Below are 71,843 nucleotides of genomic sequence, written 5' to 3' on the forward strand. Positions count from 1 at the left end.
GGATGGAGAAGCCATCCCGTCAGGCCAGGGGGGTGGGCGGGCATGGGCTGGATGCCCTCTCCACCCCCTGGACTTACCGGGCCAAAGGCAGAGGAGGAGCAAGAGCCGAAGCTGGTGGTCAGGGGCCATGGCGGGGGAGGGGGGCACGCAGGAGGCGGCGGGACCCCCCAAAACAGCCCCTCGCCGTCGTGCCCTCCTTGAGCCCCGGGTGACTCAGCTGGCTTCGGGGAGGGCGAAGGACGGGAAATTTGAAACAGAGCGGTTTCCGCCTGTGGTGTTGGGGGGCCCCTCCCCTCCCTCCCTTCTGAGCCCCCCGCCAACCCCGGCTCCCCCCTGCCCCAAACCCTCCATCCTAGGGGTGCAAGCGGAGGGTCTCTGAGGTCTCTGAGACTGGAAACTTCTTGCGGACGGAAAACGTGTCTATCAACTCGGTCGGATTGTCCTCTCCCAAGTGCTTAGTACAGCGCTCTGCACCCAGGAAGCGCTCAATAAATACCATTGATAGCGGATTGAGCAATTGGGGTTGTCTATTGCGTGTTGGAGACGGTGCCTCATGCGTGGGGAAACAGCATGGCCTAGTGGAAAGAGGACAGGCCTGTTTTCTTTTTCCATCAAGCTCCAGATGGAGTATAAGTATTACAGAAAGTGGGGATCATTTGTTTTCGCGGTACTAGTTATCTGCTGGGTTTTTCAAACAGTGGATTTTTAACTTGGCAGTTTTCCACTGTCCTCTCCCTGATTCTCCTATCACTGCCGACGGAACTACCATCCTTCTTGTCTCACAAGCCCGCAACCTTGGTGTCATCCTTGACTCCGCTCTCTCGTTCACCCCACACATCCAATCAGTCACCAAAACCCGCCAGTCTCACCTCCACAACATCTCCCCCTTTTAGACTGTGAGCCCACTGTTGGGTAGGGACTGTCTCTATATGTTGCCAACTTGTACTTCCCAAGCGCTTAGTACAGTGCTCTGCACACAGTAAGCGCTCAATAAATATGACTGATTGATTGATTGATTTTCTGATCCCAGCTCCGCCGCTTGTCTGCTGTGTGACCTTGGGCAAGTCTCTTCACTTCTGTGGGCCTCAGCTCTCCTGTTCTTCCTCCTACTTAGACTGAGAGCCTCAGGCGGGACAGGGATTGTGTCCAACTTGTACCTACTTCAGAACAGTGTTTAACACATAGGAAGTGCTTAACAAATAACAAAACAAATGTTTTTGTTTTGTGTCTGTCTCCCTCTTCTATACTGTCAGCCCGTTGTTGGGGAGGGACCGGCTCTATATGTTGCCGACTTGTACTTCCCAAGTGCTTAGTACGGTGCTCTGCACACAGTAAGCGCTCAATAAATACGATTGATGATGATGATGATGAGTGTTCTGCACACAGTAGGCACTCAATAAATTTGATTGAATGGATGAATGAATGAATGAAATACTCTAAAATAATCATTGAATGATTGACAGCTAGAAGGCAAATTATTTAATTAAACTGATTAATAAACACCCCTCATCGATGGGAACAGGGACCTGACAGTCCGGAAGTCTGAGACCAAGCTTTCAAGGGTCAGCGAGAGCCCTCCACATCTTCTTACTGATAATAATCAGCCAATCCATCAATCAGTGGTATTTATTGAGTGCCTACTACAATAATCGTGGACTTTGCTAGGCGCTTAATATGTGCCAGGCACTGTACTAAGCGGTGCGGTAGATCCAAGCTCATCAGGTTGGACACAGTCCCTGTCCCACATGGGGCTCACACTTTAAATCCCCATTTTACAGATGAGGGAACTGAGGCCCAGAGAAGTGAAGCGACTTGACCCAGGTCACAGAGCAGACATGTGGCAGAGGAGAATTAGAACCCAGGACCTTCCGACTCCCATGCTGCTTCTCTTCTGCTTTTAATAAAGGGAGGTCACGGGGTCCCCTGCGGGGGGGGAGAAACAGACAGGGACAAGAGGCGTCCACGGGCCCGCCTCCTCCGCTCCCATTGGCTGCTGAGGTGTCCGTCTGAAAATCCTTTGTTCCCATTGGTCGAAAAATAGGCAGGGCTCAGAGGCGCCCTAGGGCCCGCCTCCTCCATTTCTATTGGCTGCTGAGGTGTCAGTCGGGGAATCCTTTGTTTCCATTGGCTCATAAATGGGCAGACCTCAGAGAAGTCCTCGAGCCCGCCTCCTCCTCTACCATTGGCTGCTGAGGTGTCCGTCTGGAAGTCCTTTGTTCCCATTGGTCGAAAAATAGGCAGGGCTCAGAGGCGCCCTCGGGCCCGCCTCCTCCACTTCTATTGGCTGCTGAGGTGTCAGTCGGGGAATCCTTTGTTTCCATTGGCTAATAAATGGGCAGACCTGAGAGTCGTCCTCGAGCCCGCCCTCTCCGCTCCCATTGGCTATAGAGGTGTCCGTCTGGAAATCCTTGGTCCCCATTGGCCGAGAAATGGGCAGGGCTAAAAGGAGCCCTCGGGCTCTTACGCGCTGACGTCAGACGCCGCCGGACAGTCGTTACGTTCGGAATACTGAAGTCGGCCAGCAGGACATGGGGCCTTTTTTATTTTACTTTTTTAAAAAGTGTGTTTATTAAACGCTTACTATATGCCAGGCACTGTACTAAACACTGAGGTAGTTAGTACACGGGTCTGGGAGTGATAACCTTATGGGTTCTATGACCATCTCTGCTACATGTCTGCTGTGTGGCCTTAGGCAAGTCACTTCACTTCTCTGTGCCTCACTTCCCTCATCTGGAAAAAATGGGGATTAAGAGTCTGAACCCCATATGGGACAGGGCCTGTGTCCAACCTGATTAACCTGTCCCACCCTAGTGCTTAGAACAGTGCTTGGCACATAGTAAGTAATAATAATGTGGGCATTTGTTAAGCACTTACTATGTGCAAAGCACTGTTCTAAGCACTTGGGGGGATACAAAGTGATCAGGTTGTCCCACGTGGGGCTCACAGTCTTAATCCCCATTTTAGAGATGAGGTAACTGAGGCTCAGAGAGGTTAAGTGACTTGCCCAAGGTCACACAGCAGACATGTGGCGGAGCCAGGATTCGAACCCATGACCTCTGACTCCAAAGCCCGTGCTCTTTCCACTGAGCCACGCTGCTTCTCGAGCATTATGGTACTCGTTAAGTAAGTGCTTAGCAAGTACCATAATAATAATAATGTCTCGCATAGGACGTACAGTCTTAATTCCCATTTTACAGATTAGGGAACTGAGGCCCAGAGAAGTGAAGTGATTTGCCCAAGGTCACACAGCAGACAAGTGGCAGAGCCGGGATTAGAACCCATGTCCTCTGACTCCCAAGCTCGTGCGTTTTCCGCTAAACCACGTTGCTTCTCTGCTGTGTGACCCTGGGCAAGTCGCTTCACTTCTCTGTGCCTCAGTGACCTCATCTGAAAAATGGGGATGAAGACTGTGAGCCCCATGTGGGACAGGGATTATCTTGTATCTACCCCAGTGCTTAGTACAGTGCATGGCACATAGTAAGCGCTTGACAAATACCATGCAAACAAAAAAAAGCACTTAATACAGTGCTTTGCATACAGTAAGCGCTCAATAAATACCATTGATTGATTGACGGAGGGTAAAGGCACACGAGATAGACGTGCCCGCCGGAGATGCCGGTAAAGTGCAGTTATGCCCAGAGACGTCCCGAAGGTGCTGGATTCCAGGAGTTGAACCAAAGCTGGATCCCTATTATCCACAGCCAAGGAGGCGGTCCAAGGGAGAGCGCGGTTAACCGAAATCCACGGATAATGCAAAGCCGGCCTCCACCCACTTCATCTCTTTCACCTTCCCTGCGAGGGGGGAGCCAAGGGGTGGGCTCGCCTCCCTCCCACCCGCCCCGTCGGACGATGGATCAGTGGCTGGCTGCCCCGGCCCACCACCCTCCGTTTCGCAGGCCGGGATCTCCACACGTAGCCAGTAGTGTTGTCCAGGTGGAAGGCTGGGAGGACCCTTCCTTCTCTTTCTTGGGGTGGGCAATCCTCGGCTCAGGTGAGGTTGTTGGAGGGGTAAGGTCTGGCGGAGGCCGGTTTCGGGGGGACACTTGGTCGCTGACTCTTCTGGGAAAAAGAAGCAGGAGAAAAGAGAATTGTCGGCACTGCTCGGAAACGTCGCCCACCACTCCGGCGAAGAGCCTCCCACTCCCACACCTGTATATATGTATATATGGTTGTACATATTTATTACTCTATTTATTTATTTTACTTGTACATTTCTATCCTATTTATTTTATTTTGCTGGTATGTTTGGTTCTGTTCTCTGTCTCCCCCTCTTAGACTGTGAGCCCACTGTTGGGTAGGGACTGTCTCTATGTGTTGCCAATTTGTACTTCCCAAGCGCTTAGTACAGTGCTCTGCACATAGTAAGCACTCAATAAATACGATTGATTGATCCATTGGTCATATTTAGCGCTAACAGTGTGCCGGGCACTGTACTAAGCGCCTGGGAGAGGACACTATTACACTATAACAGACACAGTCCTTGCCCACAGTGAAGCAGCGTGGCTTAGTGGCAAGAGCCCGGGCTTGGGACTCAGAAGACGTGGGTTCTAACCCCGCTTGTCTGCTGCGGGACCTTGGGCAAGTCACTTCACTTTTCTAGGCCTCAGCTACCTCATCCAGAAAATGGGGATTGAGACGGCGAGCCCCACGTGGGACCGGGTCTGTGTCCAACCCCATCTGATTGTATCCACCCCAGCGCTTAGTACAGTGCCTGGCGCATAGCTAAGCGCTTAACAAATACCATCATTATGATTGTTATTCCAGAAGTTAAACCTCCCTGCTTCCCAGAGGATTTCGTTTTCCATCCTGTAATCCTCCACATTTCCATGCAACCCAGGCTCAAACCCGCTCCCCGCGCCCCTCCGGAGGCAGGGCAGTGAGGGGTGTCACAGAGCAGTCACTTAACTTCTCTGTGCCTCAGTTACCCCATCTGTAAAATGGAGATTAAGATTGTGAGCTCCCTGTGGGACAACCTGATCACCTTGTAACCTCCCCAGCTTCGAACAGTGCTTTGCACAGAGTAAGCAATTAATAAACACCATTATTATTATTATTATTTATTTATTTATTTTATCTTTATTTATTATTATTATCTATTTATTTATTTATTTATTTTACTTGTACATTTCTATCCTATTTATTTTATTTTGTTGGTATGTTTGGTTCTGTTCTCTGTCTCCCCCTTTTAGACTGTGAGCCCACTGTTGTGTAGGGACTGTCTCTATGTGTTGCCAGTTTGTACTTCCCAAGCGCTTAGTACAGTGCTCTGCACATAGTATGCGCTCAATAAATACGATTGATTGATTATTATTATTATCATCATCATCAGAGTCCGGGGGGCCTGGGGCGACGGGGGGGACTCACCACTCTCATGCTCTGCACGACAGCGTAGACGGAGTTCTCCACCTCCTCTGGATTCTTTTGGAAAGTAGGAGCGATAGTAAACAGTCAGTCAATCCTATATTAGGTGCTTACAGCGTGCAGAGCACTGTACTAAGCGCCCGGGAGGGTTTGCTAGTACAGTGCCTGGTACATAGTAAGCGCTTAACAAATACCTGAGCTGATAAGGGTGGGCAGTTGGCTGTGAGCTCATTGCCAGCAGGGATTGTCACTCTTTGTTGCTGTATTGTACCTTCCCAAGCGCTTAGTACAGTGCTCTGCACACAGAAAGTGCACAGTGAGTATGATGGACTGAGTGAATTATTATTGAGAAGCAGCATGGAGTCGTGGATTGAGGACGAGCTTGGGAGTCAGAAGGTCGTGGGTTCTATTCCCGGCTCTGCCACTTGTCTGCTGTGTGACCTTGGGCAAGTCACTTCACTTCCCTGGGCCTCAGTTACCCCATCTGTAAAATGGGGATTGAGACTGTGAGCCAGGAACTGTGTCTGCCCCGATTTGCATGTATCCACCTCAGCGCTTAGAACAGTGCCTGGCACATAGTAAGCACGGAACAAATACAAAGTCGCAGATTAAGACTGTGAGTCCCCTGTGGGACAACCTGATCACCTTGTAAACTCCCCAGCGCTTGGAATAGTGCTTTGCACATAGTAAGCACTTAATAAATGCCATCATTATTATTATTACTAAATACCACAATTATTATTATGAGAGAAGCAGCGTGGCTCAGTGGAAGGAGCACAGGCTTGGGAGTCAGAAGACATGGGTCCTAATCCCAGCTCCACCACTTGTCTGCTGTGTGAACTTGGACAAGTCACTTCACTTCTCTGTGCCTCAGTTCCCTCATCCGGAAAATGGGGATTAAGACTGTGAGCCCCACATGGGACAACCTGATCACCTTGTATCTACTCTGGTGCTTAGAAAGTGCTCTTTCCACTAAGCCATGCTGCTACTATACTAAGCGCTGGGGTGGATACAAGCAAATCGGGTTGGGCACAGTCCCTGTACCGCCTGGGGCTCACAGCCTTAATTCCCATTTTACAGATGAGGGAACTGAGGCCTGGAAAATGATAGTGATAATGATAATGATGGCATTTATTAATCAATCAATCAATCGTATTTATTGAGCGCTTACTGTGTGCAGAGCACTGTACTAAGCACTTGGGAAGTACAAGTTGGCAACATATGGAGACAGTCCCTACCCAACAGTGGGCTCACAGTCTAAAAGGGGGAGACAGAGAACAAAACAAAACATACTAACAAAATAAAATAAATAGAATAGATATGTACAGGTAAAATAAATAAATAAATAGAGTAATAAATATGTACAAACATATATATATATGCATATATGTATATATATATATATATTTATTAAGCACTTACTATGTGCTCACAGCACTTATGTGTACTGAGAGCTCACCTCCTCCAGGAGGCCTTCCTAGACTGAGTCCCCCCTTCCTCTCCCCCTCCTCCCCCTCTCTATCCCCCTGCCTTACCTCCTTCCCTTCCCCACAGCACCTGTATATATGTATATATGTATTTATTACTCTATTTATTTTACTTGTACATATCTATTCTATTTATTTTATTTGGTTAATGTGTTTTGTTTTCATTCATTCATTCAATCGTATTTATTGAGCGCTTACTGTGTGCAGAGCACTGTACTAAGCACCTGGGAAGTACAAGTTGGCACCATATAGAGACAGTCCCTACCCAACAGTGGGCTCACAGTCTAGAGGGGAGAGACAGACAAGAAGACAAAACATATTAACAAAGTAAAATAAATAGAATAAATATGTACAAATAAAAGCAATCAATAAATAGAGTAATAAATACGTACAAACAGATATACAGGTGGTGTGGGGAGGGGAGTTTTGTTCTCTGCCTCCCCCTTCTAGACTGTGAGCCCACTGTTGGATAGGGACTGTCTCTATTTGTTGCCAACTTGTACTTCCCAAGCGCTTAGTCCAGTGCTGTGCACACAGTAAGCGCTCAATAAATACGATTGATTGATGATTTAAGAGAAGTGAGGTGACTCGTCCAAGGTCACACAGCGGACTAGTGGTGGAGCTGGGATTATAACCCATGACCAGGCGCTTTCCAGTACGTCAAGCTGCTTCCCCAAGAAGTTGTCCCCCTCCAGGGTCACACAGCTCCTCCCCGCCTCTTTCCTGGGATGGATTCCAGGCTCTGTGTCTGCCCAAGGCCCACAGGTGGGGGACGGGGAGGGCGTGGAGTTACCTTGGTCGGTGGGTGGGTATCCGGGGTGCTTTTCCCAGCCTCGGGATCTCTCGTGGGGTCCCCCCGGGGGACCGACTCACACTGGACGGACACCGCCTCCGCCGTCTCCGCAACCATTCCGTCGATCGATCCTATTTTATCGGTGATGATGGTATTAGTTAAGCGCTTACTATGTGTCAAGCGCTGTTCTAAGCGCTGGGGTAGATCCAAGCTAATCCCTGTCCCACACCGGGCTCACACTCTTAATCCCCCTTTTCCCAGGAGGGAACTGAGGCCTGGAGAAGTCAAGTAACATGCCCAAGGTCACACAGGAGACACGTGGTGGGGCCGAGATGAGAACCCAGTTCTTCTGACTGTTTATATATATGTTTGTACATATTTATTACTCTATTTATTTTACTTGTACATAGCTATTCTATTTATTTTATTTTATTAGTATGTTTGGTTTTGTTCTCTGTCTCCCCGTTTTAGACTGTGAGCCCACTGTTGGGTAGGGACTGTCTCGATATGTTGCCAACTTGGACTTCCCAAGTGCTTAGTACAGTGCTCTGCACACAGTAAGCGCTCAATAAATACGATTGATTGATTGATTGATTGATTCTGTCCCCCAGGTTCATGCTCTATCCACTAAGCCAAGCTGCTTCTCAAGCACTTACTATGTGCAGGGCGCTGTGCTAAGTGCTTGGGAGAGGACAGTAGAAAAGAGTTGGTAGACATGGTCCCCGTCGACCAGCAGTCTAGAGGGGGTCATTAGAGAAGGAGTGCGACCTAATGGATAGAGCACCGGCCTGGGGGTCAGAAGAATCTGGATTCGCACCGTGGCTCTGCCGCTTGTCTGCTGTGTGACCTTGGGTAAGTCACTTCGCTTCTCTGGGCCTCAGTTCCCTCATCTGGAAAATGGGGATTGAGACTGTGAGCCCCGTGTGGGCCAGGGACCGTGTCCAACCTGATTAGCTTGAATCTACCCCAGCGCTTAGTAGAGTACCTGGCGCATAATAAGTGCCTTCAAATGCCACTATTAGTATATAAATGAGTAAATGACGGATATGTGCATAATAATAATAATAATGGCATTTATTAAGCGCTTACTATGTGCAAAGCACTGTTCTAAGCGCTGGGGAGTTTACAAGATAATCAGGTTGGCCCATGGGGGGCTCACAGTCTTAATCCCCATTTTCCAGATGAGGGAACTGAGACCCAGAGAAGTAAAGTGACTTGCCCAAAGTCACACAGCTGACAATTGGCAGAGCCGAGATTTGAACCCATGAACTCTGACTCCAAAGCCCGGGCTCTTTCCAGTGAGCCACGCTGCTTCTCCACTAAGTGCTGTGAGGCTGAGGGAGGGGTGAATAAAGGGGGCAAATCCAAGGACAAGGGTGGACGCAGAAGGGAGTGGGGGAAGAGGGCTCAATCAGGGAAGTCCTCTTGGAGGAGACGGGCCTTGGATAAGGCTTTGAAGGCGGGGAGAGTGACCGTCTGTGGGGTTTGAGGAGGGAGGGCGTCCCGGGCCAGAGGCGGGACGCGGGCTGGGGGAGAGATAGAGGAGATGGAGGTCCGGCCTGTAGGTTGGCGTTAGTGGAGCAGAGTGTGCGGGCTGGGTTGGCGTAGGAGAGCCGGGGGCGAGGCGATGGACATTCCCGGGTCTGGAATGCCCTCCCGGGCCTGGAATTCCCTCCCCCCTCTGCCCATCCGCCAAGCTCGCTCTCTTCCTCCCTTCAAGGCCCTGCTGAGAGCTCACCTCCTCCAGGAGGCCTTCCCACACTGAGCCCCTTCCTTCCTCTCCCCCCCCCCACCCCCCCATCTTACCTCCTTCCCTTCCCCACAGCACCTGTATATATGTATATATGTTTGTTCATATTTATTACTCTATTTATTTTACTTGTGCATATCTATTCTATTTATTTTATTTTGTTAGTATGTTTGGTTCTGTTCTCTGCCTCCCCCTTTTAGACTGTGAGCCCACCGTTGGGTAGGGACTGTCTCTATATGTTGCCAACTTGTACTTCCCAAGCGCTTAGTACAGTGCTCTGCACATAGTAGGCGCTCAATAAATACGATTGATGATGATGATGATGGACGACTTTAAGGCCGGTAGTGAGGAGTTTCTGTTTGATGCCAGGGAGATGCGGCCACCTCGCCTCAGTCTCCCCCCGGCCTGCCCTGCTTCCCACCGTCCCCCTACCTTTGGCCTTTCGTTTCCGGCGGATCCGGAGGAACAGCAGGCTCCCGCCGGGGACCAGCAGGAGCAGCAGGAATGCCAGGATCAGGAGGGCCAGGAGGTGCCCCGGAGCCTTCTGAATGATGGACGAAAACCCTGGAGACAGAAGTCCCAGGGAGAGGGGTTGGAGGGGGTGGGGCAGGACCCTGGGGACAGCGGGAGCACTCAGGCAGGGACTCTCTCAGCTAATAATAATAATAATAATAATAATAAGAGAAGCAGCATGGCTCAGTGGAAAAAACACGGGCTTGGGAGTCAAAGGTCATGGGTTCTAATCCCAGCTCCACCGCTTGCAGCTGTGTGACTTTTGGCAAGTCACTTAACTTCTCTGTGCTTCATTCATTCCTTCATTCAGTCGTATTTATCGAGCGCTTACTGTGTGCAGAGCACTGGACTAAGCGCTTGGGACGTACAAGTCAGCAACATGTAGAGAAAGCCCCTACCCAACAACGGGCTCACAGTCTAGCAGTTACCTCATCTGTAAAACGGGGAGCCTCAGTAAAATGGGGCATCTGTAACATGCATCTGTACTCTATTTATTTATTTATTTTATTTGTACATATCTATTCTATTTTATTTTGTTGGTATGTTTGGTTTTGTTCTCTGTCTCCCCCTTTTAGACTGTGAGCCCACTGTTGGGTAGGGACTGTCTCTATATGTTGCCAATTTGTACTTCCCAAGCGCTTAGCACAGTGCTCTGCACATAGTAAGTGCTCAATGAATACGATTGATGATGATGATGTACATGTACATTTACAGCATCTGTAAAATGGGGATTAAGACTGTGAGCCACACGTGGGGCAACCTGATCCACCCCAGCGCTTAGAACGGTGCTTTGCACATAGTAAGTGCTTAGCACGTAGTAAGCGCTTAACAAATACCATTATTATTATTATTAACAAGTGCTCGTCATTATTATTGTTATCGTTATTATTATTTTTACTATGTGCCAGGCACTGTACTAAGCACGGGTGTGGATACAAGCAAATCGGGTGGGACGCGGTTCCTGTCCCACGTGGGGCTCACGGTCTCAGTCCTCATTTCACAGGTGAGGTAACTGAGGCCCAGAGAGGCAAAGTGACTTGCCCAAGGTCACACCGCACATGAGAGGGGGAGCCGGGAGAGGGAGAGAATGGATTTTAGTTTGGGCTTCAATGATAAACTTGGCTTAAATCCCCGTGACCTCAGATGGCTTCTAATGGCTTCTAATGATCATAATAGTGATTATTAGTAATGATAATGTCAGCCTATAATAATGATCATTGTTGATATTAATATCAATAATAATAATAAGTCCTCTGACAATAATTACAGTCCTCTAGAGTGTAAGTCCTCTATTGGCAGAGAACATATCCACTGCACCTGTGGTAGAGCCCTATTGTATAGCTGTGCGACCTTGGCAAGCCACTTAACTTCTCTGTGCCTCAGTTACTCCATCCGGAAAGTGGGGATTAAGACTGTGAGCCCCACGCAGGACAGCCTGATCACCCTGTGTCTCTCCCGGGGCTTAGAACAGCGCTTGGCACACAGTAAGCGCTTACCAAATACCATCATTATTATTATCGTACTCTCCCAAGCACTTAGCACAGTGCTCTGTGCACAGTAAGCGCTTGATAAAGCAGCGTGGCTCAGTGGAAAGAGCCCGGGCTTGGGAGTCAAAAGGTCGTGGGTTCTAATCCCGGCTCCGCCACTTGTTGGCAGAAGCAGCGTGGCTCAGTGGAAAGAGCCCGGGCTTTGGAGTTAGAGGTCATGGGTTCAAATCCCGGTTCAGCCAATTGTCAGCTGTGTGACTTTGGGCAAGTCACTTCTCTGGGCCTCAGTTACCTCATCTGTAAAATGGGGATGAAGACCGTGAGCCCCACGTGGGTCAACCTGATCACCTTGTTACCTCCCCAGCGCTTAGAACAGTGCTTTGCACATAGTAAGCACTTAACAAATGCCATTATTATTATTGTTGGGTGTGACTTTGGACAAGTCAGTTAACTTCTCGGTGCCTCAGTGACCTCATCTGTACAATGGGGATGAAGACTGTGAGCCCCACGTGGGGCAACCTAATTTCCTTGTATCTCCCCCAGGGCTTAGAACAGTGCTTGGCACATAAGATGCGCTTAACGAGTACCATTATTATTATTATTATTATTATTATTATTAACTTCCTCTAGACTAAGCTCCTCGAGGGCAGGGAGTGTTTCTACCAACCCTGTCCTCTCCCAAGCTCTCAGTACAGTGCTCGGCACCTAGTAAGCGCTCAGTAAGTAGGACCGATAGACGGGGGTCCGGTACCTGGACAGAGGATCTGGTCGGCAGGGACGGTGAGGGACCTGCTGCTGACGGGGTTGGTGGCCGTGCAGGTGTAATCCAGGGGAGGGTCCCCGGGGCCCAGGGAGACGTTGAGGACGGGGCCGTCGGGGGACCCCCCAGTCCCCGAAGACAACCAGCTGAACGTCACGTTGTCCCCTCTCCCGGCCACGGAGCAGGTCAGGGTCACTTGCTCCTCCGCCGTCGAACAGTTCACGGACACTCGAGGCTCCTTCAGTTCCTCTGGGTTCCGGGGGAGATGCGAGACGGAATCATCATAACGATGACAATAATGATAACGATGATGGCATTTGATAAGCACTTACTATGTGCCAAGCGCTGCTGTAAGCGCTGGGGGAGATACAAGGCCATCAGGTTGTCCCACTTGGGGCTCACAGTCTTCAGCCCCATTTTCCAGATGAGGGAGCTGAGGCACAGAGAAGTGACTTGCACAAGGTCATACAGCAGGCAGGTGGTGGAGCCGGGATTAGAACCCAGGTCTCTTGACTCCTAGGCCGGTGCTCCTTCTACTAGGACCACGCTGCTGCTGCTTCATAATAGTAAAAATAATAATAATTGTAGTATTTGTTAAGCACTTACTGCGTGCCAGGCACTTTACTAAGTACTGGGGTGGATACAAGCAAATTCATTCATTCAATCGTATTTATTGAGTGCTTACTGTGTGCAGAGCACTGTACTAAGCGCTTGGGAAGTACAAGTTGGCAACATAGAGAGACGGTCCCTACCCAACAGTGGGCTCACAGTCTAGACGGGGGAGACAGAGAACAAAACCAAACATATTAACAAAATAAAATAAAGAGAATAGACATGTACAAGCGAGATAAATAAATAGAGTAATAAATATGTACAAACATATATACATATATACAGGTGAAGCAAGCACAGTACATTGTCAGTCAATTCTTTAAAACGTCCAGAGCTTTCATCAGGTTGGACATGGTCTCTGTCCTCCATGGGGCTCCCAGGCTTCACCCCCATTTTCCAGATGAGGGAATTGAGGCCTTACAATAATAATAATGACATTTACTAAGTACTTCCTACATGCAAAACACTGTTCTAAGCGCTGGGGAGGTTACCAGGTGATCAGGTTGTCCCACAGGGGGCTCACAGGCTTAATCCCCATTTTACAGATGAGGTAACCGAGGCACAGAGAAATGAAGTGACTGGCCCAAAGTCACACAGCTGACAGTTGGCGGAGCCAGATATTCGAACCCGTGACCTCTGACCCCAAAGCCGGTGCTCTTTCCCCTGAGCCACGCTGCTTCTCTGAGAAGTGCTGCTTCTGCCTTGAGAAGTGAAGTGACTGGCCCAAGCAGACAGTTGGGGGAGGCGGGATTAGAACCCAGGTCCTTCTGATTCCCAGGCCCGTCTGTCTCAATTAGGCCTCACTGCTTCTGCATCCTTTTCCTCTCCTAAGTGCTTAGCCCCCTGCCTCTCTCACCGCTCAGCTCCTGACACTAAGCGCCCCTTTCCTCATCTCCCACTCACTTTTGCGCTTTATTACTCCTTCATTCTCCCCTGGTCCATAACTGTCAACTATCCATTTGGATAGATTTGGATAGATATCTCCTTCCTCCCCTCTAGACTGTAAGCTCATTGTGGGCAGGGAACATGTCCATTTATATGTATATATGTTTGTACATATTTATTACTCTATTTTACTTGTACATATCTATTCTATTTATTTTATTTTGTTAGTATGTTTGGTTTTGTTCTCCGTCTCCCCCTTTTAGACTGTGAGCCCACTGTTGGGTAGGGACTGTCTCTATATGTTGCCAATTTGTACTTCCCAAGCGCTCAGTACGGTGCTCTGCACATAGTAAGCGCTCAATAAATACGATTGATGATGATGACGATGATTTATTGCTGAATTGGACTCTCCCAAGCGCTCAGTACAGCGCTCTGCACCCGGTGAGCACTCCAAAAATGCGATCGCGTGAATGAATGAACTGACCGAAGACGCTCAGGGTGTAGCGGAAGGTGTCGTAAGCGTCGGCCGTGTGGACCTCGGCCCGGTAGGCCCCGGTGTCCTTGGGGGTCAGGGCGCCAATCCGCAGGGACAGGTTCCCGTCCGGGAGGTCTGTCCGCCCGGAAAACTGGAAATTCACCACCTGAAGGGCATCTGGATGTCCCGGTGCTCCCCGATTCACCACTGCCAATGTCGTGTGAGACGCCCAGACGATGCTCTTCACCTTGAGTCCGGCCGGGATGGGCAGGGGGAAGATGACCGAACCTCCCACGGTCCTGATCAGATCCATGACCTCTCTGGAGGCATCTACGCAAATGACAATTGTAATGATTGCCGGATTTTTTTGTTCCAAAGTTACTTTTTAAGCATCTACTATATGCCGGGCTCTGTACTAAGCGCTGGGGTAATAATAATAATAATAATTGTGGCATTTGTTAAGTGTTTACTATGTGCCAGGCACTGTACTAAGCACTGGTGTAATAATAATAATAATAATAATGGCATTTGTTAAGCGCTTACTATGTGCGAAGCACTGTTCTAAGCACTGGAGGGATACAAGGTGATCAGGTTGTCCCACATGGGGCTCACAGTCTTAATCCCCATTTTACAGATGAGGGAACTGAGGCTCGGAGAAGTTAAGTGACTTGCCCAAGGTCACACAGCAGACATGTGGTGGAGCTGGGATTAGAACCCATGACCTCTGACTCCCAAGCCCAGGCTCTTTCCACTGAGCCACGCTGCTTCTCTACTGATCGCCAGACACTGTACTAAGCGCTGGGATAATATTAATAATAATTGTGGAATTTGTTAAGCATTTACTATGTGCCAGTCACTGTGCTCAGTGCTGGGGTAGTAATAATACTAGTAACTATGGCATTTGTTAGGCATTTACTATGTGCCAGGCACTCTACTAAGTGCTGGGGTAATAGTAATGATAGTAATTGTGGCATTTGTTAAGCATTTACTATGTGCCAGGCACTGTACTAAGCGCTAGGGTAGTAATAATAATAATAATTGTGGCATTTGTTAGGCATTTACTATGTGCCAGGCACTCTACTAAGTGCCGGGGTAATAATAATGATAGTAATTGTGGCATTTGCTAAGCATTTACTATGTGCCAGGCACCGTACTAAGCACTAGGGTAGTAATAATAATAATAATTGTGGCATTTGTTAGGCATTTACTATGTGCCAGGCACTCTACTAAGTGCCGGGGTAATAATAATGATAGTAATTGTGGCATTTGTTAAGCATTTACTATGTGCCAGGCACTGTACTAAGCGCTAGGGTAGTAATAATAATAAAAATTGTGGCATTTGTTAGGCATTTACTATGTGCCAGGCACTCTACTAAGTGCCGGGGTAATAATAATGATAGTAATTGTGGCATTTGTTAAGCATTTACTATGTGCCAGGCACTGTACTAAGCGCTAGGGTAGTAATAATAATAATAATTGTGGCATTTGTTAGGCATTTACTATGTGCCAGGCACTCTACTAAGTGCTGGGGTAATAATAATGATAGTAATTGTGGCATTTGTTAAGCATTTACCATGTGCCAGGCACTGTACTAAGCGCTAGGGTAGTAATAATAATAATAACTGTGGCATTTGTTAGGCATTTACTATGTGCCAGACACTCTACTAAGTGCTGGGGTAATAATAATGATAGTAATTGTGGCATTTGTTAAGCATTTACCATGTGCCAGGCACTGTACTAATATCTAGGGTAGTAATAATAATAATAACTGTGGCATTTGTTAGGCATTTACTATGTGCCAGACACTCTACTAAGTGCTGGGGTAATAATAATGATAGTAATTGTGGCATTTGTTAAGCATTTACTATGTGCCAGGCACTGTACTAAGCGCTAGGGTAGTAATAATAATAATAATTGTGGCATTTGTTAGGCATTTACTATGTGCCAGGCACTCTACTAAGTGCTGGGGTAATAATAATGATAGTAATTGTGGCATTTGTTAAGCATTTACCATGTGCCAGGCACTGTACTAAGCGCTAGGGTAGTAATAATAATAATAACTGTGGCATTTGTTAGGCATTTACTATGTGCCAGACACTCTACTAAGTGCTGGGGTAATAATAATGATAGTAATTGTGGCATTTGTTAAGCATTTACCATGTGCCAGGCACTGTACTAATATCTAGGGTAGTAATAATAATAATAACTGTGGCATTTGTTAGGCATTTACTATGTGCCAGACACTCTACTAAGTGCTGGGGTAATAATAATGATAGTAATTGTGGCATTTGTTAAGCATTTACTATGTGCCAGGCACTGTACTAAGCGCTAGGGTAGTAATAATAATAATAATTGTGGCATTTGTTAGGCATTTACTATGTGCCAGGCACTCTACTAAGTGCCGGGGTAATAATAATGATAGTAATTGTGGCATTTGTTAAGCATTTACTATGTGCCAGGCACTGTACTAAGCGCTAGGGTAGTAATAATAATAATAATTGTGGCATTTGTTAGGCATTTACTATGTGCCAGGCACTCTACTAAGTGCCGGGGTAATAATAATGATAGTAATTGTGGCATTTGTTAAGCATTTACTATGTGCCAGGCACTGTACTAAGCGCTAGGGTAGTAATAATAATAATAATTGTGGCATTTGTTAAGTGTTTACTATGTGCCAGGCACTGTACTAAGCACTGGGGTGGATAAAAGCAAATTGGGTAGGACTCAGTCCCTGTCCCATGTGGGGCTCACAGTCTCAATCCCCATTTTCCAGATGAGGGAACTGAGGTACGGAGAAGTAAAGTGACTTGCCCAAGGTCACCCAGCAGAAAAGTAGCCGAGGTGGGATTAGAACCCAGGACCTTCCGACGTCCAGGTCTGGGCTCTAATCAGGTTGGACACAGTCTATGTCCCACGTGGGGCTCACGGTCTTCGTCCCCATTTTACAGATGAGGGAACTGAGGCCCAGAGAAGGGAGTGACTAGCCCGAAGTCACGCAGCAGGTCAGCGGCGGAGGCAGGATGAGAACACAGGTCCTTCTGACGCTCAGGCCTGGGCTCTTTCCACTGGGCCGTACTGCTTCTCCTTCCCTCCTCCTTCCCCATCTCCTTCCCTCCTCCTTCCCTCTCTCCTTCCTTCCTCCTTTCCCATCTCCTTCCCCATCTCCTTCCCTCCTTCCCCTCCTCCAGGAGGCCTTCCCAGACTGAGCCCCTTCCTTCCTCTCCCCCTCGTCCGCCTCTCCATCCCCCCCGTCTTACCTCCTTCCCTTCCCCACAGCACCTGTATATATGTATATATGTTTGTACATATTTATTACCCTATTTATTTATTTTACTTGTACCTATCTATTCTATTGATTTTATTTTGTTAGTATGTTTGGTTTTGTTCCCTGTCTCCCCCTCTTAGACTGTGAGCCCACTGTTGGGTAGGGACTGTCTCTATATGTTGCCAATTTGTACTTCCCAAGCGCTTAGTACAGTGCTCTGCACATAGGAAGCGCTCAATAAATATGATTGATTGATTGATTCTCTAAACACCTATTATGTGGTGTTTGTTAAGCGCTTACTACATGCCAGAGTGTATGGAAGGTTCCTAAGCCTATGCTCTGTGATGAAGGGAAAACTAGCTCAACAGCCTGAGTCCTTCGTGGTAGCCATTATTCCGCACAATTCATAGTTCCGTGTATAAAGCCTCTTGCCCATAGTAAGCCTCAATAAATATGATTGATTGATTGATTGATTGATTCTCTAAACACCTATTATGTGGTGTTTGTTAAGCGCTTTCTACATGCCAGAGTGTATGGAAGGTTCCTAAGCCTATGCTCTGTGATGAAGAGAAAACTAGCTCAACAGTCTGAGTCCTTCGTGGTAGCCATTATTCCGCACAATTCATAGTTCCGTGTATAAAGCCTCTTGCCCTTCACTATCCAACAACCCCTTTCTTCCAGTTGAAAGAGCAGGAAAGATTTCTGTTGGGAATACCCATCCTCAGCACTCTACCCTTCCCTTTTGCCAAGATATCGCTTAAAGTTTTATGGGCTTGTAGAAATTTACAAGTGGTAATAGAGAAGTGGAATTTGGACATCTACAAACAGAAAACTGAGGGTGGTGTCAACTACAGAAAGAGATTGGGAAAAGTTTGGGGCAGGAGAAAAGCATAGCTTAAGTATCTGTCAGGTCAATAAATCAGTCAGGTCCCCCTAATATTTTCCCCTCCCCACAGCACCTGTATATATGTATATATGTTTGTACGTATTTATTACTCTATTTTATTTGTACATATTTATTCTATTTATTTTATTTTGTTAATATGTTTGGTTTTGTTGCCTGTGTCCCCCTTCTAGACTGTGAGCCCACTGTTGGGTAGGGACCGTCTCTATATGTTGCCAACGTGTACTTCCCAAGCGCTTAGTACAGTGCTCTGCACACAGTAAGCGCTCAATAAATACGATCAAATGAATGAATGAATGAATGCCAGGCACTGAACTAAGCGCTGGGGTAGATACAAGTTAAGTGGATTGGACACAGTCCCTGTCCGACGTGGGGCTCACTGTCTTAATCCCTATTTCACAGCTAAGGGAACTGAGGCACAGAGAAGTGAAGTGACTCGCGCAAGGTCACACAGCAGACCAGCGGCAGCGGTGGGATTAGAACCCAGATCCTTCTGACTCTCAGGCCCGGTTTCTTTCCACTAGGCCGTGCTGCTTCCCTGTGCTGAGCGTTGCACTGAGCGCTGGGGTAGATACCCGGATTGCCAGGTCAGATGCAGTCCCTATCCCACAGGGGGCTCACCGGCAAAGTCAGAGGGACCCCATTTTCCAGATGAGGAAACCGAGGCCCAGAGATTTTAAGGGACTCGCCGGAGGTCACACTGCAAGTAAGTGGCAGAGCTGGGATTAGAACCCTGCTCTGACTCCCAACCTGAGCCACGAGAAGCAGCGTGGCTCAGTGGAAAGAGCACGGGCTTTGGAGTCAGAAGTCAGGGGTTCAAATCCCAGCTATGCCAATTGTCAGCTGTGTGACGTTGGGCAAGTCACTGAACTTCTCTGTGCCTCAGTTACCTCGTCTGTAAAATGAGGATTAAGACTGTGAGCCCCCCGTGGGACAACCTGATCACCTTGTAACCTCCCCAGCGCTTAGAACAGTGCTTTGCACATAGTAAGTGCTTTATAAATGCCATCATTATTATTATTATTCTTTCCATTAGGCCATGCTGCTTCTAAAATGGGTGTCTGATCCCCTTTTGACAGATTTGAAACCAGGGCTCAGAGAGGGTAGGCCATTTGCCCAAGGACACAGAGCAGGTTAGGGGCAGAATCTGGGCTCTCTCCTGCCACCCTGCAATGGTCTATCTCCCGTACCACGATTATTAACTGTCACCCCGTCCCCTCTGGGCTCCCCAAGAAGTGAAGCCTAGTGGATAGAGCGCAGACCCGGGAGTCAGAAGGTCATGGGTTCTAATCCCGGCTCCGCCACTCGTCTGCCTTGGGACCCTGGACGAATCACTTTGCTTTTTTTTTTTTTGGTATTTGTTAAGCGCTTACTATGTGCAAAGCACTGTTCTAAGCGCTGGGGGGAACACAAGGAGATGAGGTTGTCCCATGTGGGGCTCACAGTTTTAATCCCCATTTTACAGATGAGGGAACTGAGGCACAGAGAAGTGAAGTGACTTGCCCAAGGTCACACAGCAGACATGTGGGGGAGGTGGGATTTGAACCCATGACCTCTGCCTCCCAAGCCCACGCTCTTTGCACTGAGCCACGCTGCTTCTCTATAATAATGACATTTATAAAGCGCTTACTATGTGCAAAGCACTGTTCTAAGCGCTGGGGAGGTTACAAGGTGATCAGGTTGTCCCACGGGGGGCTCACAGTCTTAATCCTCATTTTACAGACGAGGTAACTGAGGCACAGAGAAGTTCGGTGACTTGCCCAACGTCACACAGCTGACAATTGGCATAGCTGGGATTTGAACCCCTGACTTCTGACTCCAAAGCCTGTGCTCTTTCCACTGAGCCACGCTGCTGCTTCTCGTGCTTTTCTGTGCCTCGCTTACCTCATCTGTAAAATGGGGCCAGTGAGCCTATATGGGACAGGGACTGCATCCAGCATGGCTCAGTGGAAAGAGTGTGGGCTTGGGAGTCAGAGGTCATGGGTTCGAATCCCGGCTCAGTCACTTGTCAGTTGTGTGACCTTGGGCAAGTCACTTAACTTCTCTGGGCCTCAGTTACCTCGTCTGGAAAATGGGGATTAAGACTGTGAGCCCCCCCGTGGGACAACCTGATCACCTTGTATCCCCCCAGCGCTTAGAACAGTGCTAAGCACACAGTAAGCGCTTAACAAATACCGCCATTATTATTATTATTATTATTATTATTATCCAACCCAACTTGCCTGTATCCACCCCAGTGCTCAGTACGGCACCTGGCACATAGTAAGCGCTTAACAAATACCATCACTACCGTTATGCAGGTAGTGGGGCTCGCCGCATCCTGTCACCTGACCTGGCTAGGTGGGCTGTGAGGGGGAGAGCTCTTTCCATCATCGGCGTGTGGGTAGTGGCGGGGGGGTCTTACACTCAGCCCCTACTTGGGACCCCGGGTGTGGAAGGATGTGGCTTTCGTCACGTCTAATTCTTGCAGCGACACCTTGCTAGAACAGTTCGGAGCCTTCCAGAAGTCACCGAGAAAGCAGAGAGGCCTTTCCGAGAGGCCCCCTGCAAACTGTGAAACCCCCCCTTCCCACCCTGCCTCCACTTTTCCATCCCCACGCCTTTCCACCACCCCCTTCGTGGTCACCCCCTTTTTCCTGTTCCCTGCCCGGCATCTCCTTCCCTCCCTTCTCCCCCAAGAAGCCCCTCCAATGTCTTTCCCATCCCTCCCACACACGCCTCGTGGCCAGCCCCCCACGCTCACGCCTGATCTGGGGAGCCCACTCTGGAATAAGAGTGGAAATCTCGGGGTTCCCCCCAGGGCCCAGCAGAAAGAGCCGGGGCCCGCGAGTCAGAAGGCCCGGCTCAGTCACTGGCCTTCCGGGTGACCCTGGACCGGTCATTAGTACAGGTTGCTGTACAAAGTAAGCACTCACTAAATACGATTGAATGACTTTGTCCTCTCTGGGCCTCAGTTTCCTCATCTGAGGAATGGACGTTTGATCCCTGCTCTCCTTTATTCTTCATAATGGTGGTATCTTCTAGGCGCTCGCTATGTGCCAAGCGCTGTACTCAGCACTGGAGTAGATACCAGATCAGTTAGTTGGATACAGTCCCTGCTTACAAGGAGCTTGTGGTCTAAGTAGGAGAGAGAAGGTGTATGGGTTCAAATCCCGGCTCCACCAGTTGTCAGCTGTGTGACTTTGGGCAAGTCACTTAACTTCTCTGCGCCTCAGTGACCTCATCTGTAAAATGGGGATAAAAACTGTGAGCCCACTGTGGGACAACCTGATCACCTTGTAACCTCCCCAGCGCTTAGAACAGTGCTTTGCACATAATAAGCACTTAATAAATGCTATTATTATTATTATTATTGAATCCCCATTTTACAGGTGAAGGAACTGAGGCCCAAGAAGCTAATTAATATTAATAATAATAATAATAATATTTGTTAAGCACTTACTGTACTAAGTGCTGGGGTGGATACAAACAAATTGGGCTGGATACAGTCCCTGTCCCAGATGGAGCTCACAGTCTTAATCCCCATTTTGCCGATGAGGTAACTGAGGCCCAGAGAAGTGAAATAATAATGATGGTATTTGTTAAGCACTTACTATATGCCGAGCACTGTTCTAAGCACTGGGGTAGATACAGGGTAATCAGGTTGTCCCACATGGGGCTCACAGTCGTAATCCCCATTCTACAGATGAGGGAACTGAGGCACAGAGAAGCTAAGCGGCTTGCCCTAGGTCACAGGGCAGACAAGTGGCGGAGCCAGGATTAGAACCCACATCCTCTGACTTCCAAAACCGGGCTCTTGCCACTGAGCCATGCTGCCCAGACCCATCTGACTTGCCCAAGGCCACACAGCAGACAAGTTGAGCCAGACTGAACCCCCTCTTTCCTCTCCCCCTCCTCCCCCTCCCCATCAATCAATCAATCAATCGTATTCATTGAGTGCTTACTGTGTGCAGAGCACTGTACTAAGCGCTTGGGAAGTACAAATTGGCTACATATAGAGACAGTCCCTACCCAACAGTGGGCTCACAGTCTAGAAGGGGGAGACAGAGAACAGAACCAAACATACTAACAAAATAAAATCAATAGAATAGATATGTACAAGTAAAATAAATAAATAAATAGAGTAATAATTATGTACAAACATATATATACATTCATTCATTCAATCGTATATATTGAGCGCTTACTGTGTGCAGAGCACTGTACTAAGCACTTGGGAAGTACAAGTTGGCAACATATAGAGACAGTCCCTATCCAACAATGAGCTCACAGTCTAAAAGGGGGAGACAGAGAACGAAACCAAACATACTAACAAAATAAAATAAATAGAATAGATATGTACAGGTAAAGTAAATAAATAAATATGTACAAACATATATACATATATACAGATGCTGTGGGGAAGGGAAGGAGGTAAGATGGGGGGATGGAGAGGGGGACGAGGGGGAGAGGAAGGAAGGGGCTCAGTCTGGGAAGGCCTCCTGGAGGGCCATCCCCCCCGCCTTACCTCCTTCCCCTCCCCATAGCACCTGTATATATTTATATATGTTTGTACGTATTTATTACTCTATTTATTTTATTTGTACATATTTATTCTATTTATTTTATTTCGTTAATATGTTTTGTTTTGTTGTCTGTCTCCCCCTTCTAGACTGTTAGCCCGCTGTTGGGTAGGGACCGTCTCTAGATGTTGCCGACTTGTACTTCCCAAGCGCTCAGTACAGTGCTTGGCACACAGTAAGTGCTCAATACATACGATTGAATGAATGAATGAATGAGTCAGGATTAGAACCCATGACTTTGTGACTCCCAGGCCCGTGCTCTAGCCGCTATGCCATGCTGCTTTCCCGGGTGACTTGCCCACAATCACACACCAGGCAACTTGCAGAGGAGGGATTGTGAGCCAAAAGTGGGACTGGGATTGTACTTCCCAAGCGCTTAGTACAGTGCTCTGCACACAGTAAGCGCTCAATAAATACGATTGATTGATTGATTAAGCGCTTACTATGTTCCAGGCACTGTACTAAGCACTGGCAGCGTGGCTCAGTGGAACGAGCATGGGCTGGGGAGTCAGAGGTCATGAGTTCAAATCCCGGCTCCGTCAATTGTCAGCTGTGTGACTTTGGGCAAGCCACTTCCCTTCTCTGGGCCTCAGTGACCTCATCTGTAAAATGGGGATTAAGACTGTGGGCCCCCCGTGGGACAACCTGATTACTTTGTACTCCCCCAGCTCCTAGAGCACTGCTTGGCACATAGTAAGCGCTTAACAAAAATCCTCATTATTATTATCCAAGCTAATCAGGTTGGACACAGTCCCTGTCCCACATGGGGCCTACAGTCTTCACCTCCTTTTTACAGTTGAGGCAACTGAGGCACAGAGAAGTGGAGTGACTTGCTCAAGATCATTCAGCAGGCAGTTGGTGGAGGTGGGATTAGAACCCAGGTCCTCTGATTCCCAGGCCCGGGCTCTAGCCACTAGGCCTCACTGCTTGGAGACTTCACCTTTCCTTGCACTAGAGTCATGTCCCCCTCGGCTAAAACACCGCAAGTTCCAGCCCTTCCGAGCCCTCCACCGCCCCATTCCCCCCAACCCACCACCCCACGTCCCTCATGACCGACGCTAGCAATAATAAGTGTGCTATTTATGGGAAGCAGCGTGGTGTAATGGATACAGCCTGGTCCTGGGAGTCAGAAGGTCATGGGTTCTAATCCTGGCTCCTCCACTTGTCTGCTGTGTGACCCCGAGCAAGTCACATCAATTCTCTGGGCCTCAATTACCTCATCTGTAAAAAAAAATGGGGATTAAGAGCGTGAACCCCATGAGAGAAAGGGACCGTGTCCAACCTGATTAACTTGTATCTACCCCAGTGCTTAGAACAGTGCTTGGCACATAGTAAGCGCTTAACAAGAACCATCATTTTGATTATTTATTAACCACTTACTATGTGCCAGGCACTGGACTAAGTGCTGGGGTAGATACAAGCTAATCGGGTTGGACACGGTCCCCGTCCCGCATGGGACTCACAGTCTTAATCTCCATTTTGCAGATGAAGAAACTGAGGCATAGAACAGTGAAGTGACTTGCCCACGGTCACCCAAGAGACAAGTGGTGGGACTGAGATAATAATCTCCTCCCTCACTCACTCTCCCCCTTCCCCTCCCCACAGCACGTGTATATATTTGTACATATTTATTACTCTATTTTAGTAATGATGTGTATATAGCTATAATTCTATTTATTCTGATGGTATTGACACCTGTCTACTTGTTTTGTTATGTTGTCTGTCTCCCCCTTCTAGACTGCGAGCCCGTTGTTGGGTAGGGACCATCTCTATATGTTGCCAATTTGTACTTCCCAATCAATCAATCGTATTTATTGAGCGCTTACTGTGTGCAGAGCACTGTACTAAGCACTTGGGAAGTACAAGTCGGCAACATATAGAGACAGTCCCTACCCAACAGCGGGCTCACAGTCTAGAAGGGGGAGACAGAGAACAAAACCAAACATACTAACAAAATAAAATAAATAGAATAGATATGTACATGTAAGATAAATAAATAAAGTGATTAGTACAGTGCTCTGCACACAGTAAGCACTCAATAAATATGATTGAATGAATGAATGAATAATAATAATAATAACAGTAATCGTGGTATTTGTTAAGCCTGTACTATGCGCCAAGCACTGTTCTAAGCTCTGGGGTAGATATGTGGTAATCAGGTTGGACAGTGAGTCCCACATGGGGCTCACAGTCTTAATCACCTTTTCCCAGAGGAGGTAACTGAGTCACAGAGAAGTTAAGTGACTTGCCCGAGGTCACACAGCAGACATTTGGGAGAGCTGGGATTAGAACCCAAGTGCTCTGCCTCCCAAGCCTGGGCTTTCTCCACTAGACCACCTTGCTTTTCGTTCCCATTCCACCCAGATTGGAGCTGCCAATCTGTCTAGACCTGGTTTTGGTAATCTAAGACTAGACTGTGAGCCCGTTGTTGGGTAGGGATTGCCTCGCTTTATTGCTGAATTGCCCTTTCCAAGCGCTTAGTACAGTGCCCTGGCCACAGCAAATAATAAATATGATTGAATGAATAAGACATCCAAACTCTGCCAATTACTCCCAGGTCAATACTGCCAAACCAGGCAGGGGGGCCTTCCCCATCCCCCGACAATCCATCATCATCATCAATCGTATTTATTGAGTGCTTACTGTGTGCAGAGCACTGTACTAAGCGCTTGGGAAGTACAAGTTAGCGCTTGGGAAGTACATGTATGAGCGACAATCCATTGCCGCTAACGTATCCCTCCCTGGCTTCCGACACCCCAATTTAGCCTTCGGACTAAGCTCATCTCTAAACTGAAAGCTCGTTGTGTCCTTTTTTTTTGCATCGTCCTCTGCCAAACGTTCAGTCCAGTGCTCTGCACGCAGTCAGCGCTCAATAAGTACCAGCGATAGGTCGGTCGGCTTACTTGTCTCCAGGCAGAGGAGGACCAGGATCCACAGGCCCGCTCTCCCCATGGTCCTCCCCGCGGTCGGGGCGCTCAGCACAGGGCCCTGCAACAAAAGGACGTTCAGCACACGTGCTCGCAGGGCCAACCGAGGCTCTCTGCGGCTCAGGTAGTAGTAGACGTTCTCTGAGAACTCATCTGACCCCATCTGGTTTTAAAAGGGGGAAGTCCTGAGAAATCTGAGTGTGAGTCACCACAATTAGAGGCATCTGCTCATGGAGTTTCCATTCATTCACTCAGTCACACATCATCATCATCAATCGTATTTATTGAGCGCTTACTGTGTGCAGAGCACTGTACTAAGCGCTTGGGAAGTACAAGTTGGCAACATATAGAGACAGTCCCTATAGACAGTCCCTATTGAGCGCTTAGTACAGTGCTCTGCACATAGTAAGCGCTCAATAAATACGATTGATGAGTCCCTACCCAACAGTGGGCTCACAGTCTAAATATCGAACGCTTACCGCATGCCAGGCACTGTACTAAGCGTCTGGGAGAGTCACACTTTCTGAGCACTTACCATGCACAAGACACTAAGCATTTGGGAGAGTACAGAGTCATAGACACGTTCCCTGCCCACAATGAACTTACAGTCTAGAGTGAGGGGGAGACAGACATTAATATAAATAAGAGAAGCAGCGTGGCTCAGTGGAAAGAGCCCAGGCTTTGGAGTCAGAGGTCATGGGTTCGAATCCCGGCTCCGCCACATGTCTGCTGTGTGACCTTGGGCAAGTCACTTAAGTTCTCTGAGCCTCAGTTACCTCATCTGTAAAGTGGGGATTAAGACTGTGAACCCCACATGGGACAACCTGATCACTTTGTATCCCCCCCAGCGCTTGGAACAGTGCTTTGCACATAGTAAGTGCTTAACAAATGCCAACATTATTATTATTATAAATAAATAATGATGACGATGGTATTTGCGAAGTGCTTACTACGTGCCAAGCACTGTTCTAAGCGCTGGCGCGGGTATCAGGTTGTCCCACGTGGGGCTCACAGTCTTCATCCCCATTTTCCAGAGGAGGGAACTGAGGCACAGAGAAGTGAGGCGACTTGCCCAAAGTCACATGGCTCAGATAGGTATGTGTCTCGGGGTTGGGAGGGCGGTGAAATAAAGGAGCAAGTCAGAGCGATATCTACTTCGACCTCTTCCATAAAATGGGGATTCAATCCCCGTTTCCCCTCCTTGTAGACTGTGAGCGCACTGTTGGGTAGGGACTGTCTCTATGTGTTGCCAACTTGTACTTCCCAAGCGCTTAGTACAGTGCTCTGCACACAGTAAGCGCTCAATAAATACGATTGATTGATTCTTAGGCTGTGAGCCCCAACTGGCACCCCCTTGTCTTGAAATAATAATAACGGTATTTGTTAAGCACTTACTATGTGCCAGGTACTGTCCTAAGCACTGGGGTGGATACAAGCCACAGTCCCTGTCCCACATGGGGCTCACAGTCTCAATCCCCATTTTCCAGATGAGGTCGCTGAGGCCCATAGAAGTGAAGTGACTTGCCTCAGGTCACACAGCAGACAAGCGGCAGAGCTGGGATTAGAACCCATGACCTTCTGACGCCCAGGTCTATGCTCTGTTCGCTACTAGATGCTGCTTCTCTCGTGTCCACACCGCCGCTTAGCGCAGTGCTTGGCACATAGTAGGCATTTAACAAATACAGCTATTATTATATGATGCTTTTTAATCCTGGCTCTGCCGCGTGTCTGCTGGGTCCTTGGCGAGTCACTTCACTGGGCCTCAGTTCCCTCATCCATAAAATGGGGATGAAGATTGAGCATCCCGTGTGGGACGGGGATTGTGTCCAACCTGATTAGCTTGTTTCCTCCCCAGCCCTTAGAACAGTGCTTGACCATCAAAAAAAAAAAAGGTATTAACAACTTGTTCAGGCATTTGTACAAAAATGACGGGGAAGCAGTGTTGCCTAGCAGAGAGAGCCCGGGCTTGGGAGTCAGTAGGACCTGGGTTCTAATCCCAGCTCAGCCACAAGTCTGCTGCGTGACCTTGGCCAAGTCACGTCACTTTTCTGGGCCTCAGTGACCTCATCTGTGAAATGGGGATTAAGACTGTGAAATCCATGTGGGTCAGGGGCTCTTTTGTTTTTATTTTCAGAATATATCTATATTTAATACTGGTCTTTGCATTATTACCTCCTGGGGAAATCCTGCTTTCAGGATTTAACAGTGCTCCAGTCATAATTATAATATGATAAAATATAAATCCCCCCCCCCCCACATTAGGAGCTGACCTTGTGATGAAAAAGAACTTCCAGTTCTAGTTTTCATTTTCCTCCTCGGACTCTTGTTTCCTTTTTGCTCAAAGCCCCTTAAAAATTCTAAAGTCCCTGAAAAAATCGGCAAAATGGGCTTTACTTAAAAAAAAAAAACCCACAATTCCCCCACATCTAGACTGTGAGCTCGTTGTGGGAGGGAACGTGTCTACCAGCTCTGTTATCTACCATCTGTCATATTGTACAAGCGCTTATACAGTGCCCAGCACTCAGGAAGCGCTCAATAAATACCATTGATTGATTGATTGATTGATAGATAATCGGCATACTCCTTGGTGCATGGATAGACTGTTCTAGTTAGGAGAAATAGGGTGGCTTAGTGCATACTGCCCCAACCTGGGAGTCAGAAGGACCTGGGTTCTAATCCCGCCTCCTTCCCTTGCCAGCTGTGTGACCTTTGGCAAGTCACTTCACTTCGGAGAAGCAGCGTGGCTCAGGGGAAAGAGCCCGGGCGTTGGGGTCGGAGGTCATGGGTTCAAATCCCGGCTCCACCACTTGTCAGCTGTGTGACTGGGGCAAGTCACTTCACTTCTCTGGGCCTCAGTTCCCTCATCTGTAAAATGGGGATGAAGACTGTGAGGCCCCCGTGGGACAACCTGATCACCTTGTATCTCCCTCAGCGTTTAGAACAGTGCTTTGCACATAGTGTTATTGACAAGTAGGGTGCAAATAGGTTAACCGGTGTAAATCGGCTGCAGGGTTCGAGAACCCAAGGTGGTGACGCAGATAGGAAAAATGACTCGGAGACATGAGTTTAGATAGAGTAGTAAAGAAGGAAAGTTGACTACTTGCCCGTTCACCTTCCGAGAGAGGTACGAGTGGCAAGCAGCCCCGATCCCAGCGGCTTCTTCCTCTTTTATTTGGTTTCAAATCCAAGCTACACAAAGGATTCCCGAGTAATGCTGCACGTGAGGCCTTGGAATTCCTAGATCCTAAGTTAAAGTACAACCGTTTGTTTGTCATGGTTTGGTTAGTGTTAAAATCCCTGTTTACAAAATGTTATCAGGAGATAATGGTCAACACAGGATGGGGACATTCCAGACAGAGAAGAGCCACTTTGGTTAATGTTACTTTATACACACTGGAGTGCTTTCCGTCTGCACAAAATAAAGGGTTACTGTTGGTATGCACAAGATGGAGTCAGTCATGCCAAGTTCGCTGGTAGACAACAGTAAGCACTTAATAATTGCCATCATTATTATTATTATTCTCTGGGCTCAGTGACCTCATCTTTAAAATGGGCATTAAGACCTAGAACCCAATGTGGGACAGGGACTGTGGCCAACCCAATTACCTTCTATCTAACCCCAACACTTAGCACAGTGCCTGGCACATAGTAAGCGAAACGAATACCAGAGTTATTATTATTATTATTACTGTTCTAGTTAAAACTGAAGTTGCGAAAGGTGGGAAATTTAGAGAAGCTTTTTTTAGATGGTTACTGAAATGCTTTCAAAATCAAGGGCTTTCGGGTATTACGCTCGTTCTCGGAGACTGCTTCCTATACAGCACTGCACTGAAAGTGGTGGGGGTCTTTAATAATATTAATAATAAAAATATGGTACTTAATAATAATTGTGATGTCCGTTAAGCGCTTACTATGTGCCAGGCACTGTACTGAGCGCTGGGGTGGTGTCCCAAGGAGACCCTTGGGTGCCAGGCATCTCAAGGTCAGATGCTGTCTCATGGCCACCTGAGCCGGGAGACGGAACTTGGAAGTGAAGGTGGGATACCGCTCCCACAGCCGAAACTGCTAGATTGACAGCCCAAGCTGGGAATACAGAAGGTGTCCCTCGCCCCCGTGCCAATCCAATTAGGTATGGAAGAGGGAGAGGGCAGAGATTGGGTAAACTGAGGCCGGAAGCTGGAACGGCATAGGAGCACCGGTGAAAAATCCCTGCGGCCTCTGGACTTCTAGGCAGAGGATGGAGACTTGCAGCGGAGGCCGGCTCTGCCTGCACCAAGTGAGGAGCCCTGGGATTGGGAAGTGTCCCATCCCACTGGATGTTCATGGGGCTGGAAGCCAGGTGCTTCACCATGAGTATGTAACGAAATGAATGGATTCCTCCCAAATGGAAAATCCTCATGGATGGGAGCTAGGGGCTTCCACCATGGGTGTATAACTCAAGTGGATTCCTCCTGAGTGGGAAGTGCGCGTGAGTGCAAACTGTAAGGGAATTCTGCTTGGGTGGGACCTGGGGGTTCTGCCACGAGCCCACTGTTGGGTAGGGACTGTCTCTATATGTTGCCAACTTGTACTTCCCAAGCACTTAGTACAGTGCTCTGCACACAGTAAGCGCTCAATAACTATGATTGATGATGATGATCAATCATACTGAGCCCCTTCCCTCCTCTCCCCCTCATCCCCCTCTCCATCCCCCCATCTTACCTCCTTCCCTTCCCCACAGCACCTGTATGTATGTATATATGTTTGTACATATTTATTACTCTATTTATTTATTTACTTGTACATATCTATTCTATTTATTTTATTTTGTTAGTATGTTTGGTTTTGTTCTCTGTCTCCCCCTTTTAGACTGTGAGCCCACTGTTGGGCAGGGACTGTCTCTATATGTTGCCAATTTGTACTTCCCAAGCACTTAGTACAGTGCTCTGCACACAGTAAGCGCTCAATAAATACGATTGATGATGATGATGATGATGATGATGATGAGTACTGTATATGTGGTTCCTCCCGTTAGGGAAGCTCTAATATTACTAATTGATTACATTTTTCCTGAGAGGGAAGTTCAATCCACTGCGCCTAAAAAATTACATAATTCAATTGGCCTCGCGGAATAAATTTTACATAAAACTCAGGCTTTCTGCCCCCCACCCGCCCTCGTCTCGCCACGCCGATTACTGAACGAACCTGTCTCCCTGGATGACGGATGACAGGTGGATACAAGCCAACTGGGTTGGACACAGTCCCTGTCCCACGGAGGGTTCACAGTCTCAAGCCCCATTTTACAGTGGAGGTAACTGAGGCACAAAGAAGGGAAATGACTTGCCCAAGGTCACCCAGCAGAAAATTGGCGGAGTGGGGATTTGAACCCATGACCTTGTGGACTCCCAGGCTCGGGGGTCTGTCCACTAGACCATAGGGATCCTTGAGTAGACTGTAAATTTGCTGTGGGCAGGGAACGTGTCTGCCTCCCAAGTGCTTAGTACAGTGCTCTGCACACAATAAGCACTCAGTAAACTCCATTGATTGATTATATCTTGAACTTCCTCTAGACTGTAAGCTCGCTGTGGGCAGGGAACCTTTTTTAATAGTATTTATTCATTCATTCAATCATATTTATTGAGCACTTACCATGTGCAGGGCACTGTACTAAGCTCTTGGAAGACTAGAATACAACAATAAACAGACCTCTTACTACGTGCCAGGCACTGTTCTAAACGCTGGGGTAGATCTAAGCTAATCAGGTTAGACACAGTCCCTGTGCCACATGGGGCTCACAGTCTTCATCCCCATTTTACAGATGAGGGAACTGAGGCCCAGAAGGGAAGTGACTTGGCCAAGGTCACTCAGCAGACAAGTGGCAGAGCAGGGACTAGAGCCCAGGTCCTTCCAACTCCCAAGGCTGTGCCATATCCACGCTGCTTCTCTACCAACTGTTCCGACGCTTAGTATAGTGCTCTGGCACATAGTAAGCGCTCAGTAAACCCCATGGATGATGATGATAATTCCCTTACTGATCCCTGGATTGACAGGGATCCTTGAACAGATTGTAAGCTAGTTGTGGGCAGGAAACGTGTTCACCAGCTCTGGTCCATTTCTATATTGCCCTTTCCCGAGCGCCTAGGACAGTGCTCGGCGCACAGTAAGCGCTCGATAAATATGATGACTGATTGACGGCAACAGATTCAAGCCAACAGGAAGTGAAAACGTCAAGAGGATATGAAAACGAATCCCAGGTATTTTAGATATCTACACTTTGCGTCGCTGGGGCTCAGAAACCACGGTTTCTTTTCCCTTATACCAAATATCTTGTATATCTTATCTATTCTCATTATGAATTGTGAATTCCGAAAGCAAATTCCTCTTGGAGAAGTGAAAAACGAGTGTTACAGAGATTTATTTCACACACTAAATGCTATCTGTAATTTATTTATCTATCTATATCGATGTCTGTCTCCCTCTCTAATTTATTTATTCATATTCATGTCTGTCTCCCTCTGGACCGTAAACTCGTTGCGGGCAGGGAACGTGTCTGTTTATTGTTATATTGTGCTCTCCCAAGCGCTAAGTACAGTGCTGTGCGCACACTATGCACTCGATAAATACTATTGAGTGAATGAATGAGAAACGGTGGGTAGGATGGGAGGTGGGGGTGGTAGGGGAGAAAAGTTTAGGAGGGTGAGGAGAGGGGAGAAATTAGGATCTATCAGCCATATGCAATAATAATAATAATAATGGCATTTATTAAGCACTTACTATGTGCACAGCACTGTTCTAAGCGCTGGGGAGGTTACAAGATGATCAGGTGGTCCCACAGGGGGCTCACAGTCTTAATCCCCATTTTACAGATGAGATAACTGAGGCACAGAGAAGTTAAGGGACTGGCCCAAAGTCACACAGCTGACAATTGGCAGAGCCGGGATTCAAACCCATGACCTCTGACTCAAGCCCGTGCCCTTTCCGCCGAGCCACGCTGTTTCTCAGCACTGAGTATGCAATGCTCGTTGCCTCTTTATGCTCGAGAGGGGAGGAGGTTCACGCGCAATCAATCAATGGTATTTATTGAGCGCTTACCGTGTGCAGAGCACTGTATTGGGCACTTGACAGAGTACAATAAAACAGAGTTGGCAGATATGCTCCCTGCCCACAATGAGCTTACAATCTTGAGGAATCGGTCAATCAACACATTAGTCAGCGAGGCCTAATGGAAAGAGCCCGGGCCTGTGAGTCTGAGAACTTGAGTTCTAATCCCACCTCTGCCACTTGCCTGCTGAGTGGTCTTGGGCAAGTCACTTCACTTCTCTGTGCCTCAGTTGCCCCATCTGTAAAATGGGAATTGAGACTGTAAGCCCCATGAGGGACAACCTGATAACCTTGTAACCTCCCCAGCACTTAGAACAGTGCTTTGCACATAGTAAGTGCTTAATAAATGCCATTATTATTATTATTATTCACTATTATTCTCTGTGCCTCAGTTTCCTCAACCTAGATGGTGAGGCCCAGGTGGAGCAGAGATTGTGTCCAACCTGATTAGCTACCCCTGCGCTTAGTACAGTGCCTGGCATGTAGGGAGCGTTGAACAAGAACCATATAAAAATAGACCATGTTTCCGTACTACGTCTCTCCTCACTGCAAGATTGGAAGTCCTCTCCCAAAGTGTTCAGTAAATACAGTAAATGTGAGAAGCAGCATGGCTTAGTGGAAAGAGCACGGTCTTAGGAGTCAGAGGTCGTGGGTTCTAATTGCAGCTCCACCACTTGTCAGCAGTGTGACTTTGGGCAAGTCACTTCACTTCTCTGTGCCTCAGTTACCTCAATTAAAATGGGGATGCAGACTGTGATCCCCATGTGGGACAACCTGAATGTCTTGTATCTACCTCCACACTTAGAACAGTGCTGGGCACATAGTAAGCGCTGAACAAATACCATCATCATCATTATTATTACGATTGATTGATTGATAGACAGATTAGTCCTCCTCTCCGCTCTTCCTTTTCCTCTTCAGGAGGATGGAGTGGTGGAACTTTACAGGTGTAACCTTAATTTGTTTATTTCTATTAATGTCTCTCTCCCCCTCTAGATGGTAAGCTCAATATGGGCATTCATTCATTCAATCGTATTTATTGAGTGCTGACTGTGTGCAGAGCACTGTACTAAGCGCTTGGGAAGTACAAGTTATGATACAGTATTTTCCTCCAAAAGTTATGTATTTCTTTTACTCATTCATTAATTCGATCACATTTATTGAGCACTTACTGTGTGCAGAGCACTGTACTAAGCGCTTGGGAAGTACAATCCAGCCATAAAGAGAGACAATCCCTGCCCACAACGGGTTTACAGTCTTAATGTCTCTCTCCCCATCTAGACTATAAGCCCGCTGTGGGCAGGGAATGTGTCTACCCACTCTGTTATTTCGTCCCTTCTCAAGAGCTTAGAACAGCACTCTGCACACAGTAAGCACTCAATAAGTACGATTGATTGATTAATTGGGACCTGATCAATTAGACTAGTGAATTGCAGAACTTGGAGCCAAACACAGGAGCTGGGGGGCATGTGGGAGGTGGGAAGGAGGTTGGGGGGCTTTCTCTGGGTTCAGATTTTGTGCATGTTTATTTCCCCAAACTCTAAGGTCATTATGGGCAGGCAGCACGTCTGCCAACTCTGTCATATCGTACTCTTCCAAAGGCTCACTACAGTGCTCTGCACACGTAAGCGCTCAAGAAATGGCATCAATTGGTGGATTGATTGATTAATTAATTGAGGGGTCCCAGCCTGGCTGGAAATAGCTGAGAAATGCGGGGAGCCCCCCGAGCCGCTTTGGGGAAATCTTGGATTCTGTTCCTTTAATGTCTCTCTGTTCCCTTTCCCTGCTCGGAACTCAGGCAAAAGGGAAGATGGAGGAGATGTTTCCTCTTTCTTTCTCTTTAACTTCCCTCCCTCTCCCCTTTCCCGGATTTCCCAATCCCCAGCCCAAGGACCCTAGGGCTAACCCCGATTTGGCCTCGATTTTTCCATCGGTCCAATGGGGGAAGCCATCTCGGGGAGAGAGGCAGTGGGAGGGAAGGAAGAAAAGAGAGGAAGAGAACCGGGAGTCAGGAGACCCAGGTTCGAGGCCCGGCCCTGCCCGACCTGCTGTGTGACCTCAGACAATTCGCCGAACCTCTCTGGGCCTTAGTCTCCCCAGTCTGGAAATTAGGGATAAATTCCCACTCACCCTCTCTCTCTCAGAGGATGAAAGTCCAGGGCAGGGGGATTGTCAGCATGATCTAGTGGATAGAGTACAGATCTGGGAGACAGAAGGTCATGAGTTCTGATCTCTGGCTCCGCCACTTGTCTGCTGTGTGACCTTGTGAGAGTCACTCCACTTCTCTGGGCCTCAGTTACCTTATCTGGAAAACGAATTGAGACTATGAGCCCCACAAGGGACGGGGACTGTGTCCAACTCGATTTGCTTGTATCCACCCTAGTGCTTAGTACAGAGCCTGATAGTAAGTGCTTAACAAATACCATCATTATTATTATTATTAATGATAAAGGGCACCAAGCTGAGCATGCTGAGGGGAGTGAAGGGGACAGGGAGGGAGGGGGAAGTTTGTGGTGGGGGGACACACACCTCGTAGCCAGGGGATTGCTGTAATGTCAAGATGAGGGACACCACATCCGATTGTGCTGAGAGGAATGAAGGGGGCTGGGGGAGGGGGGTCTTCATGCTGAGGGGATCGCCGTAATGTCACAAAGAGGGGCACCACAACTGAACGGGCTGAGGGGAATGAGAAAGGGGGGGTTACACCTCCTGCTGAGGGACTTGCCATGATGTCACGATGAGGGGCACCACAAACTAGCGTGCTGAGGAGAATGAAGGAGGCAGGGAGAAAGTTGGCAGGGGGGAACAGGATGGGGGGTGACCCCACCCACCCTCCCACGCTTCCTCTTTTCTTGGGCTAAAAGAAAACCCAGGGCATGAGCAGGCCTAAATGGCTACTGAGAGACGGCCTTGCTGACCAATTCTCCCCAGCCGGCCCATCGACTGAACGGTGGTTCAGTATACATATATATATATATATATATATATATATATATATATATATATATATATATATGTTTGTTCGTATTTATTACTCTATTTTACTTGTACATATCTATTCTATTTATTTTATTTTGTTAATATGTTTGGTTTTGTTCTCTGTCTCCCCCTTCTAGACTGTGAGCCCACTGTTGGGTAGGGACTGTCTCTATATGTTGCCAACTTGTACTTCCCAAGCGCTTAGAACGGTGCTCTGCACACAGTAAGCACTCAATAAACACGATTGATTGATTAAATGCGACTGAATGAATGAAGTGACTTACCCAAGGTCACACAGGGGGCCAGTGAATGTTAAGGCATTACCACTATTAAGTAGGATCTTGACTGATTCCATCGATTGGTGGATTGGAGAGATACAGCCTCCCTGGTAAGACTTTTTTTTTTTTTTGACTTTGTACTGAGGTGAACAGGTGGATCTTTTTTTTTTATTGTTACTATGACTTCTACTACTAATACTATTAATAATAGCAAAATCATTGGTTAAACCATTTACTTCCTAATAATAATGGTGGTATTTGTTAAGCACTTAATCTATGCCAAGCACTGACGTGGCTTAGTGGAAAGAGCCCGGGCTTGGGAGTCAGAGGATGTGGGTTCTAATCCTCTGTCGCTTGTCTGCTGTGTGACCTAGGGCAAGCTCCTTCTGTGCCTCAATCAATCGTATTTATTGAGTGCTTACTGTGTGCAGAGCACTGTACTAAGCGCTTGGGAAGGACAAGTTGGCAACATATAAAGTCCCTACCCAACAATGGGCCTCAGTTACCTCATCTGTAAAATGGGGATTAAAACTGTGAGCCCCAGGTGGGTCAACCTGATTACCCTGTATCTCCCCCAGTACTTAGAACAGTGCTTGGCACATAGTAAGTGCTTAACAAATACTAACATTATTATTATTATTATTATTACTAAGCACTGGGGTGAGGTTGGATCCACATGGGGCTCACGTTCTTCATCCCCATTTTACAGATGAGGTAACCAAGGCCCCGAGAAGTGACTCGCCCAAGGTTACGCAACAAATAGAAGAGCTGGGATTAGAACCCAGGCTCTATCCACTAGGTAGAGCTGCTTTATTGCTGATTGATTGATGCCCATATCTGTCATTTATTGATTTCTATTAATGTCTGTCTCCCCCTCTAGACAGTAAGCTAGTTGCGGGCAGGGAATGTGTCTGTTTTATTGTTATAATGTGCTCTCCCAAGCGCTCATTACAGTGCTCTGCACATAGGAAGCGCTCAACAAATATGAGTGACAGACAGGAGACGCAGAGATTCGGATAGATTCAGTCTGACCCCTGGTGGTCTCCACCGCTCTGTGCACCCTTAGTGGCTAGAGTCCGGGCCTGGGAGTCGGAAGGTCGTGGGTTCTAATCATCATCATCATCATCATCAATCGTATTTATTGAGCGCTTACTGTATGCAGAGCACTGTACTAAGCGCTTGGGAAGTCCAAGTTGGTAACATATAGAGACAGTCCCTACCCAACAGCGGGCTCACAGTCTAAAAGGGGGAGACAGAGAACAAAACCAAACATACTAACAAAATAAAATAAATAGAATAGATATGTACAAGTAAAATAAATAAATAAATAAATACAGTAATAAATATGCACAGACATATATACATATATACAGGTGCTGTAGGGAAGGGAAGGAGGTAAGATGGGGGGATGGAGAGGGGGATGAGGGGTAGAGGAAGGAAGGGGCTCAGTCTGGGAAGGCCTCCTGGAGGAGGTGAGCTCTCAGTAGGGCCTTGAAGGGAGGAAGAGAGCTAGCTTGGCGGATGGGCAGAGGGAGGGCATTCCAGGCCCGGGGGATGACGTGGGCCGGGGGTCGATGGCGGGACAGGTGAGATACAAACTATTAAGTGCTGGAGTAGGGTGGGCCTGTTAAGGGGGGTCAGGGAGCAGAGATACCTGGGGAGAGGAGCGAACAGTCAACTAGCAGGGGAGGGCGGAGTAGGTGCGAATGAGGTTGTCGTTAATGTAACATGGTGCTAACAAGGGCCTTGTAATCCCGCTTCCGCCACATAATAATAATGATGACGGTATTTGTTAAGTGCTTACTATGTGCCAAGCACTGTTCTAAACACTGGGGTAGATACAAGGTCATCAGGTTGTCCCACGTGGGGCTCTCAGGCTTCATCTTGATGTCTGCCCGCCACCTAAAACTCAACATGTCCAAGACTGAGCTCCTTGTCTTCCCTCCCAAACCCTGCCCTCTCCCTGACTTTCCCATCTCTGTTGACGGCACTACCATCCTTCCCGTCTCACAAGCCCGCAACCTTGGTGTCCTCCTCGACTCTGCTCTCTCATTCACCCCTCACATCCAAGCCGTCACCAAAACCTGCCGGTCTCAGCTCCGCAATGTTGCCAAGATCCGCCCTTTCCTCTCCATCCATACCGCTACCCTGCTCGTTCAAGTTCTCATTCTATCCCGTCTGGACTACTGCATCAGCCTTCTCTCTGATCTCCCATCCTCGTGTCTCTCCCCACTTCAATCCATACTTCATGCTGCTGCCCGGATTGTCTTTGTCCAGAAACGCTCTGGGTATGTTACTCCCCTCCTCAAAAATTTCCAGTGGCTACCAATCAATCTGCGCATCAGGCAGAAACTCCTCACCCTGGGCTTCAAGGCTGTCCATCACCTCGCCCCCTCCTACCTCACCTCCCTTCTCTCCTTCTCCAGCCCAGCCCGCACCCTCCTCTCCTTTGCCTCTAAGCTCCTCACCGTTAGGCCTCATTCTCGCCTGTCCCGCCATCGACCCCCGGCCCACGTCCTCCCCCGGACCTGGAATGTCCTCCCTCTGCCCATCCGCCGAGCTAGCTCTCTTCCTCCCTTCAAGGCCCTACTGAGAGCTCACCTCCTCCAGGAGGCCTTCCCAGACTGAGCCCCTTCCTTCCTCTCCCCCTCGTCCCCCTCTCCATCCCCTCCATCCTACCTCCTTCCCTTCCCCACAGCACCTGTATATATGTATATATGTCTGTACATATTTATTACTCTATTTATTTATTTATTTATTTATTTATTTTACTTGTACATAGCTATTCTATTTATTTTATTTTGTTAGTATGTTTGGTTTTGTTCTCTGTCTCCCCCTTTTAGACTGTGAGCCCACTGTTGGGTAGGGGCTCTCTCTATATGTTGCCAACTTGTACTTCCCAAGCGCTTAGTACAGTGCTCTGCACACAGTAAGCGCTCAATAAGTACGATTGATTGATTGATTGATTGATCCCCATCTTACTGATGAGGTAACTGAGGCACAGATAAATTAAGTGACTTGCCCTTAGTCACACAGCTGACAAGTGGCGGAGCCGGGTTTAGAACCCACGACCTCTGATTCCCAAGCCCGGGCTCCTGCCACTAAGCCATGCTGCTCATGTCTGCTGTGTGACCTTGGGTAAGTCACTTCACTTCTCTGGGCCTCAGTTCCCTCATCTGGAAAATAGGGATAAAGAGTGGGAGCTCTGTGTAGGACAGGGACTGTATCCAACCTAACTTGTATCTACCCCGGCGCTTAGTACAGTGCTTGGCACAGAGCGCTTAACAAGTACCATAGTTAGTATTATTGTTATTGTTACAAGCTCAGTCCCCGGGGGAGACAGTGTTGCCTAGTGGAAAGTGCACGGGGAGGGCCCCAAGAGACGTGGGTTCTAATGCTGCCACTTGCCAGCTCTGTGCTCTGGGCCTCAGTTTCCTCATCCTGAAAATGGGGATCCAATAGGGAAGCATCTTGGCCTAGTGACTAGAACCTGAGCCTCCGGGTCAGAAGATCATGGTTTCTAATCCTGGCTCTGCCACTCGTCTACTGTGTGACCTTGGGCAAGTCACCTAACTTCTCTGGGCCTCAGTTACCTCATCTGTTAAATGGGGATGAAGCCTGTTAGCCCCACGTGGGACAACCTGTTCACCTTGTATCCCCCCCAGCACTTAGAACTGTGCTTGTCACACATTATTACATAGTAAGCGCTTAACAAATACCACAATTACTATTAATAAAAAGTAAGCGTTTCAGAAATACCACACCTGCAGGGGGTGGGGGTGCCTAAGGGATGTCACTTTAATGTGAGCCCCATGTGGGACGGGGACTGTGTCCAACCTAATTTGCTTGTATCCACCCCAGTGCTTAGAACAGTGCCTGGCACATAGTAAGCACTTAACAAATGCCACAATTATTATTATCATTATTATAATTATTATTTAACCCTTTTATAAAAAGCACAAGATTGCAGTTGCCTATGATGTGTATTAATAATAATAGCATTTATTAAGCGCTTACTATGTGCAAAGTACTGTTCTAAGCGCTGGGAAGGTTACAAGGTGATCAGGTTGTCCCACGTGGGGCTCACAGTCTTAATCCCCATTTTACAGATGAGGGAACTGAGGCACAGAGAAGTTAAGTAAATTGCCCAAAGTCACACAGCTGACAACTGGTGGAGCCAGGATTTGAACCCATGACCTCTGACTCCAAAGCCCGGGCTCTTTCCACTGTGCCACGCTGCTTCCCCAGGCAGTTTCTGGTGTGTCAAGCTCTACGGGAGGTAGGGAAGACCCATAACTCGGAGGGATAACATGACAGAAGAGCAAAAATAGATAACCAGTTTGACAAAGCAAGATAACCATTGAAGCTGCATGGTCTAGTGGAAACTGCCCCGCCCTGGGAGTCAGAGGACCTGGGTTCTAATCCCAGCTCTGCCCCTTGTCTGCTGTGTGAACTTGGGCAAATCATTTCGCTTCTCCGTGCCTCAGTTCCCTCATCTGTACAATGGGGATTAAGACTGTGAATCCCATGGGGGACAGGGACTGTGTCCAACCTGATTATCTTGGGTAAGTCACTTCCCTTCTCTGGGCCTCAGTTACCTCTTCTGTTAAATGGGGGTTGAGACTGATAGCCCCATGAGGGATAGGGACTGTATTCATCTCAATTTGCTTGTATCCACCCCAGTGCTTAGTACAGTGCTTGGCACACAGTAAGCACTTAACAAGTACCACAATTATTATTATTATTATTATTATCTGCCTCAGCACTTAAAACAATGCCTGGCACACAGTAAGCACTTAACAGATACCACAATTATTATTATTATTATTACCTGCCTCAGTGCTTAGAACAGTGCTTAGCTGGCACATAGTAAGCACTTAACAAACACCCCTATTATTATTATTATTAGCGGGAGTCGGAGGACCTGGTTTCTACTCTCCACTCTGCCGCTTGTCTGCTGTGTGACCTAGGGCAAGTCACTTCACTTCTCTGTGCCTCAGTTCCCTTCTCTGCAGAATGGGGATTCAGTCCCTATTCTCTCTCCTACTTAGACTGTGAGCCTCATGTGGGATCTGGTGACCTCCTATCTATCCCACACTTAGTACAGTGCTTAACACAATGATGATTATTATTAATGACCAGCTGGACATTAATAAATGGACAGTTCTGGGAAGGTAGGGCCTTCAGGCTTCTCCTTCTTCCTCTTCATATCCTGAAGACGATCCCTCTTTCCCGGCTTCAAAGCCTTATCGAAGGCCCATCTCCTCCAAGAGGCCTTCCCTGACTAAGCCCTCCTTTCCTTTTCTCCCACTCCCTTCTGTGTCGCCCTTGCACTTGGATTTGCTCCCTTTCTTCACTCCTCCCTCAGCCCCACAGTACTCACGTTCACATCCATCGTTTACTTATTAGTATAATGTCTATCTCTCTCGGCTATTCTATTCTATTCTATTTATTTTGTTTTGTTAATATGTTTTGTTTGGTTCTCTGTCTCCCCCTTGTAGACTGTGAGCCCACTGTTGGGTAGGGACCGTCTCTATATGTTGCCAACTTGTACTTCCCATGCGCTTAGTACAATGCTGTGCACACAGTAAACGCTCAATAAATACGATTGATTGATTGATAAACTCGTTTTGGTCAGGGAACGTGTCAACCAAGTCTTATATTACCCTTTTCTAAGTCCTTAGTGCAGCATCCTGCACACGGTAAACACTCAATCGCTACGACTGATGGATTGATGGATTTAGCGTGGCTCAGTGGAAAAGAGCCCGGGTTTTGGAGTCAGAGGTCATGGGTTCAAATCCCAGCTCCGCCACATGTCTGCTGTGTGACCTTGGGCAAGTCACTTAACTTCTCTGAGCCTCAGTTACCTCCTCTGTAAAATGGGGATTAAGACCGTGAGCCCCACGTGGGACAACTTGATCACCTTGTATCCACCCCCAGCACTCAGAACAGTGCTCTGCACATAGTAAGCACTTAACAAATGCCATTATTATTATTATTATTATTATTGATTCAGGTCATCCATCTTCCCAGGGGGCTCTTCCGGGCCCTCTACCTCTGAAAACCTGCTGAGCAGGACTGCAGGGGCCCTCGCCTTCCTCACCTTGGCCCTCTCCTGACTCTCCCACCCCTCCCCACTCTCCCATCCAGCCCACTGATTCGGTGAAAATTCTGAATTTTCACCACCCGGAGAGGCTGGATGAAGAGGGGGCGTCCAGAGGGATTGGGTCATGGGGAGGGGGAGTAGGGGAGAGAGGAGAGAAAAACGGGGGGAGAGACAGAGATGGAGAACTCACATCTGGTTGTTCTCTTCGTCCCCCTCCTCCTTCTTCTTCCCTCCTCTGCTTAGCTCGGGGGAGGGAGGTTGAGGGGGGGGTCTCTGCTTGCCCCGGGCCGTTGGGCTGAGCACGGGGCAGGCCAGAGGGGGTGAGAAGAGCCCAGTCTCCTTGGCGTGGGACTAGAGCTGCCTCCTTTTTTTTCCTCAGAACCTTTCCCGCCCAATTTCTTCCACAAGGCTTCTGAGAGAGTTGAACAAGGCCTGAATTCTGAGGAATTCCCTCCCTTCCTCCCTCCCTCCTTCATCACATCCACCAAACTAGCTCTCTTCCCCTCTTCAAAGCCCTACTGAGAGCTCACCTCCTCCAGGAGGCCTTTGCAGACTGAGCCCCCCCTTTCCTCTGCTCTTCCTCCCTTTCCCGCCCAATTTCTTCCACAAGGCTTCTGCGAGAGTTGCACAAGGCCTGAATTCTGAGGAATTCCCTCCCTTCCTCCCTCCCTCCTTCATCACATCCACCAAACTAGCTCTCTTCCCCTCTTCAAAGCACTACTGAGAGCTCACCTCCTCCAGGAGGCCTTCCCAGACTGAGCCCCCCCCTTTCCTCTGTTCTTCCTCCCTTTCCCACCCAATTTCTTCCACAAGGCTTCTGAGAGAGTTGCACAAGGCTTCTGAGCGCCCCCCTTTCCTCTGCTCTTCCTCTCTTTCCCACCCAATTTCTTCCACAAGGCTTCCGAGAGAGTTGCACAAGGCCTGAATTCTGAGGAATTCCCTCCCTTCCTCCCTCCCTCCTTCATCACATCCACCAAACTAGCTCTCTTCCCCTCTTCAAAGCCCTACTGAGAGCTCACCTCCTCCAGGAGGCCTTCCCAGACTGAGCCCCCCCCCCTTTCCTCTGCTCTTCCTCCCTTTCCCGCCCAATTTCTTCCACAAGGCTTCTGCGAGAGTTGCACAAGGCCTGAATTCTGAGGAATTCCCTCCCTTCCTCCCTCCCTCCTTCATCACATCCACCAAACTAGCTCTCTTCCCCTCTTCAAAGCCCTACTGAGAGCTCACCTCCTCCAGGAGGCCTTCCCAGACTGAGCCCCCCCTTCCCTCTGCTCTTCCTCCCCTCTCCATAGCCCACTCCCTCCTTCTGCCCTACCCCCTTCCCCTCTCCACAGCACTTGTGTATATTTGTACATATTTTTTACTCTATTTTATTAATGATGTGTATAAATCTATAATTCTGTTTATCTATTTTGATGATATTGACCCCTGGCCACTTGTTTTGTTTTGTTTTCTGTCTCCCCCTTCTAGACTGTGAGCCCATTGTTGGGTAGGGACTGTCTCCATCTGTTGCCAAATTGTACTTTCCAAGTGCTTAGTTTAGTGCTCAGCACACAGTAAGCGCTTAATAAATATGATTGAATGAATGCAGGGGGGGGGGGGGGGGCTCCGCTCGCCGCGGGCCCTTGGGCTGAACACGGGGCAGGCCGGAGGGGGTGAGAAGAGTCCAGTCTCCTTGGTGTGGGACCAGAGCCTCCTTCTTTTTTTTTTCCTCAGTACCTTTCCCACACAATTTCTTCTACAAGCCTTCTGAGAGAGTTGCGCGAGGACTGGATTCTGAGGAGGGCAGGATGTGGTTTGCGAGACGTCAGTTCCCGGCTCTGCCTCGAGTGTCATGAAGCCAATTGGGCGGCCACCTCTGGGGGTCTGATCTGGACACCCCCAGACCCTCCCACCCCTCAGATTGGGACACAGGAGGGTGTGGGTCCTGTTGGTTCTCTCACACAGGCCGTGAGGTTTGAATGCTTTTCACTTCCTGTAGGCCCAACGCTGAAAGTTATAACTGTTTCTAAGCGGAAGGGTCTTAGACCTCCTTTTGTCTCCCTCCCTCTTGCCTCACCCACAGCAGTGGAAGAAGAGGAAGAGGAAGGTGGATGGCGGCAAAGTGGGTGCTATCTGAGGGAGCACAGAGTTGGCCAGCCCCTGAGGTGCTCAGCTAAGCGGTCCGAAAAACGGGCAGGGTGATTCTGTGGCCACTGACCCTCCCAGCCCTGCAGGTGAAAGTGCCATGTTCCACAGGGGGCTGTTATGGTCGTCGTCGCTGCTGCTTCTGACCTGGAGCATCTCAGGAGGTGCCGTAAGCCCCCTCCTCCCCTGGGGCCCTGGCGGGTGTCTTTCTAGAAAACGGGGTGGACCGTTGGAGAGGAAGGAAGTTGGGGGGCGGTGATGGAAAGGATCACTTTTTGAGGCCCACGTCTCTGGGGCTCAAATGGGGTCTCGGGGGCAGGGAGGGAGGGATGGGTGGGTGGGCGTTCCTTTGCGGGGACCGGGCCCCGACCCTCAAGCTGACCCCACCCCAGACGCCCCCCCCGCCCCCTGAAGCAGATTCATTGTAGTGATTGATTTGTTATTTGTAGTGATTGATTTTGATCTTGATCCATTCTGTCTGTGCGTTTCCTCTGAGAGCCCCATGTGGGATCGGGACAGTGTCTGATCTCTGTCTCCCCCTTTTAGACTGTGAGCCCACTGTTGGGTAGGGACTGTCTCTATATGTTGCCAATTTGTACTTCCCAAGCGCTTAGTACAGTGCTCTGCACACAGTAAGCGCTCAGTAAATACGATTGATGATGATGATGATGATGATGATGATGATGATGATCTGATGACCTTGTTTCTACCTCAGCGCTTAGTACAGTGCTTGGCACATGGTAAGCGCTAAACAAATAGACAAACAATGTGGCCAACTGGATGGAGCCTGGCTCCAGGAGTCAGAGGATCTAGGTTGTGGCATCTGTTAAGCATTTTCTATGTGCTAAACACTATAGTAAGCACTGCAATATTATTAGAATTATTATTATTATTATTATGGTATTTGTTAAGTGCTTACTAAGTGCGAGGCACTGTACTAAGTGCCGGGGTGGATACCCCACACATCCAAACCATCACCAAAATCTGCTGGTCTCACCTTCATAACATCGCCAAGATCCGCCCTTTCGTTTCCATCCAAATTGCTGCCTTGTTGGTACAGTCTCTCATCCTATCCCGACTGGATTACTGCATCAGCCTCCTTTCTGATCTCCCATCCTCCTGTCTCTCCCCCTTTCACTCTATACTTCACCCTGCCGCCCGGATTATCTTTCTACAATATATGTACATATTCATAATTCTATTCTTTTATTAATGATGTGTATATATCTATAATTCTATTTATTTCTATTGATGCTATTGATGCCTGTTTAGTTGTTTTGTTGTCTGCCTCCCCTCTTCTAGACTGTGAGCCCGTTGTAAGCAGGGATTGTCTCTACTGGTTGCTGAATTGTACTTCCCAAGCGCTTAGTAAGGTGCTCTGCGTGCAGTAAGCGCTCAATAAATATGATTGAATGAATATAAGCAAACCAAGTTGGACACAGTCCCTGCCCCACCCGGGGCTCACAGTCTCAATCCCCATTTTACAGATGAGGTAAATGAGGCACAGAGAAATTAAGCGACTTGACCAAGGTCACACAGCACACAAGAGGTGGAAATGAGATTAGAACCCAGGACCTTCTGATTCCCAGGCCCGGACTCTAGCCACTAGTCCAATAGATACTATATAGTCAGATCATATACTATATATACTATATACTATATGCTATATAGTCAGATCAGATTATTTTGTTAGTATGTTTGGTTTTGTTCTCTGTCTCCCCCTTTTAGACTGTGAGCCCACTGTTGGGTAGGGACCGTCTCTATATGTTGCCAACTTGTACTTCCCAAGCACTTAGTACAGTGCTCTGCACACAGTACTAAGCACTCAATAAATATGATTGATTGATTGATTGATTGATCACGCACAGTCCCTGTCCCACATGGGGCTCACAGTCTAAGTAGGAGGGATAATAATAATAATAATAATGTTGGTATTTAAGCGCTTACTATGTGCCGAGCACTCTTCTAAGGCCTGGGGTAATACAAGGTAATCAGCTTATCCCATGCGGGGTTCACAGTCTTCATCCCCATTTTACAGATGAGGGAACTGAGGCCCAGAGAAGTGAAGTGACTTGCCCAAGGTCACACAGCTGACAAGCGGTGGAGTCAGGATTAGAACCCACGACCTCTGGCTCCCCAGCCTATGCTCTTTCCACTGAGCCACGCTGCTAACGGGTATCGAACCCCCATTTTACAAATGAGGAAACTGAAGCCCAGAGAAGTTAAGTGACTCGACCAAGGTCACCCAGCAGGCAAGTGGTGAAGCCAGTATTAGAATGCAGTTCTTCTGGCTCCCAGGGACCGGCTTTTTCCATTAATCAATCAATCAATCAATCGTATTTATTGAACGCTTACTGTGTGCAGAGCACTGGACTAAGCGCTTGGGAAGTACAAGTTGGCAACATATAGAGACAGTCCCTACCCAACAGTGGGCTCACAGTCTAAAAGGGGGAGACAGAGAACAAAACCAAACATACTAACAAAATAAAATAAATAGAATAGGTATGTACAAGTAAAATAAATCAATCAATAAATAGAGTAATAAATATGTACAAAACCATTAGCCATGCTGCTTCTCACTTTGCCCTGTCCCCTGTTAAGAGTGAAAGCTCTCTAAGGGCAGGAGAAGGGCATTTTCTTTCTGTTGGGAGCTGGGGATGTGAGAACCATCTCTGTTGTGTTTTACCCCCCCAAGCGCTTAGTACAGTGCCCTGCAAACAGCAAGCGTTCAATAAATACCATTGATTGACTGAGTTTTTGTTAAACCATTTATTGTGTGCCAGGCACTTTACTAAGCTCTGTAGTAAATCCAAGCTAATCAAGCCGGGCACAGTTCCGGTCCCACGTGGGGCTCACGGTCTCAATCCCCATTTTCCAGAGGAGGCGACTGAGGCCCAGAGAAGTGGCGTGACTTGTCCGAGGTCACACAGCAGACAGGTGGCAGAACTGGGATTAAAACCCAGGTCCTTCCGACTCCCAGGGCCGGGCTCTATCCAGTTTATTATATTGTCCTCTCCCAAGTGCTTAGTACAGTGCTTTGCACACAGTAAGCACTCAATAAGTACGATGGAATGAGTGAATGAATAGACCACAATGCTTCCCATCGATTGATTGATTTCCGTGTTCCCTCCCGGTCTCTTGGTAAACAACCCAGCACACTCTGTAGGCTCTCAGGAAATCAATCAATCAATCAATCGTATTTATTGAGCGCTTACTGTGTGCAGAGCACTGTACTAAGCGCTTGGGAAGTACAAGTTGGCAACATATACAAGTTGGCAACATATAATTTGATAAGAGCGGAGGGTCGGAAAGTAGGCCTCGGTAAGCAGATTTCGTTTTTTGTTTGTTTTTGATGGCATTTGTTAAGCACTTACTTGGGAAGCAGCATGGGCTTTGGAGTCGGAGGTTGTGGGTTCTAATCCTGCTCCGCCCCTTGTCTGCTGCGTGACCTTGGGCAAGTCACTTCACTTCTCTGGGCCTCAGTTACCTCATCTGGAAGATGGGGATTGAGCGCGAGCCTCGTGTGGGGCAGGGACTGTGTCCACCTGATTACCTTGTATCTATGCCAGTGCTTAGAACAGTGCTTGGCACATAGTAAGAGTTTAACAAATACCATAATAATAATAATATACATGTAATAATAATGGTGTTTGTTAAGTGGTACCATGTGTTAAGTGCTGTTCTAAGGCACTTTTAGACTGTGAGCCCACTGTTGGGTAGGGACTGTCTCTATATGTTGCCAACTTGTACTTCCCAAGCGCTTAGTACAGTGCTCTGCACACAGTAAGCGCTCAATAAATACGATTGACTGATTGATTGATTCTAAGCACTGGGGTAGATACAAGGTAATCAGGTTGTCCCATGTGGGGCTCACAGTCTTAATCCCCATTTTACAGATGAGGGAATGGAGGCCCAGAGAAGTTAAGCGACTTGCCCAAGGTCACACAGCAGACAAGTGGCGGAGGCAGGATTAGAACCCATGACTTTCAGACTCCCAGGCGCATGTTCTATCCACTACACCATGCTGCTTCTCATTATTATTATTATTTTGTGCCAGGCACTGTTCTAAACGCTGGAGTGGATACAAGATAACCAAGTAGGACACAGTCCCTGTCCCACATGGTGCTCACAGTCTAAATACCCCATTTTCCAGATGAGGGAACTGAGGCACAAGAGAAGTGAAGTGACTCGCTCAAGGCCACCCAGCAGAGAAGTGGCAGAATCGGGATTAGAACCCAGGTTCTCCTGATTCCCATGCACTAGGCCATGCTGTTTCTCCTCTCCACAGGTTTATCGACTTCGGACGTGGTGGGACTAGTCAATGGATCGGTGCTCCTGGAATCCCCTGAGGAACTCCCCGAACAATACCAAGATATTGTCTGGGACTTCAACAGCACCTGGGAAATCCTAGAGTGGAAAAATAATGGGGGCGGGAAAGTGAAAATCTTTCCGCACTTCAACAACCGGATCAGGTTCTCCCAGAGCAATGGCTCCTTGTGGCTGACCGGTCTACAGAAGGAAGACAGCGGACAGTACGGTCTCAAGGTGACACACATGAACAATGTTCAGAACCGCTGGATGCTCAAGCTGAGGGTGTATGGTAAGAGAGCCCGATAGGGCCCGGCCGAGGTTGCGGGGTGGGGGGAAACTGAGGCCTGATGGAGGGGGGAGGGGGAGATGTCGGTCTCTCGCTTTGGGGTTCTCCTGTGGGAATTTCAGCCTCCAAACCCACCCGATCCACACTGCTTCCTTTATTCATCCCCCCTTCCCATCCCCACAGCACTTACGTCCACGTCTGTCGTTTAATAATAATAATAATAAGAAGAATTACGGTATTTGTTAAGTGCTTACTATGTGCCATTCATTCATTCAGTTGTGTTTATTGAGCGCTTACCGTGTGCAGAGCACTGTACTAAGTGCTTGGAAAGTACAATTCAACAACAAAGAGGGACGATCCCTACCCAACAACAGGCTCACGGCCTAGAAGGGGGGAATGATGATGGCACTTGTTAAGTGCTTACTATGCGCCAAGCACTGGGGTACGTACAAGGTAAGCAGGTTGTCCCTCCCACATGGGGCTCACACAGTCAATCCCCATTTTACAGATGAGTCTGCTGAGGCCCCGAGAAGCGAAGTGGCCTGCCCAGGGTCACACAGCAGACAAGTAGAGGAGCCGGGATTATGCTCTCTCCACTAAGCCATGCTTCTTCTCCAATAATTATGGCATTTGTTAAATGCTTACTATATGCCAGGCACTATACTAAGCGCTGGGGTGGGTACAAGCAAATTGGGTTGGCTACGGTCCCTGTCCCACATGGGGCTCACAGTCTCAATCCCCATTTTCCAGATGGGAGAACTGAGGCACGGAGAAGTGAAGTGAATTGCCCAAGATCACACAGCAGACAAGTGGCAGAGCTGGGATTCGAACCCACACCCTCTGACTCCCAAGCCTGGGCTCTTTCTGCTAAGTCCTGCTGCTTCTCAATAAATACGATTGAATGAATGAATGAATGAACTGCAAACTCACCACTATCAATCCATCAATCAATTTGATTTATCGAGTGCCTACTCTGTGCTGAGCACTGTACTAAGCACTTGGGAGAGAGCACTATAATAATAAAATAGATATATTCTCTGCCCACAATGAATTTACAGGCTAAACTAGATTGTGGCTCAATCAGTGGTACATATTGAGTGCTTACTGCGTGCTGAGCGCTGGACTAAGTGCTTTGAGAGTTCAATAGGATATTTACTGAGCGCTATGTGCAGAGTACTGTACCAAGCGCTTGGGAGAGGGCAATATAACAGAGTTGACCCGCACGTTTACTCACCCACAACGAGTTTACAGTCTAGAGGAAGTTCAAGCTTTAATCAGTGGTATTTACTGAGCGCCTACCTTGTGCAGAGCGCTGGACTAAGTGCTTGGGAGAGGAGACTACAACAGAGTCGGTCGACACATCCCCTGTCATTCATTTATTCATTCAATCCCATTTATTGAGCGTTTATTGTGTGCAATCAATCAATCGTATTTATTGAGCGCTTACTGTGTGCAGAGCACTGTACTAAGCGCTTGGGAAGTACAAGTTGGCAACATATAGAGACAGTCCCTACCCAACAGTGGGCTCACAGTCTAGAAGGGGGAGACAGAGAACAAAACCAAACATACTAACAAAATAAAATAAATAGAATAGATATGTACGAGTTAAATAAATAAATAAATAAACAGAGTAATAAATATGTACAAACATATATACATATATACAGGTGCTGTGGGGAAGGGAAGGAGGTGTGCAGAGCACAGTACTAAGTGCTTGGGAAGTGTAATTAGTACAGTGCTCTGCACACAGTAAGCACTCAATAAATACATTTGAATGAATGTAATTCAGAAACGAAAAGAGACAATCCCAGCCCACACCGGGGCTCACAGTCTGGAAGAGGGGAGACAGACATCAAAATAATAATAATAATTATAATGGTATTTGTTAAGCACTTACTATGTGCCAAGCATTGTTCTAAGCACTGGGGTAGATACAAGGTAATGAGGTTGCTCCATGTGGGGCTCACGGCCTTAACCCCCATTTTGCCAATGAGGTAGCTGAGGCCCAGAGAAGTGAAGTGACTTACCCAAAGTCACACAGCTGATGAGTGGCGGAGCCAGGACTAGAACCCATGACCTCTGAGTCCCAAGCCCGGACTCTTTCCACTAAGTCACGCTGCTTCCCGGCATCAATATAAATAAATAGAATTATAGATATGGACACATCAAAACAAGTAAATAGGCATCAATAGAAATAAATAGAATTATCGATATGTACATGTATACCCAAGTGCTGTGGGGCGGGGGTGGAAGCAAAGGGAGCAAGTTGGGGAGACGCAGAGGGGAGGGGGGGCCAAGGAAAACAACAAGCTTACAGTCCAGAGAGGTGAAGTGACTTGCCCAGGGTCACGCACTACAGGTAAGTGAGGGGTGCTTAGTACAGTGCTCTGCACATAGTAAGCGCTCAATAAATGCGATTGATGATGATGACCTCTTTGTCTGCCTCTCCCCCCGCCCCTCCGCACTTCCCTTCCTTCCTTCCCACCAGACAAAGTGAGTAATGTCACCGTGGAGGTCATCAACCGGACCAGGATGGATGGGAAGTGCCATTTCGTTCTGGAATGCCAGACCGGAACTCCGGGACCACTCAACTTCTATTGGCGATTCAACAGCTCCTTTTTTCTGGGCAACTGGATCCTCAACGGCACAAAGGAGCCCCAGGGACGGACTGTCTGCTACACCTGCCGGGCCGAAAACCCCGGCAGCTCGGCCGAGAACAAGACCTGCTTTCCAGATTCCTGCATTCCAGGTGAGGTGTGGGGAAGGATCCCGTCTGAGGAGGTGGAGCTCCCAGAAGCAGCCTGGCCGGTCCTGGGAATCAGGTGACCTGGGTTCAACTCCTGGCTCTACCACTTTCTTTTTCTTTCACGGTATTCGTTAAGCGCTTACTATGGGCCAGGCACTGTATCAAGAGCTTAGGTAGATCCCAACTAATTAGGATGGACCCGATCCCTGTCCCACATGGGGCTCACAGTCTTCACCCCCATTTTACAGATGAGGGAACTGAGGACCTTGGGCGGGTCTCTTCCCATCTCTGTGCCTCGGCTACCTCATCTTAAACCGGACTGAGTATGTTGGATCTACCCAGCGCTTGGTGATGCAGAAGGGAGTGGGAGAAGAGGAAAAATGAGGGCTTAGTCGGGGAAGGCTATTATAACAGATTTGGGAGACGCGTTCCCTGCCCGCAAGGAGCTTACGGTCTAGAGGGGAAGACGGACATTGAAACCAATGAAGGATATTGGTGTAAGTGCTGTGGGGCTCAGAGTGGGGTGACTATAACAGGTGCCTACAAATCCAAGCGTAAGGGTGAGGCGGAAGAGAGAGGATGTAGGGGTGGTGAGGGTTTAAGTCAGGGAAGGCCTCTTGGAGGAGGAGTGATTACAGGAGGATTCCAATCCGCTGCCAGCACCGCGTTCCGGCCTAGCGGCTAGAGTTCGGGCCTGCGAGCCAGAAGGACCTGGGTTCTAATCCTGACTCCACCACTTGTCTGCTGTGTGACCTCGGATGAGTCCTTTCACTTCTCTGTGCCTCAGTTACCTCATCTGGAAAATGGGGATTGAGACTGGGAGTCCTATGTGGGACAGGGACTGGGCCCAACCCGATTATCTTGTATCCACCCTGGTGTTTAGTACAGTGCTAGACACATAGTAAGTGCTTAACAAGTACCATTATTATTATCATTGTTATTATTCATTCATTCATTCAATCAAATTATCATTTCCTGTGTTATCCTAGTCTGATCTGAGTCATCCTCAGGGCCATTCCCCCAACCCCTGAAAAGCCCTCCCCCATTTCTTCGAAACCTCAGGGCTGCCCACTTCCTCCAAAAATTTATTTTTGGATTTATTTACTGCTCTATTTTATTATGAATAATAAACATAAACAACAAATAAAGATTACTCTATTTTACTTGTACATATTTACTTATTTTTATTTTGTTAATGATGTGCATTTAGCTTTAATTCTATTTGTTCTGAGGACTTGACACCTGTCCCCGTGTTTTGTTTTGTTGTCTATCTCCCCCTTCTAGACCGTGAGCCCACGGTTGGGTAGGGAACGTCTCTTTATGTTGCCAACTTGTACTTCCCAAGCGCTTAGTACAGTGCTCTGCACACAGCAAGTGCTCAACAAATACGATTGAATGAATGAAAAAGACTTCTCACGTGGATGAGAGAAGCTTGTAGCCGGCTGCAGGTTCACAATACATACCCCTGATCGCTCAATCGATTATCAGCGATATTTGCAGAGCATTTACTGTGTGCGGAGCGCCGTTCTAAGGGGTTGGGAGAGTACGACAGAACAGATATCGATGGGTTTCTTCTTCTGACAGGTTCTACCTCTGAAGTCGGTTGCTCCTCATGGCTGGTCATGCTGATTCCCACAGTCCTCGGCCTCCTCTTCTCTCACCACTAGCTGCCATCAACGCCGGGTTGAAGTCCCACTTACCGGAGAGTGGCGGAGAAACAAGGGGGCTCAGAGACGCTTGGAAGAGTGGAGTACGGCAATAAACAGACATTTAAGGGGCCATCATTCATTCACTCACACTTCATTCAGTCATTCAATCGTATTTATTTAGTGCTTACTGGGTGTAGAGCACCATACTAAGTACGGGGTGCAGGGCACCATACTAAGCACTTGAAAAGTCCAATTCAGCAACAGATAGAGACAATCCCTACCCAACAAAGGGCTCACAGTCTAGAAAGGGGGAAACAGGCATCAAAACAAGTCATCAATGTATATTATAGATTATATATTATAGATATATAGATAGAATTATAGATGTATGCACATCATTAATAAAAATAAATAGAATTATACATATGTACATATCTACACAAGCGTTGTGGGGTGGAGAGGGAGGGAGGTGGGTCTTGGGCAGAGAAGGCCAGAAGGCTACTTGCACCTGAGATGAAAAAGGGAACAGCTCAGCCTGAAATAGAGTGAATTTGGGATAGAATCGGAATAATTACATTTTTTTCTTTTTGGAGGTTTTTTTTAAATGGTTTTTGTTAAGAGCTTACTGTGTCCCAGGCACTGTACTAAGCACTGGGGAAGATACAAGCTAACCACGTTGGACACAATCCCTGTACCACATGGGGCTCACAGTCTTCATCCCCATTTTCCATATGAGGGAACTGAGGCCCAGAGAAGTGAAGTGACTGAACCAAGGTCACTCAGCAGACAAGTGGCCTAACGAGGATTAGAACCCAGGTCCTTCTGACTCCCAAGACCCGGGCTCTAGCCACCAGGCCACGCTGCTTCTCAAGCACTTGGAAGAGCGTAATCCAAACATTTAGGTCCGGACTCAGCCCAAGGGAATGTGTCTGTTTATTGTTCTTTTGTACTCTTCCAAGTGCTTAGTACAGTGCTCTGCACACAGCAAATGCTCAATAAATACGATTGAATGAATGAATAGTAAAGAGAAACCAAGATTCCCAGGAAACCTTCTACATCTCCTCCCGCCTCATCTGCCCCAGGGTTTTCTTTATTAGATTGGCTTTTAATGAAGTGCTTTTTTGGTTAAATTCTAAACAGGGTCTGTCAGGGAGAGAGAAGCAGTGTGGCTTAGTGGATAGAGCCCGGGCCTGGGCGTCAGAAGGATCTGGCTTCTAATCCCGGCTCCGCTACTTGTCTGCTGTGTGACCTCGGGCAAGTCACTTCACTTCTCTGTGCCTCAGTTACCTCATCTGTAAAATGAGGATTAAGACTGTGAGTCCCATGTGGGAAAACCTGATCACCTTGCAACCTCCCCAGCGCTTAGAACAGTGCTTTGCACATAGTAAGCGCTTAATAAATGCCATTATTATTATTATTATTATTATTATTATTATTATTCTCTGGGGCTCAGTTATTTCATCTGTAAAATGGGGATTAAGAGCATGAGCCCTATATGGGACAGGGACTGTATCCATCCTGATTAACTTGTATCTACCCCAGCGCTTAGAACCATGCTTGACACCTAGTAAGTTTTTAACAAGTACTGCGATAATTATTATTATTATTACTAGAGAGAGGGAGGGAGAGATGCGGCGTGGCCTAGTGGAAAGATCGTTGGGCTTGGGAGTCAGAGGACCTGGGTTCGCATCCCACCACTTGTTTGTTGTGTGATCTTGGGCAAGTCACTTCACTTCTTGCTTTGTATCCACTCCAGCACTCAGTGTAGTGCCTGGTGCATAGCGCTTAACAGATACCCCAGTTATTATTCTCTGGGTCTCATTTTACACCCAGAGATGTGAAGTGGCTTGCCCAAGGTCCCACAGCAGGCAAGTGCCAGAGCCAGGATGAGGACCCCCGTCATTTTTTAAAATTAGTATTTGTTAGGCATTTACTATGTGCCAGGCACCGTACTAAGTGCTGGGGTAGAGCCGAGCTAATCAGGCTGGACACGGTCCCTGTCCCACATGGGGCTCACAGTTTTAATCCCCATCTTTCAGATGACGCACAGAGAAGTGAAGTGACTTGGCCAAGGTCATGCAGCAGGGAAATGGCAGAACCAGGATTAAAACCCAAGTACCGCTAAACCCCAGGCCCGGGGCTCTATCCATTAGACCACACTGCTTCTCTTCTGCCTCTTGTTATCATCATTCATTCATTCAATCATTTTTATTGAGTGCTTACTGTGTTCCGAGCACTGTACTAAGTGCTTGGAAAGTACAATTTGGCAACAGATAGAGACAATCCCTACCCAACAACGGGCTCACAGTCTAGAAGTGGGGAGACAGACAACAAAACAAAACAAGTAGACAGGCATCAATCATCAACAGCTAGGGGTCAAAATGTTGTGAAAAAGGCGACTATTAGCAAAAGTCCATTTTTACACAACCAGGAAGGAAGTTTCACAAACCCAGAGGTTTGGGTGAGGTTTTCAAATCATTCTAAGGGGCATTTATTTTTTCAGGAATGTATCTCCGAGTCCCCAGTGAGTCTCCCACATAAATAGGGAAAAATCTCCCCAAGAATCCTGGGAAAGAGAGAAGGAGGAGAGAGAGGGAGTGATTCCTGAATTAGGCCTTGTGGCTTTCAGTCACGGTTTAGGAGCCAAGTTATGGCTTGTGTTGGGTCTTTTGTAATGCTCGGAAGAAAGGAAATCGAAATCTCTTCCTGTTTTAATCACGACTAATACAGAATTCTGACCACTTCAAGAGTTTAGAGAAGAGCTCTCGACAAGAGACATTACAGCATAACAGTTCTGCTCACTTCAATCGATCAGTCGTATTTACTGAGTTCTTACCACGCGCAAAGCACTGTACGAAGCTCTTGGGAGAGTATGATCTGCTAGAAATAGCAGACGTGTTCCCTGCCCAATTTACTCTCCAGGCCGTACTCAATCCCCTTTTTATCAAGGGGGAAACTGAGGACACAAGCATTTTCTCTCATTCCTTCTCTCTCTCTTTCTTTTTCTCTCTCTTTCTCAACTGCAGGCAAAATTTTCCCCAGCCTTCAGTCAACAAATCACATGAACTGACGTTTTTGAGCAGAGCATTGGACTAAGCGCTTGGGTGGATTTTTTAGAGCACGGGCCTGGGAGTTGGAAGGTAATGGGTTCTAATCCTGACTTCACCACTGGTCTGCTGTGTGACCTTGGGCAAGTCACTTTACTTCTCTGGGCCTCAGTTACCTCATCTGAAAAATGGGGATTGAGCCCATGAGCCCCACGTGGGACAGGGACAGCACCTAACCCGATTTGCTCACATCCGCCCCAGCGCTTAGTACTGTGCCTGGCACTTAGTAAGAGCCTAGCAGATACTGCAATTATTACAGTTATTATTACTGTTCCCCACCCCACCTCCTCCGGGGAACCCTCCCTGGTTCTCTCCCATCCTCACCTCAATTCCCCTCAGAACTGAGAGACCCCAAGGCAGTCAGTGGGATTGACTGAGCGCCCACCTCATGCCGAACTCCGTACCGAGCACTTGGGCGGGCATGACGGTTGCTTTTTAGCCAGCCAGCCAGTCATATTTATTGAGCGCTTATTGTGCACAGAACACTGTACTAAACGAGAGTACGATAAAACACTATCATCATCATCATCATCAATCATATTTATTGAGCGCTTACTATGTGCAGAGCACTGTACTAAGCACTTGGGAAGTACAAATTGGCAACATATAGAGACAGTTCCTACCCAACAGTGGGCTCACAGTCTAAAAGGGGGAGACAGAGAACAAAACCAAACATACTAACAAAATAAAATAAATAGAATAGATATGTACAAGTAAAATAAATAAATAAATAAATAGAGTAATAAATATGTACAAACATACATACAGACAGACATGTATGTCTGACAGACATCCTCTGTCCACATGATCCCTACCTTCCATCAATCAATCGATCAATTGTATTTACTGAGCTCTTCTTGCATGCAGAGCACTGGACTGAGCATTTGGGAGAGGACCACACAACAATATAACAGGCACATTCCCGGCCCACAGCGAGCTGACAGTAGAGAGGGGGAGACAGATATTAGTATAAATGCATAAATGATGGATATGGACGTAAGTGGTGTGGGCCCAGAGGGGGAACGAATAAAGGGAGCAAGTCAGGGTGATGCAGAAGGGAATCAATCAATCAATCAATCAATCGTATTTATTGAGCGCTTACTGTGTGCGGAGCACTGTACTAAGTGCTTGGGAAGTACAAATTGGCAACATATAGAGACAGTCCCTACCCAACAGTGGGCTCACAGTCTAAAAGAATGTAAGGGAATGTAAGAAAATGAAATGAGGGCTTAGTCAGGGAAGGTCTCTTGGGGGAATTGGGCCTTCAATACCTCCAAAAACTCCAGTTGTTACTCATCCACCTCCATATCAAACAAAAACTCCTCACCATTGGCTTTAAAGCAGTCCATCCCCTTGCCCCCTCCTACCTCAACTCGCTACTCTCCTGCTCCAACCCAACCTGCCCATGTTGCCCCTTTGGTGCTAACCTTCCCACTGGGCCTCCATAATAATAATAATAACGGTATTTGTTAAGTGCTTACTATGTGCCAAGCACTGTTCTAAGTGCTGGGGTAGACACAAGGTAATCAGGTTGTCCCACGTGGGGCCTCACAGTCTTAGTCCCCATTTTACAGATGAGGGAAGTGAGGCACAGAGAAGTGAAGTGACTTGCCCCAAAGTCACACAGCTGATAAGTGGTAGAGCTGGGATTAGAAACCACGACCTCTGATTCCCAAGCCTGTGCTCTTTCACTGAGCCACACTGATTCTCATGTCTCATCTATCTTTTAGACTCATCTTTTAGACTGTGAGCCCACTGTTGGGTAGGGACTGTCTCTATATGTTGCCAACTTGTACTTCCCAAGCGCTTAGTACAGTGCTCTGCACACAGTAAGCCCTCAATAAATACGATTGATTGATTGATTGATCTATCTAGCCACCAACCCCTGGCCCAGGTCCTGCCTCCTGCCTGGAATGCCCTCCCTCCTCAAATTTGACAATTACTCCCCCCAGTTTCAAAACTTTATTGAATGCACATCTCCAAGAGGTCTTTCCAGATTAAGCCCCCCCCAACCTGTCCTCTTCTCCCACTTCCTTCTGTGTCACCCTAACTTACTCCCCAGAAGCAGCGTGGCTCAGTGGAAAGAGCACGGGCTTTGGCATCAGAGGTCATGGGTTCAAATCCCAGCTCTACCACTTGTCAGCTGTGTGACTTTGGGCAAGTCACTTAACTTCTCTGGGCCTCAGTTACCTCATCTGTAAAATAAGGATGAAGACTGTGAGCCCCATGTGGGACAACCTGATCACCTTGTCATCAATTGTATTTATTGAGCGCTTACTATGTGCAGAGCACTGTACTAAGCGCTTGTAACCTCCCCAGCGCTTAGAACAGTGCTTTGCACATAGTAAGCGCTTAATAAATGCCATTATTATTATATCCCCCACTCCCAGCCCCACAGCACTTACGTCCATATCTGTAATTTTTTTATATTACTATCCGTCTCCCCCAACCTAGACCGTAAATTCATTGTGGACAGGGAATGTGTCTGTTTCTTGTCACATTGTACTCTCCCGAGCTCTTACTACAGTGCTCTGCACACAGTAAGTTCTCAATAAATACAATTGAATGAATGAACACCAGAATTGATTAATACACAGCTCTGCACACAGTAGGCATGCAGTAAATACCAGAGATTGATTGATTAATACACTGCTCTGACCAAAGTAGGGACGCAATAAATACCAAGGATTGATTAATACACTGCTCTGCACACAGTAGGCACACAATAAATACTAATGATTAACTGATTAGTACAGTGCTCTGCACACAGTAGGCACACAACCTATACTAGTGATTGGTGATTAATATCCTGCTCCGCACCCAGCAGGCCCACAGTGATTGATCATGCTTCATTGAATCGTATTTATTGAGCGCTTACTCTGTGTAAGGCACTGTACTAAGGGCTTGGGAGAGTGCAATATATCAGCAGACACATTCCTGCTCACAAGTTCCCAGTCTAGAGGACTCTCCATCCCTCCCACTCCGACCCCCTTAAAGACGGAAACGCATTTTTTAAATCATCTCGACCGACCGCGCAAGTGGATTTGAATCATTTACTCAGCATGCGAGCAATCTAATGGAAGCAAGGCAGTGCCACACAAATCATTCACGGAGGCTGGCGGAAAAATACGACCGGTAACCACAAGTCACGGAGTTATGAGAGTGTGTGGGCAACCGAACGGAAAGACTTTATCAATATTTACTCAAGCCCTGAGGTATCGCTGCATAAAAATAAGCGATCGGGGTCACTGGCTCTGTGGATTGATTGATGAAGCGGTGGTTGGAGTGACAGGGCAGCATAGCCTAGTGGAAAGAACCTCGGTGCGGAGAGGCAGAAGACCTGGTTTCTAGTCCTGGCTCGGCCCGTAACCTGCTGCTGTGTGACCTCGGGCAAGGCACTTAACCTCTCTGGGCTTCTGTTTCCTCATCTTTTAGACTGTGAGCCCACTGTTGGGTAGGGACTGTCTCTATATGTTGCCAACTTGCACTTCCCAAGTGCTTAGTACAGTGCTCTGCACCCGGTAAGCGCTCAATAAATACGATTGATTGATCTGTAAAATGGGGATAAGATTCCTTCTCTCTCCCTTCTCTCTTAAGCTGTGAGCTCTCAGTGGGACAGAGACAGGGGAAGAGTTTAATGATTAGCAAAGCGCTCGGCCCAGAATAAGCACTTTTTTAAAAAATCGTATTTGTTAAGCACTTACTATGCACCAGGCATTGTACTAAGGGCTTAGGAGAGCACAATAGGGTCAGTAGAGTCCCTACTCTCATAGGGCTTCCAGTCTGTTTAGCGTGGAACTCCCATATTCCCCCAAACCCAGGAAACCTTCTAGGTTCTGGAAAACTACGCAAATAGGCCTCGGGGATAATAATAATAATAACAATAATAATAATAATAATGATAATAACTGTGACATTTGTTAAGCCAGGCACTGTTCTAAGTGGCTGGGGTAGTTACAAGATCATTATGCTCTATGTAGGATGGAGAACAGGTATTGAATATCCGTTTGGTAGATGAGGGAACTGAGGCCCAGAGAAGTGAAGCGCCTTGCCCATGGTCACACAGCAGACAAGTGGCGGAGCCAGAATTAGAACCAAGGTCGTCTGACTCTCAGGCCTGGGCTCTCTCCACTAGGCCATGCTGCTTCTCAGTTGTCTATAGAGAACTGGGGGTGGGGAGAAATGGAAATGTTCCAATTGGACAAATATTTGTATATATGTATATATGTTTGTACATATTTATTACTCTATTTATTTATTTATTTTACTTGTACATAGCTATTCTATTTATTTTATTTTGTTAGTATGTTTGGTTTTGTTCTCTGTCTCCCCCTTTTAGACTGTGAGCCCACTGTTGGGTAGGGACTGTCTCTAGATGTTGCCAATTTGTACTTCCCAAGCGCTTAGTACAGTGCTCTGCACATAGTAAGCGCTCAATAAATACGATTGATGATGATGATGATTTCATGCTAGTGTCCAGGTTGGCGGAGGCGGGGTGTGTTGGGGTGGTGGCACTTATGTGGGGTCTTCAAGAGAGAGCGAACAGAGGGTGCAGGAAGATCCTCTGGGGGTCAGGGCTGGATTAAGGGCAAGCAGTGCGGCCTAGTGGAAGGTCAGAGTCAGAGGTCCTGGGTTCTAATCCTGTCTCCACCATTTGCTTGCTGTGTGACCGTGGGCAAGTCGCTTCACTTCCCTGGGCCTCAGTTCCCTCATCTGCAAAATGGGGATTAATACTGCAAGCCCCATGTGGGACAGGGACCGTGTCCAACCTGATTAGCTCGGATCTGCCCCAGCGCTTAGTACAGTGCCTGACACATACTGAGTGTTTAACACTATTTTTTTTAAAAAGAGCTTCCAATCTACAGGAGAAGACACCCCTCACCTGTCAGGGACCCACAGATACATGCTGATTCCAGTGTCACCCCATAATTTTTCATCTCGGGGGATCCAGTTGAAATCTCGATTGATTAATGAGCTTAGCACAGTGCTTTGCACACAGTAAGCACTCGAATGATTAGGTTGAATGAATGAATGTCTAGCTCAGGGGGCAGGGGGTGGGGTTTGGGGGTTGGGGGAGGTTGTCACTAAACTGAAAGTGAATAGAGAGGAAAAAGTGAGTTTGGTGCTGAAGAGGCTGTTTGGGCATTAGGTGAAGTGGAAAGTCACAAATCTCCATGGAACAGAGGTGACTTGGAGAGTGTGTAGGTGTGTGTGTGTGCGTGTGATTAATAATTCAGCCACCTTCCCTCCTCCCTCCCTCATCCGTTCATCCATCCACCCCTCCCTCCCTCCTTCATCCATCCCTTCCTCCCTCCATCCACCTCTCCATCCCTCCCTCACTCCCTCCCATCCACCTCTCCATTCCTCCCTCCCTCCCTCTCTCATCCCTCCCTTTCTTCCTCCTTTATCCATTACTATGTGCCAAGCACTGTGATCCTGTTCTGTCCCCACCCCTTCGCCGCCCCAAGACCTGGCGACATCCCCCCACCCCCGCACCCCAGGACCAGAAGCAGCATGGGTTTGAGAGTCAGGGGATGTGGATTCTAATCCAGGTCCGCCCCTCGTCTGCTGTGTGACCTTGGGGAAGTCACTTCAATTCTCTGTACCTCAGTCCCCTCATCTGTAAAATGGGGATGAAGACTGTGAGCCCCATGTGGGACAGGGACTGTGTCCAACCTGATTACCTTGCATCTACCCCAGCGCTTAGAACAGTGCTTGGCACCTAGTACGTGCTTAACAAATAGTAAGCACTCAGGACAGTGTTCTGCATACGGTGAGCGCTCAATAAATACGATTGAATGAATGAATGAATGAAGACCAAAGGCAGGCCGGTTCTGGTTGGGTGGCTGGGCTCTGGTGGTAAACTGAGGCCGACCCCATCCATCCATCCATCCATCCATCCATCTCTCTCTCCCTCCATTCGGGCGGGGATGGTGGGGGCGGCCGTGCGCCTTGCTGATCCAGCCTATGGCCAGCAGAGGGGGCAGTCCTGCTGTGGGAATCAATCAATCAATCAATCAATCATCAATCGTATTCATTGAGCGCTTACTGTGTGCAGAGCACTGTACTAAGCGCTTGGGAAGTACAAGTTGGCAACATATAGAGACAGTCCCTACCCAACTGACTGTGGGCTCACAGTCTAAAAGGGGGAGACAGAGAACAAAACCAAACTAACAAAATAAAATAAATAGAATAGATATGTACAAGTAAAATAGAGTAATAAATATGTACAAACATATATACATATATACAGGTGCTGTGGGGAAGGGAAGGAGGTAAGACGGGGGGGATGGAGAGGAGGACGAGGGGGAGAGGAAGGAAGGGGCTCAGTCTGGGAAGGCCTCCTGGAGGAGGTGAGCTCTCAGTAGGGCCTTGAAGGGAGGAAGAGAGCTAGCTTGGCGGATGGGCAGAGGAAGGGCATTCTAGGCCCGGGGGAGGACGTGGGCCGGGGGTCGATGGCGGGACAGGCGAGAACGAGGTACGGTGAGGAGATTAGCGGTGGAGGAGCGGAGGGTGTGGGCTGGGCTGTAGAAGGAGAGAAGGGAGGTGAGGTAGGAGGGGGCGAGGGGATGGATGGACAGCCTTGAAGCCCAGGGTGAGGAGTTTCTGCCTGATGCGCAGATTGATTGGTAGCCACTGGAGATTTTTGAGGAGGGGAGTAACATGCCCAGAGCGTTTCTGGACAAAGACAATCCGGGCAGCAGCATGAAGTATGGATTGAAGTGGGGAGAGACACGAGGATGGGAGATCAGAGAGAAGGCTGATGCAGTAGTCCAGACGGGATAGGATGAGAGCTTGAATGAGCAGGGTAGCGGTTTGGATGGAGAGGAAAGGGTGGATTTGGCAATGTTGTGGAGCTGAGACCGACAGGTTTTGGTGACGGCTTGGATGTGAGGGGTGAACGAGAGAGCGGAGTCGAGGGTGACACCAAGGTTGCGGGCCTTCCGTTTGGCCGGGGAAGACAGCAATCCTCATCAGTGGCACTTACTGAGCGCTTACGGTGTGCAGAGCACTGTACTAAACGCTCAGGAGAGTACAATACAACAGGGTTGACAGACACATTCCCTGCCCACAATGAGCTTGCAGTCTAGAGAAGCCGCGTGGCTTGGTGGAAAGAGCCCGGGCTTGGGAGTCCGAGGATGTGTTCTAATATGTGCATCTAGCTTTACTTCTATTTATTCTGATGACTTGACACCTGTCCACCTGTTTTGTTTTGTTTTCTGTCTCCCCCTTCTAGACTGTGAGCCCGTTGTTAGGCAGGGACCGTCTCTATATGTTGCCAACTTGTACTTCCCAAGCGCTTAGTACAGTGCTCTGCACACAGTAAGCGCTCAATAAATACGATTGAATGAATGAATGAGTAATATTTGTCTGCTGTGTGACCTTGGGCAAGCCACTTAACTTCTCTGTGCCTCAGTTCCCTCATCTGTAAAATGGGGATTAATACTGTGGGTCCTATGTGGGACAACCTGAGTACCTTGTATCTACCCCAGTGCTTAGAACAGCGCTTGGCACATAGTAAACACTTAAAAAATACCATCATTATTATTAGAGGGAGAGACAGACACTAATAATAATAATAATAATGGCATGTATTAAGTGCTTACCATGTGCAAAGCACTGTTCTAAGCGCTGGGGAGTTTACGAAGTGATCAGGTTGTCCCACGGGGGGCTCACAGTCTTAATCCCCATTTTACAGATGAGGGAACTGAGGCCCAGAGAAGTGAAGTGACATGCCCAAAGTCACACAGCTGACAAGTGGTGGAGCCGGGATTTGAACCAATGACCTCTGACTCCAAAGCCCAGGCTCTTTCCACTGAGCCATGCTGCTTATGTCTATTTATTAATTGAAATAAATAATTGATAACGTCAATTTTAGGTAGACAATTTTTAGTGCAGCAATCAAAATAATAATAACATCGATAAAAACTTACCAAATATCATGATTGTGGTTATTGTTATGATTTTTATTATTGTTGTTGGGATTTTGATTATTCTTTTTGCTTAAAATGTGCCAATCACCACAGAAACACCGAGGTCTTAGGTACAATTTAATCAGGTCGGACGCGGTCCCTACCTCACATGAGGCACATAGTCTAAATCAGAGGGAGAACAGGTTTTGAGTCCCCATTTTGTAGATGAGGAAACTGAGGTCCAGAGAAGTCAAGGTGATTGTCCAAGGTCACACAGCAGGCACGGGGTTCACGTTAGAACCCAAATCTCCTGACTGACAGGTGGGGAAGCCAGGTTCTGATCCCGGGTTCCTCCAGGATGACGGGACATCTTAATCGGGGAAGGCTTCCTAGAGGAGGCAGGTCTTCAGGAGGGCTGTGAAGCTGAGGGGAACTGGGACACTGTAGTAGGTGGAGGAGCTGGAGAAGGAGGGCCTGTGGTCTGCTCGCCTTGATTTGGCTGTGACTGGCCGAGGATGGGCAAGCCCCTGGCTCACTTGTCCACCTTGACATCCCCTTCGTGAAAAGCAGTTGCCCCCAAAAGTCAAAACAGCCCAGAAAATTACAACATTCCCTTGGCTCATTCTTTCACTCATCCATCCATCCGTCCATCTATCCATTCTTACAGCATGGCCTTGTGGCTAGAGCATGGGCCTGAGAATCAGAAAGTCATGACTGTCTCTATATGTTGCCAACTTGTACTTCCCAAGCGCTTAGTACAGTGCTCTGCACAAAGTAAGCGCTCAATAAATATGATTGATTGATTGATTGATTGATTGATGGGTTCTAATCCCGGCTCTGCCACGTGTCTGCTGTGTCACCTTGGTCAAGTCACTTCACTTCTCCGGCCCTCAGTTCCCTCACCTGGAAAATGGGGATTAAGACTGTGAGCCCTATGCGGAACAGGGATTGTCCAACCTGATTATCTCATTTCTACCCCAGCGCTTAGAACAGCGCCTGGCACATAGTAAGTGCTTAACAAATACCGTAATTATTATTATTGTTTATCGAGCACTTACTATGTGCAAAGCACCGTACTAAGCGCTTGGGAGAGGATGATAGAACAATAAACAGACACATTCACTGCCCACAGGGAGCTTACGGTCTCCGGAAGGCCCTAGTTTGGAAATAGGCCTGGAATGGACTGCCCAGAGCCCAGGGCCATGTTCCGCTGTCTCTTAGCCACTGACAGAAAGAGCTGTGCTTCTAGAATACTCATCCCCAGGAGCTCGGATCGGGGGTCTAGGAGGGTTTTGGGGTCACTGGAAGCCAAGAGCCCGTGGTCATCATCATCATCATCATCAATCGTATTTGTTGAGCGCTTACTAGGTGCAGAGCACTGTAGTAAGCGCTTGGGAAGTACAAATTGGCAACATATAGAGACAGTCCCTACCCAACAGTGGGCTCACAGTCTAAAAGGGGGAGACAGAGAACAAAACCAAACATACTAACAAAATAAAATAAATAGGATAGATATGTACAAGTAAAATAAATAAATAAATAAATAGAGTAATAAATATGTACAACCAGCCGAGGTGACTGCATTGCAATAACCGGCTATTTTCCCAGACTCTCTCTAGGCCTGTCCACCCCGCAGGATCCCTCCACCAGTGGTCCTTCCTTCAGAAGCCCCCTTCGCGGGGGGCACAGCCCCAGCAGACCCTCAAGATGGCCGGATCCGGGACTCAAACCCAGTACTCACGATCCCCAGATCTAGGCTCTTTCCATCGAAATTCATTCACTCATTCAATCGTATTTATTGAGCACTTACTGTGTGCAGAGCACTGTACTAAGCGCTTGAGAGTACAAGTTGGCAACATATAGAGACGGTCCCTACCCAACAATGGGCTCGCAGTCTAGAAGGGGGAGACAGACAACAAAACAAAACATGTAGATAGTTGTCAAAATCGTCAGAACAAATAGAACTATAGCTATATGCACATCATTAACGAAATAAATAGAATAGTAAATATGTACAAGTAAAATAAATTGAGTAATAAATCTGTACAAACATATACAAGTGCTGTGGGGAGGGGAAGGAGGTAGGGTGGGGGGGGATGGGGACTAAGAGGAAGAAGGGGGCTCAACCTGGGAAGGCCTCCTGGAGGAGGTGAGCTCTCAGTAGGGTTTTGAAGGGAGGAAGAGAGCTAGCTCGGCGGATAGGACAGCAGAATCATATAAATAAATGTATTGATATCCAGCAATACCATAACACCAGGGAATATGGATATGCATCCATTTGATGTTTTTGTGAACCAAATGTACACGTTTGACGATAGAACCTGTTCTCTTTCACCTCGTACTCAGCAAAAAGTCCCCTTGTTTTCGACGGAGCTGTCATTATCAATGCTAAACTGACTTGGTTTTAATCCCTCCTTCAACGCCTTCAAAATATCTTCCATCACTATTATTTGAGTACTAACTCATATGGCTTAGTGGAAAGTGTGGGCTTGGGAGTCAGAGAACGTGAGTTCTAATCCTAGCTCCACCACTTGTCTGCTGTGTGACCTTGGGCAAGCCACTTAACTTCTCTCTGCCTCAGTTACCTCATCTGTAAAATGGGGATTAAGACTGTAAGCCCCATGTGGGACAACCTGGTTAATTTGTATCTACCCCAGTGCTTTGAACAGTGCTTGGCACAGAGTAAGTGCTTAACTAATGGCATCATTATTATTATTATTATTATTATTATTATATACAAGGGTTATTTGAGTACTAACTCATATATGAGGGATCATGTCCACTTTACTGTTCTCTTCCAAGAGCTTAGCACAATGCTCTGCACACAGTAGGCACTCAATAAATGCCATTGATTGATCGATTGATTGGAAGGCTGTAGTTTACTTGATTCAAACTCTGACCACACTATAGAAAAAGCAGCCTGGAATAGTGGAGAGAGTACAGGATTGGGAGGCAGAGGATCTAGATTCGAATCCAGGATCTGCCACTTGCCTGCTGTGTGACCTTGGGCCACTAACTGAATAACTGTGGTATTTGTTAAGCGCTTACTATGTGCCAAGCTTGATACAAGATAATCAGGTCCCACATGGGGCTCGCATCCTAAGTAGGAGGGAGGACAGGCATTGAATCCCCATTTTGCCGGTGAGGGAACCAAGGCACAGAGAATAATAGTAATAATAATATTGGTTAAGCGATTACTATGTGTCAAGCACTGTTCTGAGCGCTGGGGTAGATACATCCTGAAATGGTTGGAGACAGCCTCTGTTCCACATTGGGCTCACAATCTTAATCCCCATTTTACAGCTGAAGTAACTGAGGCCCAGAGAAGTGAAGTGACTTGCCCAAGGTCACATGGCAGACAAGTGGCAGAGCCAGGATCCAAACCCTCGAACCTCTGACTCCCAGGCTGTTGCTCTATCCACTACACCACGCTGCCCAAGGTCATGCTTAACTTTTCTGTGCCTCGGTTTCCTCCATGGCTCTGTGGAAAGAACATGGGCTTGGGTGTCAAAGGTCATGCGTTCAAATCCCCATTCTGCCAATTGTCAGCTGTGTGACCTTGGGCAAGTCACTTAACTTCTCTGGGCCTCAGTTACCTCATCTGTAAAATGGGGATTAAGATTGTGAGCCCCACGTGGGACAACCTGATCACCTTGTATCCTCCCCAGCTCTTAGAACACTGCTTTGCACATAGTAAGTGCTTAACAAATGCCATTATTATTATTATTATCTGAAAAACAGGGATTCGATCTCTGTTCTCCGTCCCTTTTAGGTGGCGAACCCCGAGGGAGACAGGACCTGCGTCTTTCCTGATTATCCTGAATCTCCTCCAGTGCTTAGCACATAGTAAGTGCATGAACAATACCTTATTGTTGTCATTACTATTCTGGATGCTATCTTTGCCAGAAACAAAAGATCCCCTTAAAAAATCCCTCCCTCTCATCCAAAAATTTCTCCATTCCCATCAGCATTTCCCTCAGAAGAGCAATCTCTGGACCGCCGATTCTTTGGGTGGGGCCCGAGCTGGGCCCAGGGGGGCATGGAATCAATCAATCAATCAATCGTATTTATTGAGCGCTTACTGTGTGCAGAGCACTGTACTAAGCGCTTGGGAAGTACAAGTTGGCAACATATAGAGAAGTCCCTACCCAACAGTGGGCTCACAGTCTAAAAGGGGAGACAGAGAACAAAACCAAACATACTAACAAAATAAAATAAATAGAATAGATATGTACAAGTAAAATAAATAGAGTAATAAATATGTACAAACATATATACATCAATCAATCAATCGTATTTATTGAGCACTTACTGTGTGTAGGGAAGGATGTGTGTTGGGCGGGGGGGAAGTTCCCAGCCTGGCTTTGACAATCCCCAAAAGGAAACCCCTGGTCAAGGGTACTGGCTTGGGCACATCACGATGTCTTCACGCTCATTGTCCAGGAAGTTGTGATGCCTTGTGACAACAGCTTACGTCTACTGCAAACCCCAAGGGGAAGGGGGACTGTATCTGACCCGATTAGCCGGTATCTACATCTAGTAAATGCCTAGCAAATATAATAATGGTAATAATAACCTCTGGTGAACGGAAGCTGGTACCCTCCCCTCAGCTCATCGGTGACTGGGAAACAACCCTTTCTTCTAGGCCTCGCCTGGTGGAACCAGTCTTCCTGTCATATCAGAGTTGGTGGTGAGGGATAAGTTTACCTCGCTGGCATAATAATTGCGGTATTTGTTTGCGCTGTGTGTGCCAGGCACTGTACTAAGCGCTGTGGTGGATATGAGCAAATCGGGATGGACACAGTCCCTGTCCCACATGGGGCTCGCAGTCCAAAGTAGAGAATCTCCATTTTGCAGCTGAGGAAATTGAGGTTCAGAGAAGTGAAATCTCTTGACCAGGGTCACCCAGGGGGCAAGTGACAGCTGGGATTAGAACCCAGGTGCTCTGACTCCCAAGCCTGGGCTCTTTCCATTAGGCCATTATGCCTCCCGATTGTATCTGCTGAGCACCTACTGTGTGTACTGTACTAAGCACTTGCGAGTACACGATCATATTAGTAATAATAATAATTCTGGTACTTGTTTAAGCACTTACTATGTGCTAGGCATTGTACTAAGCGGAGTAATGATGGCATTTATTAAGCACTTACTATGTGCAAAGCACTGGTCAGGTTACAAGGTGATGAGGTTGTCGCACAGGGGGCTCACAGTCTTAGTCCCCATTTTGCATATAAGGTAATTGAGGCACAAAGAAGCTTAGTGTCTTGCCCAAAGTCACACAGCTGACAATTGGCGGAGCTGGGATTTGAACCCATGACCTCTGCTCCAGAGCCCATGCTCTTGCCACTGAGCCATGCTACTTCTCTGCTCTGCTTCACTGAGCCACACGTAGTAGACATGATCCCAGCCCTCCAGGAGCTTAAAGTCTAATAGTAAAGCTCCCACTTTCATGTCCACCCTACCCCCAGTGGATGTATCCACTCCAAAGATTTTTTTTCTGCTTCCTGCAGCTCTGGGGAACCGCCCCCGCCCCCCATCCCCTAATCACCTTGATGTGCTCCAGGGCCTGAAGCAGAGTTACAGTATTAATGATAATTGTGGTTTTTGTTAGGCACTTACTATGTGTCAAACACTACGCTAAACACTGGGGCAGAGAGAAGATAATCGGGTCGCCCATGGAGCTCGAAGTCGAAGTAGGAGGGAGAATGGGTAGTAAATCCCCATTTTGCAGATGAAGGAACTGTGGCACAGAAAAGCAAAGTGACTTGCCCAAGATCACACAGCAGGTAAGCGGCAGAGCTGGGGATTAGAAACCAGGTCTTCTGTCTCCTAAACCCGGGTTCTTTCCACTCATTAGTCCGGGCCACTTCTCAGCTTCGGGCCGAAGGCAGGACGTGGGCGAGGTAGACGCAATCATGGTACGGTGAGAAGGTTGGTATCAGAGGAGCGGAGTGTGCAGGCTGGGTTGGAGTAGGAGAGCAGCGAGGCAAGGTAGGAGGGGGTGAGGCGATTGAGTGCTTTAAAGCCGACAGGGAGGAGTTTCTGTGTGATGCGGAGGTGGATGGGCTACCCCTGGAGGTTCTTGAGGAGTGGGGAAACATGGACTGAACGTTTTTGTAGAGAAACGATCCAGGCAATGGAGTGAAGACTGGACTGGAGTGGGGAGAGATGGGAGGCAGGGAGGTCAGCGAGGACACTGGTACAGTTATCAAGGCGGGATAGGACGAGTGCTTGGATGAACATCGTAGCAGTTTGGATGGAGCGGAAAAAGGCGGATTTTAGTGATGTTGTGGAGGTTGAGCCGACAGGATGTGGTGACAGATTGAATATGTGGGAGGAATGAGAGAGATGAGTCAAGGATAAGGACAAGTTTTGGGGCTTGTGAGACCGGGGGTGGGGAGGGAATAGTGGTATTGCCTACAGTGATGGGAAAGACAGGAGAAGGGCAAGGATCGTGGCTCAGTGGAAAGAGCACGGGCTTTGGAGTCAGAGGTCATGGGTTTGAATCCCTACTCTGCCACATGTCTGCTGTGTGACCTGGGGAAAGTCACTTAACTTCTCTGAGCCTCAGTTACTCCATCTGTAAAATGGAGATTAAGACTGTGAGCCCCATGTGGGACAACTTGATCACCCTGTATCCCCCCCCCCAGCGCTTAGAACAGTGCTTTGCACATAGTAAGCGCTTAACAAATGCCATTATTATTAAGGATAAGGTGGGCAGATGAGAAGTGTTGTTTTGAGCAGCAACTATGTCCTGGGATTCAGAGGGCCTGGGTTCTCATCCCAGCTCTGCCACCTGCCTGCTGTGAGGCTTTGGGCAAGTCACATCACTTCCTCTGTGGTTCAGTTTCCTCATCTGCAAAATGGGGATTAAACCCTCCCCCCATCGTACTTAGACCGTGAGGGACGTGGGCTGTGTCCAACGGATTATCTTCGTCCCTACCCTAGTGTTTAGTACAGTGCTAGGCACACAGGAAGCGCTTAACAAAAACCACGTTTTTATTCTTAAAGTGGTGGAGCATGGAGTTTGGGGAGGTCCTGAAGGACTGTCTGCCGCCTCAGCAATTGTAGGGTCACCCTGGAGGGTTGAGGGGGAGTCTGGGTGATTGGCAGGCCGGAAGAGCCTGAGGATTTGAAGCGCAAAACCCTTCCGGGTTGATTATCGTGGCACTGACTTCAGCTTGTGTTTCCCCTGTGCTTTCCCCAGGCTGCAGTCGAAGCGGGTGGCCTGGTCTTTCAGCCCAGCCCCTGGCCCTCCCGGCGTCCCGGGGGCTTTTTCTTGGTCTATATGATCCAAATAACTACCACCTCACCAGGACAGGGGAGACCGGGCTCCCCCAGGGGCCGAGAGAATCGGGGTGGGGGGAGGAAAGGCAGGGTCACATGTTGCTGTCAGGTGGGATGTTGGGTGGGAGGGGGATGACTTGGATTCATTTGGGACCTCTGGGTATCAGAAGAGAGGAATTCCCCCTCCTCTCCCGGC

The 71,843-nt window shown here is 47.8% G+C and overlaps 2 protein-coding genes across 2 annotated transcripts; one reads left to right on the forward strand and one right to left on the reverse strand.

Moving 5' to 3' along the window:
• Positions 1–3,897: 3,897 nt before the first annotated feature.
• Positions 3,898–44,450, reverse strand: LOC119946962 (SLAM family member 5-like). Its single transcript, XM_038768442.1, has 12 exons — positions 44,422–44,450; positions 43,941–43,997; positions 42,415–42,519; positions 35,391–35,487; positions 32,938–32,979; positions 25,758–25,944; positions 14,133–14,453; positions 12,143–12,400; positions 9,824–9,955; positions 7,642–7,772; positions 5,365–5,418; positions 3,898–4,059 (listed from the first exon to the last, which is right to left on the reverse strand). The coding sequence occupies exons 1-12, from the start codon at positions 44,448–44,450 to the stop codon at positions 3,988–3,990; spliced, it is 1,485 nt and encodes a 494-aa protein (XP_038624370.1). The 3' UTR covers positions 3,898–3,987.
• Positions 44,449–53,464, forward strand: CD48 (CD48 molecule). The gene is made up of 4 exons (XM_038768444.1): positions 44,449–44,512; positions 48,637–48,948; positions 51,434–51,694; positions 53,276–53,464. The coding sequence occupies exons 1-4, from the start codon at positions 44,449–44,451 to the stop codon at positions 53,356–53,358; spliced, it is 720 nt and encodes a 239-aa protein (XP_038624372.1). The 3' UTR covers positions 53,359–53,464.
• Positions 53,465–71,843: the final 18,379 nt, after the last annotated feature.

The sequence above is a fragment of the Tachyglossus aculeatus genome, chromosome Y4, assembly GCF_015852505.1.
Source record: "Tachyglossus aculeatus isolate mTacAcu1 chromosome Y4, mTacAcu1.pri, whole genome shotgun sequence".
In the NCBI taxonomy this organism is placed as follows: Eukaryota; Metazoa; Chordata; class Mammalia; order Monotremata; family Tachyglossidae; genus Tachyglossus; species Tachyglossus aculeatus.

Excerpts from the sequence above, each read along its gene's own strand:
- CD48 (XM_038768444.1), top strand. The coding sequence starts at position 44,449 with ATGTTCCACAGGGGGCTGTTATGGTCGTCGTCGCTGCTGCTTCTGACC. Across the intron at positions 44,513-48,636 it reads GACCTGGAGCATCTCAGGAG|GTTTATCGACTTCGGACGTG; the intron begins GTGCCGTAAGCC and ends TCCTCTCCACAG. Across the intron at positions 51,695-53,275 it reads TCCAGATTCCTGCATTCCAG|GTTCTACCTCTGAAGTCGGT; the intron begins GTGAGGTGTGGG and ends TTCTTCTGACAG.
- LOC119946962 (XM_038768442.1), bottom strand. The coding sequence starts at position 44,450 with ATGGCACTTTCACCTGCAGGGCTGGGAGG. Across the intron at positions 32,980-35,390 it reads AGCAATCCCCTGGCTACGAG|GCCTCGCTGACTAATGTGTT; the intron begins GTGTGTGTCCCC and ends TCTTTCCATTAG. Across the intron at positions 4,060-5,364 it reads TCGTGCAGAGCATGAGAGTG|AAGAGTCAGCGACCAAGTGT; the intron begins GTGAGTCCCCCC and ends TCTTTTTCCCAG.